Source organism: Panthera onca, chromosome C1, assembly GCF_046562875.1.
Source record: "Panthera onca isolate mPanOnc1 chromosome C1, mPanOnc1 haplotype 2, whole genome shotgun sequence".
Lineage (NCBI taxonomy): Eukaryota > Metazoa > Chordata > Mammalia > Carnivora > Felidae > Panthera > Panthera onca.
The window spans coordinates 111102648-111173424 of NC_138346.1; the positions used below are offsets into that span (position 1 = coordinate 111102648).

At 53.5% G+C, this 70777-nt stretch overlaps 1 protein-coding gene across 1 annotated transcript; it reads right to left on the reverse strand.

Annotated features, from left to right (window-relative positions):
• Positions 1 to 6293: 6293 nt before the first annotated feature.
• Positions 6294 to 52573, reverse strand: HS6ST1 (heparan sulfate 6-O-sulfotransferase 1). The gene is made up of 2 exons (XM_060624689.2): positions 51675 to 52573; positions 6294 to 9820 (listed from the first exon to the last, which is right to left on the reverse strand). The coding sequence occupies exons 1-2, from the start codon at positions 52199 to 52201 to the stop codon at positions 9112 to 9114; spliced, it is 1236 nt and encodes a 411-aa protein (XP_060480672.1). The 5' UTR covers positions 52202 to 52573; the 3' UTR covers positions 6294 to 9111.
• Positions 52574 to 70777: the final 18204 nt, after the last annotated feature.

Genomic DNA, 70777 nt, shown 5'->3' on the forward strand with positions numbered 1-70777 from the left:
GAGACCAAGCCCCTGCAGGAGAAGCTGGCCAAGTACAGCTCACACCGTGGCCTTCCAAGGAACAGGTCCCTTAAAGGAGCTGTAGAAAGGACTGAGGGAAAGGATGGTGGCTGTCTGGCTTCTCGCCCAGGCACTCGGTCAGATGGTGCTGGCTTGGCGAGGGTGTCATCAGTCCTCCCTCTGGCAGGGGGGTCAGGCACGGGGCGTCAGGAGGGCCGGGGCCAGAGGCTGGGTGGCCCCAGTGGTGCCTGCCGGGCTGTGCTGAGTTGGTGTTTGTTGGCAGAGGGAGGCAGTGAGGGCTCTGTCCTCACCCCAACTTTCCCAATGACTGTGCCTGAGGTCCGTCTGTATGAACACGTAAACTGTTATAAAGCTGAAGTTCCTGGATTCCTCCAAGCTGAGTCCCACCCTCCCTGTGTTCCCTGAACTCTGAGAAAATCACTGTCATGAACGTACCTCTTATCTTCCATTTTGCTTTTGGGTTTAGTTTCAGCCAGCTGTGTTTTGAACAGGTAATTTGTTCATGCTTCAAAATTCAAAAGGTACAAAAGGGTACACAGGAAAGAGCCCCCGCCCTCCGCATGCGTTTGAGTCAAGAACAGCAGGGGGCAGTCTTGAAGCAGTGCATCCCCAGGAGTGTCTGGAACGGAGGTGCTGCCACTTGGGCTGCAGACTCCAGCTGGGTTGCCTTTGCAGAAATACCACCTGTAGTGGCTGTGCCATGTAGCCCGTTGTTAGATTAGGTTCAGGTGAGAGTGACAGAAACCCCAAGCAGCTAAGAACTTAAGCAAGGGACATGTTTATTTTTCTCTTACACATCTTGAGGTAGGCAGCCCAAAGCTGGTAGGGTGGTTCCATAATCACCAGGAACCTATCCTGTTGCTTGACCATCCTCAACACGAGGCGTCTACTTCATGGGCCAAAGTGGCTGCTTGACCTCCAGCCATCACATCCTCATTCTAACCATTAGGTAAGAGTCAGGGAAGAAGAAATGTCCACTACTTCTCTTTCAAGATTGTGTCCCAAAGCTGCAAGCGTCATCTCTTGCATACCATTGGCCAGAGTTTAGTAGTGTGGCCACATGTCATTGTGAGGGGGCTGGGAGCATGGTCTTGATCCCAGCTGGCTGTGGTCCCACTGATACGTGGAGGTTCTGTTGCTAAGGAAGGAGGGGAAGACAGATATCGAGGGACAGCTGGCAGGCTCTCCTGCGATGCCGGAGTTTAAGATTGTTTTTTCTTTATTTTGAGACAGAGGTAGCATGAGTAGGGGAGGAGCTGTGCTGCCAGCACAGAGCCTGATGTGGGGCTCGAACCCGCGAATTTGGCATCATGACCTAAGCTGAAACCAAGAGTGAGACACTTAGACTGAGCCAACCAGGGGTCCCCAAAATCATTTGAAGTGAACAAATCACTTCCCGCATGGAGTGCCAGCTGAAAACCAGCAGGACCTCCAGGCCACTTCCCGAGGGCACCTCTCAGCATGCTAGGGAACAACGTGAGAGTGATCCGGGCAGGTCTCGGTTCCTCTGGACACCTTAGTCCCCTGGAAGCCCTTCTTGCCAGAGCCACTTAGAACAGCCCTTGTGAGTGTGGCTTTGTCACACAGCGGGCCGCTCCCTGGAGATAGCTAGGCCTCTCCAGGCCTCTCCTTGGAGACAGTGCCACTGTGGATCTCTTGGGCTCATGTGTTGGGCTCCTCACAAACCATGTTGTCTGGAGCTCCGGGCTGAATCCTGCCTCCTGGCTCCTGGGGAAGGCGGGCACCACCCAGAACAAAGCAGACTGCTGAGTCCCAGCCGCAAGGCTCCAGGCCGGCTCCCTCGAGTCTTAGAGAGGCTGCGTTCTGAATGCTTGGCTTTATGTTTGAGAAAGAAAAGTGGCTTCTTTCCCTAGGCTTCCTTTCACTGAGAAGTCTCTAGGGTTTTGATGAGCTATAGAAGGGGGTGGGAAGACAGGGCTGGTGAGGACAAGCCCATTAGAAGGGAGGGTGGAAAGCTGCTGGGGGCACTGGGGTGAGGCGCCTCAGGAAGAGAGGAGGGGGAAGGCACCCTAGGTCGCAGTGCTCTGTGTTCATGGCCTTTGCTGGGTCAGGCACTGGAAACATAGTGGATGGGCTGAGAGCGAAGCAGAAAGGGGGACCATGGCCAGCCTGCTTGGGACCTCAGAGCCATGCATTTGCAAGAGGGGGCTGCTGCAGAGGAGTAGAAATGGCTGTGTGGCAAATTTAGACAGAAAAGCAGGCTTCCTGTGGCTGCTGGGAGGGTAACCTGTCTGGTGGGGGTGGGGATGGTGGTTAAGAACTCCTGCCTGCTGTGGGGATGGGGGTCCCTGCAGCACAGGTGGGGGCTGGAGAGTGGGGTGACAGTGCTGGGAGAACTGAGGGGGGTTCATCAGCAGATCACCAGAGGGGACACACTGGCTCTTGGGAGGGGTCTCTGTGCCTCACCTAAGACATGAGGCTAGATCCTGTGTCCTGACCACCCTGGCCACCCTGCAGTGGAGCTGGCGAGGAAAGAGGCTGGCTGGTCCTGACCAGGGCCTGCTGGCCCTCTTGACAAGGTAGCTGGGGGACAGTGGAGGGGGAGCCTGTGTGAGCACCCTGTCACTCATCACTTGGGGATAGGAGTGTCCTCTGGGCACCCAGAGAGGAGGGGAAGCAGAGGGGGGACAGGGAGAGCCATAACATGCTGGTTCTAACCAAGAGACACTGTTAGCTTGAATGGACAAATTAAGAAAAATTAAACCCATGTCAGAGGGAATGGAGACTTGAAGTCAGGATGTGAGCAATTTCTTTATAAAAAGCATGTTTTGGGAAAGGTGTGGGCAGTGCTGTGTAAATTCAAATTCCTCCTCTGGGCCTGCCCAGGAGCCTGGTCCCACTTAGAGCCTAGGGCCACAGCCAAGAAGGCCCCAGGACTGGGTGGGCTGTGCTGGGGAGGGAGGGAATTGAGGGGTCCAGCAGGGATGGGACCAGGAGGGTCTTTGTATTTGTTTGGCAAGTAGAGAAGGCAGGGTGGGTGACTCACCCAACTTCTAGGAGCAGGAAACAAGACAGCGCTGACCAGGTGGGGATGGATGGGGCTGGTGGGCAGGGACCTGGAATATTGTCACGGTCCTTTAGGGAAAGAAAGGGAAAGGAGAGAGCAGGCCACAGTAGAGGCTATAGCCCTTGTGGCTTTGCTCTTTGGTGGGCAGCGTGGTGGGTGTGACCGAGCTGGTGGCGGGAAGGGTCAGGTCTCTGTGCACCCTCCCCTTGTCTGAGGTCAGAGCTGGAGCTGGGGATGACGGCCTAGTGTGCGATGTGTCCTGGCCTGGGCCATTTCACAGAGAAGGGCTGACAGCAGGTCAGTGGGCCAGGTGGAGTCCCAACTCTGATCTGACAACACGCAGTGTTCCTGAGAGGTTCTCTGGTGCAGCAGCGGGGACGGGACCCAGCGCCAGCTCCTTGTAGCAGGGGGGTTCCTGGCACGGGGGGGGTGAAGCCCTTCAAGCTAGGCCATGTTGAGGGGGCTGGGTGCACACCCTGGTGCACTAAGGCAGGAGGATTTCATGGGGAGGGGGCTGGTCAGCCAGAAAGGGAAGGGTCCCCGTGACACGAATGGATACAGCTCCCTCCGACGGCCTCCTAGTCTCGAGGTCCATGCTCCTGGGTGGGGGCTGTGGGCTGCCATCCCCTTAGGTTGGATTTAGCCCTCAGGGAGCCCGTGTACTTGGGGCTGGGAGCACATGGGCTTCTCCCTGTGCCACTGAAAAGGGGACCATGACCAGGCGGAGTGAGTAGGGATGACTTTCCTCCAGGAAGAGAGAAGAGGAAGCACGCAGGCCCTGGGGCAGGATGAGCTCTAGCCAGAAGGTTTTGGGGTGAGAATCCAGGTTTTGGGGTGAGAATCCAGGTAAAGCACGTGAGTAGCAGGCCCACCCCAGGAAGTGGCTGCTGTCGGTCATGGCGGGTGTGTGAAAAGGGGACAGCAGAGGAGGCAGCGGTGGGCTGGATGGGGTTGGGTGGTAGCTGGCCACAAGGGGGTGGGGGGCTGCTCTGAACCCAGGAACCCAGAGACTGAAGGAGCCCGGTAGGACCTGGTGGGACTTGTGGGAGTGGCAGGGCTACAGCCTAGTGCAGGGACGGGGTGAGCAGGGCAGGGCCCAGGAGCCTCCCTAGCCTCAGGCTCAGGAAGGCTTGAAAGGGGGCCTCCAACTTTAAACAGAAAGATGAAAACTCTCATCTTTGTGGGGAGGTATTTTCACGACTGACTTTGTCTGATGAGGACCCTGGCCCCACATTGCACAGTGGACATGTCCATCCTGTATTCCCGGATGGGGAGCCAGCCTGCAGACTCCAGATGAAATGTTTAGGGAGGGCCAATTCCAAGCTGTGTGGGGGGGAAGGGGTGTGGCTTGCTGCACAGGTCTTTCCACACTGGGGTTCCGTGTAGAATGCTTCCCTAGCAGGGACCCTGTTACCAAAGAGACACTCCCTCATGGATTCAGATGGTCAGCAAGGTTGGGGTTTGGATCTGAAGGTTGGGGTTTTAAGGGTTAGCCGTGTCTGTCCCTCACTCTCTCCCCCACGTGGGAAAGCTCTGGCAAGCAGGTGGCAGCCACTTTGCCCCCTGGGAACTAGTGGTGCCCCCATCTCCTGGGTTTCTGTCCCACCTCTCAGTTGTTCAGGGGCTCCTCTCTACAGGCAGCTGTGGGGGAGGAGGCCTCAGCCTCCCCTCCCCGCCCCTCCCCCAGTCCTTCCCCGACGACGACGATGTGGACAGGGCGAGGTAGGAGTGTCCAGATACAAATTCTGGCAGGGGAGGAAAAGGAGACCCCCTTAGGCCCACTAGCTCCAAGGTACACTTTCTAGGGTTTTCCATGTGACAGTCACTGGGAACTGACAGGCTACTGGCTCTCCCCAGGACCCTTGTGGAAACGCAAGGTCGGTGCACTAGGGCCCCCAGCTGTAACACCATCCAGCAACAGCTGGCCCCCACAACAGATCATTTTCCTGAAGGCAAGGCAATGAGCTGACTCCTTTTATCAGCCCTGTGGTCACACTGAGACCTTGGGCAAGGGCCCTCCCTCCCTGTCTTATCAGAGAACTAAAATCCATCAGGGCTGGTGGCCAAAACCACCTCACCTGTGTGGCATTTGTGCCCAAATGTTTATCTTTTTAGTTTTTATTTTAGAGAGAAAGAGAGAGCTCATGAGAGAGGAAGGGGGAGGGGCAGAGGGAAAGAGAGAGAGAGAGAGAGAGAGAGAGAGAGAGAGAGAGAGAATCCCAAGCAGACTCCATGCTCAGTGTGGATCCCAATGCAGGGCTTGATCCCACAACCCTGGGACCCTAAGCAGAAATCAAGAGTGGGCCACTCAACCGACTGAGCCACTCAGGTGCCGCTGAATCTGATCATGAGAGAACCATCAGACTGATGCAGACATTTTAAGGGACAAGTGGCCTATGTTAAAATGTCAGTGCTAAGAAAGGGAACAGGTGGGCGGTGCAGGCTGGGTCTCTGCTTGGTGAAAGGAGATGGGAGAAGCAGGACAGCTGAGCACCGCACAGTCCTCGGCTCACAAATAAGACCTGAGGACATCGTGGGCACAAGTAGGAAATTTAGACAGGGAATGTATGTTAGCTCGGATTACTGTGTTTATGTTAAATTTGAGGAGATGATAAAGGGTTGAGTTTCATAGCAGAATGTCATTCTTAGGATGTACATGCCTGAGTATTCTGAAGACTGCAACTTATTTTCAAATATTTCAGAAAAACGTGTGTGTGTCGGAGTGTATGTGTGAGTGCATACACACATATCTGTGTGTACTCGTGTGCACGTGTTTGCGTACAGAGAGAGCAAGTGTGAGTGCAGGACAGGAAGACGCGACAAAACGTTGACCTAGGTAAATCTAGGCTAAGTGTTTACGGGTGTCCATGAACTGTTCTTTTGCCTTGTCATCTGCAAATCTTTCCAAGTTAAAAGTGAAGGAGGAAGAGGTCACTGAGAAGCACACGGTGTCTGCGTTTCTCAGCCTCACTTTAAGCTGGGCTCCTGTTCTCAAGTGTTGCAATTAAGGACCACTAACCCCTGCTTCGTGGCGATGACAGGTCGACCTCTTCCTTTTGCAAAGGGCTGCCTCAGGGAGAAAGTGCGTGAACTCCTTTCTTCCTGGCTGCCTGCACCTGAGGGAGCCCCCGCTCCCGCGTCCATCCCTGTACTCGGATGCTCATTTTGAAAATCAAACCCAGAAGGTCTGGCCACGCCACGCCGGGCGGACGGCTGTTACCACAGACCACAGCACACCTGAGGCTCCTTGTCAAGGGTTTATTTCATCTGCTAACATTCATTCTTGACCTAGACAAAAACAATTAGATGATTATGACTTGCTTTTCCATCATCAACTCGTTTTTCTTGTATGAATAACCAAAAGATTTCTTCTCAACACTTTTTTCTTTTTTTTTAATAAGAAGCTATAAATAAATAAAGCTTTAAACGCTCCTGGGTTCAAGTGAAACACTTCCAGTTCCCAAAAAGGTCACAGACTCATTGCTTGGACAATTTTGCCGTCCCTGTTTCCTCCTCCAGGAGGAGATGTTGCAGGTCTGTGTGAGGAGTGGGTTGTCTGCTCACCGCGTGTTGCCTCTGTTTCCTCAGCCCTGTGCAGAGCCGCTGGGTGGGGCACCCCTTCAGTGGAGCCCCGGAAGGTGGTGGTGTCGGAGGAGGCACTACAGGCATGAGGAGCTTTCACCTCAATGCAGGTGGCCTGAGCAGAAGTGCTGGACTGGAGGCGTGAGGGGCCGAGGGGCATTGGCACCTGGTGCTGTCTCTGGGCGCCTTGGCCTGGGTGCTGGCCCCCCACAGGACCGCTTTCCAGATGCAGCAAAGAAACCAAGGAGAGACCCGTGTTTCCGTGTGAATTGGGACAACGGATCATAAGTTAAAACATTCCAATATGTACAAAACAGATCCTACACTCAAGGGGGCACACACAGGAAGCCGACTTCAGGAGGGCCGGGTGCCCAGGGGTTCAGGCAGAACGGGACTGAGCTTTCCACCAGGAGGTGGAATTGACCACCTCCTGATGAAAGCCACAGCAAGCCCCGAGCACCCCACATGCTTGTCCAAGACCCCAGAGGTCTCATGAACACGTCCCACCCTCCTCCCTGGAGCATGACTGCCCCAAAGGATGAGTGTCAGAACAGATCCCCCCCATGCTGACCTTCACTACCCCTTGAAAGAACCACTATACCACTTGGGCACTGGCCTGCTCAGCGTGACACACCCACTCTGCGGGGTGATCCTGGGTAGGTGTGGTGCCCATCCCAGCCTGCTAACCACTGCCCTTGGACTAGAAGATGAAGTGGTTGGTGTAGGAAGCAGGAGGTATGGGCACCATAACCTTTGCCAGGCAGGCAAAGACTAAAAGCTACTTCTTCCTGGGTACCTCTCATTTGACAACACTGTAGTGTTTCCTGTGCTATTGAAGGTTCCTTGCTTCCACACCTCTGGGGTGGCTGAGGAGAACCTGGGGCAGAGAGGAGGGCTCCTGGTAGAATCTGCCCTCGAGGCTGCTGTCCTCAGCAGACTGGCCGTGGCCCTCACTGCCCTCGTGAGGGAGGCTTGTAGCCCCCAGGCACGTGTGGGTCCTCACCTGGAGAGAGAGGGCACTCGTCCACCTTGGGTGTGGGACACACATTTTGATCCCAGAACCCAGGGCCTCATGTGGGGAGAGCACCCCCAGAGAAGACAGTGGCCTGGCCTCCTGGAGCACAAGACAGGTAGGGCATGGGGGAAGTGTCTACAATGGATATGGAACATGGCTTCTCCAATCTGCAGGGCTGCCAAGAACAGGGCCTGACCTGCTTGTGGTCAGGGGTTGGGCCAAGGGAAATGCAGGGAGAGGCCAGGGTGGGAAGGGCTGTGTATCTGGGTACTAGGGAGCCACTGAGAGCCATTTCTTCCAACTCTGATAATCTGAAAGCCTGAGTCCCCTTCCCTGGCCATAGCAAACCACTGTGGCCCCAAGATATGATTCATGGGCAGCAGGTACAGTTGGCTGTGTTCTAGCCAATGGAGGCTTGATTGTACTTCTGCACATGTGGTTGTGGGAACAGTGGGGCATGAGCCCCGAATAAATGTCTAAGTGATGACCCTGGGGCCAGGGATAGTCTTACCAAATCTCAGAGGGTCAGAATGGTAAATGGAGCAGGGGAAACTTTCTGCCTGAGCTGGTCTGGCTTGGTGGCCCAAAGGCCAGCTTGGGTGGGGAGGTACATAGACACAGGTGGTAGCATCCTTGGACACAGCCTTCCCACTCTTTTCTTACTCTCTGTCCACAGAGGGGGACAGTGCATGTGGGCCCATCTCCTTGCAGCCCTTCTTAGGCTGAGGACTGTGGAAAATGGGGGGGAAGGGCCCCAGGAGGTGTGCTTTGATCTCCTGACCCAAAGCAAGAAGCCAGACTGTGTGTTTTGACCTTGGGCCAGAGAGAGAGTGGGCTTCCCAGGGGCAGGCCAGAGTCTTCTCGGCTTCAGGCAGGGTGGGCCCTGACCATGAAGATGGGTGAGCTAGGAGCTCCATTCCTGAGGACACCTCAAGGGGCTGCCTTTGTGCCCAGAGAAGGGGCTTCACTCAGGCCCAGGGGCACTGGGGCCACTGGAGGCCAAGGGGCTGCCTGGGTGGCCTGATCCCGGAAAGGTGCCTGGAGCTGGTGTTGGGCCCCTGCTGGCCTGCAGAGCAGAAAGCCAGCAGGTGTGCACAGTGGGTGTGGGACGCGCTCCTGGCCCAAGTCCGAACTGCACTCTCTGCTGTTTCTTGTTTTTAGACCTTTGGCTGGCCGCCGTGTGTGAGCTGGGGCCAGGAGAGGAGGGACAGTCCTGGCCTGCGCAGGCCTGCCTGCGGCATCCCTCAGGCACGCTTTCCTCTGGCCAGGGGGTGGGGGCGGTGGTTTGCACTGGCAGATTCCTCAGACCCCGCCAGGCCGCCATGTCCCCACTCCCTGACCCTCATTCAGCACATCTACCTTCTGGTGAGCACATCTGGGACCCTCTTCCTACCAGAGTTCCGGTGGGTCAGTCCGTGTGTCTGACCTCACCCCCCGCGGGGCCACCCCCCACGACCGGCCACCACTACCACTTCTCGATGATGTGGCTCATGTAGTCCTCGGTGGGCACGCGGCCCGGCTCCTCGGCGTCCTCCCGCGGCAGCGCCTCCTTGGCGCGGTGCAGCAGGCGCTCCTCCCGGCTCTTGAGGCGCTGCTCCCTGCGCTCCAGCTGCCGCTTGTACTGGTAGCGCTGCTGGAAGAGGTCCTTGGCATAGTCGTAGAGCTGCACGTCCAGGTCATTAAGCTCCTCGATGCGCCGGATGGTGTCCTCGTCCACCTCCACACCGCCCGCCCGCGTGCTGTTGTACTGCATGAAGGGCCGGATGAACTTGAGGTTGAACGTCCGCTCGAACAGGTACTGCGTCTTGCGCTGGAACTCTGTCAGGCCGAAGAAGGCCATGCCCCGCAGATTCTTCTTGGCGCTCTCCAGCAGCAGCTGGGCCCGCTTGCCCTCGGGGATGAAGGACAGGTTGTAGCAGCCCACCAGGCTCAGGTCGGCCAGCATGCGCACCTGGCGGTTGTTGGCCAGGTTGTAGGGGCAGTCCATGAACTCCTGCAGCGTGCAGCCCGACCAGTCCGTGCCCTCATAGCAGGGTGGCAGCTCTTCGGGCGTGGGCGTGCGCCCATCGCACATGTGCAGCGACGTCTTCCAGGTGGCCCCCCGCTGCACGTGCCGCCACTCGCTCAGGTAGCGGGACACGGGGTCTCGCAGCAGGGTGATGTAGTAGAACTTCCTGTAATGAGATAGGGACAGGGGGTAAGATGAGGGCGCAAGTGCGGGGGGCGGGGGGCAGTATCTGGGGGCCATTTGGGGGTGGAGGGAGGAGGCTGGAGCTCCAAATCTGACTGCTTTGGGTCCATGTCGTGGGACCTCAGGCACCTCTGATACCAATCGTTACGTTTAGTTCTCCAAATGGCGATTTCTGAATGGGAAGCCCGGGAGCTGAGATGTGACACAACCTGCAAAGGGCACCACGGTCACCGTCACGTCTGCCAGGTGTGACTATCGCAGGGTCCTGCAGTGCCTGGCCTCAGTGCCTCCTGAATCCTGGCCCAGGGGCTTCCCCTGGACCCCAAGGCCACCCTCCTGTGTGCTCCCTCCTTAGGAAGGACAGCCTGTCTTTGCCCTGCACTGGGGCAGACCTACAGGAGCCCGTGCTCCCGGGGACCAGAGGCGTAAGGAAGTGCTCACAGCAGCAGGCTGCATGTGTGGGCCTGCTCAGGGCCTCCCACAGGCCCCCTGCACACCTGCTCCCGTGGAGGGCGGGCACCAGTAGACCACTCAACCCGGGACTCCCAGGTGACCCATAATTCATAATTATCTTGTCTCCCAGGAACTGTCTCCACCCCAGGAAGTCAGGCATCCCTCAAGATGCCACCTCCTTGTGCTATATGCAAGGGGCATCCATACCATTGGAGAAGTGACTCCCTGTGTAACAGGCACATCCCTGTCTAGCATGATGACTGGCCTGATGTCACCAAGACATAGCGGGCAGGGGGGCTTCCAGATGTTCCTGTGACAGGTGTGGTGTGTGGTGGTCAGCCCCAGAGGTTCTTCCTGGAAATGTCTCCTCCAGGGCTGGCAGAACTGGCAGCCTGTGCCTGGTGGGACGTCCCAGGCCAAGGCAAACCAGGGCTGGGGCAGGCAGCAGGAGCCCCCTGGGCCCCACACACCACTCCAGGGGGAGAAGCTCCAGGAATGCCCACCCCTACCCCCCTCCAGACAGCAGCACGGAAGCACATGCACATGAACCCCTCCTTACTGAGGCCCAACAGGGGCACCCGACTAACCCACCATCCCCCTCGCTAACCCCTTGGGGAGCTGCATAGAGCACCTCGGGGGGTCTGCTGGCAGCATGCTGATCTGACTGCACATCTCCCAGGGGGCCATGGGGTTGGCAGGGCGACTGGCAAAAGCAAAGGCAGTGGGGTACCTCCACATGTCCCCTCAGATGGAGGGAGGGACATCTAGAAAACTGCAGGGTGGCATCTTCATTAGGGAACTTGGGACCCCCAAGCAGAGCCTGGGCAGGGGGATAGTTAGCCAGTGGCTGGGGGGCGGGGGCCAGACAAAGACTGGTCCTGCAAAGCAGACTGCTGAGAGGAGCAGGGCAGGGACTGTGCCACCGGGAGTGGGGTGGTGGCTAAGGCAGACAGCAGAGAGAGCACCTGGGCAGAGGGAATCAGGGACCCCTTTCTCAGCAGGGAGTGGAGAGCAGGAAGGGCATCCTGACTCCCACCTGCTCCCTGAAGCCTGGGTTCTAGTCTGTGGTCTCTGCTCAGGTCCTCGTTTGATCTGGAAGCACCCTCCGCCCCTTCCCCCCCCACCCCCCTCAATACTGTGCCCCAGCCTAGGCTTCCAGCCTCTGCAGGCAGCTTATGTTCCAGCACCTGCAGGGGGGAGCCCTGCACCCCCACACTGGACCCCAGCTCCTGTGGAACACACCGTGGTGATTCTTGCTGCCCTTGAAAGATGAACAAAGGGCCACCTGCACCCTCTGTGACCACTGCACCTCCTTCCAACCCTCCTGCTGGCTCCTGGGGAGAAATTGCAGGGCCTTAAGCTGTGTCCTCTTCCCTCTCTGCTTCATCAGCTGACTCTGGCTCATCCTACAGACCTCAGACAGTGCCACCTCCCAGGGAAGCCATGAGGTAGACAGGGCTCCCCCTTGGGCCTCTGTCACAGCAGGAACTTAACACTGACCTCTCAGCTCATTTGACCAGAGCCTCCCTCAGGGGCGGGAGTGGGCAGGAAGGAAGCTGGCTCCTGTGTGTGTGCTAAGCTGGCTCCCCAGGGTTGAGACCGAGATGGATCCAAGGATTGAAGACAGAATGTGCCTCAAGGAGGTCACCTCACGTAGCACCTTCAGCCCCTAGTGGATGAAACCAAGCCCGGGAGGTTAAGCAGTTGCCTGGAGGTCCCCAATGGCTTTGGCAGTAGGGTGGGGTGAGTGGCCGGACAAGAAAGGTCAGTTCATTCAGGTGTCAACTTTGTAGGAATGAAGTATAAGACATTTATAAAGCCTGACCATGAGAAGTGCTTCTGAAGAGGACAAGACAGACAAGCAGACACAAAGCAATAAACACAGGGACACACCCAGAAACATGCATATAAAGAAATGCATCCACTGCTCTCACAGGTGTCCCAGAGGGGTCTCACAGGTGTCCTTAGGCCTCTTTGGGAGGCTGAGGGCTACTTGGACCTCCTCCCATTCTGTGGGACCCTGACTCCTCATATGGAAATGGGCCAGTGTGGTAGTTCCTCCTGGACACAGAAAAGCAGAGTTTGAGGTGTCCACTGACACAGAGGCATGCCCACTTGGCCCCAGCCAAGGCCAGCTGGGGGCCCCAAAGATGACCTCTGAGGGCAAGAACATACTGTGCACACAGAGCACCAGTACCCTTCCCCGAGTGTGCCCTCAGCCTTCAGCCTGGGGTCCTGTGTCAGCACTGCCCTCCATCCCACCACGGGGGTGGGCTTGGGGGAGCCCCAGCTGCTCCCAGACCCTCACTGGTCCCTGTGATGGGACCAGGACTCTCAGCCCTGTCACAGCTGGTGCCTGCAGGTCCTGGGGAGGCCGGGTATGGATACCCCTGAAATCCTTGGCCATTAATTTCTCTGACATGTTAGCCAGAGAGGTAACGTTCACTCAGTGACCTATAGCTGCCATCTGGACAGCCAAGGCTGATGGGAGGCCTGCCCGCCCACCTGTCCAGTCCCTCTGCTCACAGCCCAAGAGGGTGTAGGGCTTGCCCAGGGTCACATAGCAGGTCTTGAGGCAGGACGAGTCCAGGCTGCCTCCTCAGAGCCCGTGGTGTGAGCTGCCTGGGCCTGGTTAGACAGCTGCGCTCGTTCTGTCTGTCAGAGAGGCCTGGGTGTTGGGATCGCTGAGGGGTCTCTAAGGGTACAGTCACTGCTGGTGTATCTGGCAGGCTCCAGGAGATGCAGACGAGTCTTCTGGTCCTTAGAGCTTCCTGTTCATGCTCTGTGGTGAGGCCTGAGAAGCTGACTCCCCTGGGCCCCTTGAGCTGATGCTGATCTCACAGCCCTGTGTTCCACATGGGTGCTAAGAGGAATGGCTTCTCTCCTGGCCCAGCTGGTACAAGTGGGGCTCACCCATGCTAGGGTGACTGGGAAGGGTATCAGGATGGAACATGTGGTGTCTTCTCTGTGCAGGACATTGCCATGGCCTGGGCACCCCCCGCCCCCATTTCTGTCCCCCAGGCATAGCCTGTGGTGGAGAAAAAGGGCTCAGGCAGATTCTGGAGCCTGTTCGAGGGGCTGGCTACTACCCAGCTCTTGTTTGGACAGTGTGGGAGCCGCTGCAGCAGATACACACACCCGGGGCCTGTCAGCCTCCTCAGGAACTCATGAGCCTGACGCCCACCTCCACCTTGCCCACCCTGGCCCTCACCCTGGCTGCTACCATGACACTGCAGACAGCCCTGCCCATAGGCCTGTATCCTGGCCTGCTCCCAACTCCCCTACTCTGCCCTGTCTGTCCATTACACACACTACCAGACACACTGGCTGTTTATGTTCTGGTTTACTGTCCGATGAAAAGAAGGTATGAAGGCATTGACAAGAAGTGAACAGAAGGTAGGGTGTGGTGTGGGGGTAGAAGAACCCCCTGATCACCGACCACACCCCACAAGATGTGACCTGATGTACACTCTGTGAAGGTGCCGAGGGGCTCACGGCTCAGGGATATGAGGAACTAGGCAGGGGCCAAACAACACAGTCTGCACCCTCAGTGGTGTCCCCAGCACCTGCCCTTCCGTTCCCAGACAGCTGCCACCAGGCTAACCTAATCCCTGCCCTAGCCCCACCTCATGGGGAACTGGAGGGTCTCTGTCCCAAAGTTCTTCCTGCACGGACATCTGGGGTCCCCCATAAAACAGGGGGCTTTCTGCTTATCACTCTCCAGCAGGAGCTCATCCATTCAGATGAACTGAATGGAGCTCATCCATTCAGATGGCCCAAGTGCCAACCAACAAGGTTTCCAAAAAAAAAGGGGAATGAGGAAGCAGAGGAGAGGAGGAAATAATGAGAACTGCAGTATATGGTTCATTTAGCCTGAAATGGCCAAGTGCCCAGCAAGTGAATGTGGGGACCAGACCCAGGATTACAGAGATGGCCCATGCAGCACCTGGACAGAAGAACAGAATACCTGCAGAGGACTGGCTGTCGGGAGACCCAACTTCTCCACAGCAACATCATATGCTAAAAATCAATGGAGCACTGGCTTCTAGATGCTGTGAGAAAATGACCAGCGACATGTCAGATCCCACCAAACTATCCAGCAGATGTGAGGGCAGAGTGGAGACAATGTAGACATGCAAAGACTCAGGACATTTATTTTCCATGAATCTTGTTTTAGGAAGATATTGGACTATGAATCTCATTTAGTAAACAACAACAACAACAACAAAAGCATGGGAGACAGGAGCTCCAAACCAGGAGAGAGGTGGAGGGTGTCAACCGCACATCCCGCTGGGCCTCCAGGAGCAGAGGAGAAGGGGTTCCAGGAAAAACGGGGCCTGAATAGATTACCTGATGCAACAGAGCATTTGTGGGAAAAAACGAATGGTAGGTACACAGCAGATCTTTGGAATCACTTGGAAAAAATTACGTCTATGAACACAGAAAACAATGCAAGTAAAAAAAAAAAAAAGATTGGGCAATTATTAATTCCAGGAAAAGCAGGAAGTAATATGAAAAAGAAAGTATTCTACTAAAATCAGAAGTAAATAGTGCTTTTAGAGACATTATAATGTAAATACTGACTACTGATTTAATAAAAACTTGAGATTTTTACTCTACTTGGAGGATGTGCAAGGGCTTAAGAACATTTAATCTTCATCTACCCAAACAGAAAGCAAATACACAACGTTTAAATCAATAAATCAAGAAATAACACTATAAATTATTTAGAAATACAGAAGTAAATACATGAAGAACACTGAAAAGAGCCATAAGTGGTAATTTGGGGAGGTTGGAAAGGAAAAGCAGATCTGTTGGTTTTTACTATAAGCCTCTTGGAACTATTTGTCTTGAAGTGTGTATATAAACTGTTTTAACCAAAAACATGAAAAATACAACAATGAGGAAACTGGCCAAAGAAGCATATGGAAGGATGCTCTCCTTCCTTAGTCACGGAGGAAATGACACAGTGAGCTACAATGTGACTTAGACAGGCAACACAGAGGTGGGGCAATGCCAACTTCCAACTGCTCATGGGACGTGAGTCGGGGACAGTTGTTCCGGAGTGTCTTCACTGGAAAGCTGTGACCCAAGACTCCTCTCACAGGCGTACAACCCAGGGAAGCCCTGTTCAAGTGCACTAAAGACATGGACAAGACCACCCACGGCCACACCGTTGCTGACAGCCTCACACGTCTGCTGCAGTGGCATGTGAACATAAACTGCGATATTCTTCCAACAGAGTGCGGCTCAGTAATAAATGAACAGAACAGACTATAGTTACAACAACTCGGGTGAATTTGAGAAATAAGATGTTGCAGAGAAAAAGCAAATAAAGAAAATGTAATAAAGTATGATGATACTGTTTAGAGTTTCCAAATATAAACACAACCAAAGAAAATACTATTGACTGATACATATGTAGATATCAATGTCAGTTAAAAAAAGAAAAAAGGCAATGAGGGGACACACATGAAAATTCAAGGCAGAAGTCAGCAGTGGTGTGTACTGGGGCAGGAGGGTCGCTGGGGTGGTACCAGTTCATGGTGGCTTCTGTCATGTGGATGGCGCCCTCACTCTTAAGGCAGGCGATGGGGGTGTAGGTGTTTATGTTTTATTTCTTATGTACGTTATGCAAATTCTTTTGTAAGTTTAGAAAACACTTTGTGATAAGTTTAAAAAAGTTTTACAAACAAAACCAAGATTCGTGCCAGCAGGCCTTGCAGGTAAACTGACATTCTTGCCAAACCGGGAGTCTTGGTTCCCCAAAGTACGCCAGTCCCTTCCATCTTGCCCCCATGCTCCCTCTGCCTGCAACATCCCCCCCTCCCACCGCCAGTGCCTCCAACTCTAGGGGTTTACTGCCCTTCGCCCTTCCTTCGTGCCCCTCTCACTTCCCCTTCCTACTTGCTAACACTCCTACAGTGAGTAGGGAGAGGTCTGTGGAGGATCCCCTGTGGACATCACCTCTGGGGATGGTGATGGTGGCTAGTTTTCCAGGCTAGCAGGGGCTGCTTTTGGCTTGTGAACTAAGCACGCATTAATGAGCTAGCTGCTCCATGACCTCTAGGAGGGAACCACCACTTCTACCAAGCTGGAACATCCAGTTGGTGTCTGGCTTCCCATCCAGGGGGGTCTTGAGGTGCAAACAGGGTCAGCACCACTCCTGGGGCTCTTCAGTGGGGTCAATCCCAATGTGAAGACTCTAGTGACTTGGCTGGCAAGTTAGGCTCTGTTGGGGTGGCAAGCTTCTGGTACCTTCTCTGAGCAGAGCCCTACACTATATCCTAGCTAAAGTGGGTGGCCATGGGACCTGACCTCTAAAACAGGTCTCTGCTGTGCCCTAGGACAGGCCCAGGATCACCCAGAGCACGTCCCAACCAGACTGTCTTGCCTGTGGCTACAGAGCAGGGCTGACAGCACCATTACTCCTGAACAGGGAGCACACAGGGACCGGAGGGGTGGTGACCAGGCCCTGCTACATCTCCCCTCGCCACCAGCGGGTGCTCAGCACCACTCATCTGGTCAGTGCCCTGGCTTGGCAAAGGACACAAACTGGCAACGCCCCCAGGTCCCTCCCAGCAGCGACAGCAGCCAAGGTTACAGGCTCACAGCATGCCAGGCACAGCCTGGGGGCAGGCGCTTCTCGCCTTTCACAGAGGAAGAGTCCCAGGCTCGCAGCTATTCAGTGTTCTAGCGCTCTGGGCTGGGTGGGGTGGGGTCAACAAGGGCAGTGGGAGGGGCAGGGAGGCTTCTCAGAGAGGGTGGGGGCACAGCCTGTCCCAACCAGAGGGAAGGGCAATGGAGGCTCAAGGGGCAGGCAGGGCCAGACCAAGAAGGGTCTTGTTCATTCCACAAGAGAATGAGTTCCAAAGGGAAAGGGCACACAGTGCAGCATCCACATGGATTTCAAGAATAAGTCATGGGACTTCAAAGACATTTTGTGCTGTGAAATAATTCTAGTCCGCACGCCTGCGATCACTCCTGACACCCTGCAGGGCTTATCGCCTGTATCATGCATTCTTGAGTTCATTACGTTAGTTGTAATGCTTTCTGTGAACCTAGCTGCTCTGACATTTTTGTGTGCACTGGTTTAGCATGCCCCACAGTCACGCAAGATCCTAGAGGGCAAGGAATGTGCCTTGTTCTTGGGTCCTAACACTGCTGTCAGGCAGTGGTCAGCTCCAGAGTCTTAAGTGTGAGTTTTTATGGGACAACTGTAGCCCTGGAACCCTGCTTTGTTGACAACACACAGACACTCTGGGAAAGTTCTGCAAAATGCAGCAAATGAGCTTTGAGTTCCTTCCTGGAGGAGGGGGTGGGGGGCAGGTGGGTGGACAGCTAACAGGAGGCTCCTGCTCTGCTCCTGCGCTGGGATCAGGGAGGTGGCACCCTCTCGCTCTGTCCTCAGGAGGCCCTCTCCCTCCTGCCACCTGCCTGTGGGCATCAGGCAAGTAGTCCACAACCCTGACTCGGTATAGCTCAAACTTTATCACTTATGTGAAACCTGGGTTCATGAGGCGAGGTGACAGGTCCAAGGCCAGAGCCCACACCTGTACTGTGTAACTGGACATTGCTGTCCCAGAAGCACCCACCTCCTGCCCCTCACACCAGTGGCCAGAGGATGCTTCATTTTCCCTTCTCTGCCCCGAGAGTGTGGGTCTGATCTGAACACAACCACTCCTGACTCTCCTCTGGCAGCCCAGGGCTCTGACCAGAAACCAGACTTGAAACCCGGCTCAGGCAGAGAGAAGCCTGGAGCTGAGGGCGGGGGTGGGGTGGGGAGGGTGGAGGGGATGTACAGGATTCTGTGGCTGGGGGAAGGGCCAAGTGGGCATCAGCTTGCAGGAGTCTGCCCTAATGAGAAGGGCTGGGGGGCGGGGCAGCAAAGTCGCTGCAGAAAGCTGATAGAGTATTAGCTCCCGCAGGAGGCATGGAAGCCAGGCAGGGAGGGGACAGTAGACACACAGCACAGATGTCTATAGCCGAGGATGTGTGGACGAGCCCGTGCCCTCCCAAAACAGCACTCTGTGATCACCACTCGGCAGGGAAGAAGAGCACGATTAGGTGGCTGCCTGAGGATGGTGAGATTATGGACTCTAACATTTCAGTGTAAAATTTTCAAACTTACAACAATGTTGGAAGTCTAGGCAACACCCACATGTCCAAGTAGGTTCCTTTAACACTGTCTTTACACATTTCTGTGTTGTCAGCAATGAATGCACTGTTATTTAAATAACTGAAATAAAGTAACAACTCTGCTCTCTGGAATGGGGTGCCGTTGCAAAGGGTCAGGTTTGTGCTGTTCGTCCTCTATGACAAAATGCCAGCTGGCTGATGTCTCGGAGTGGCACGCTCACCTCCTTCCTGAGCTGCTGGCTCCCACGGCAGGGCTTTTGTGAACGAGGGCCCAACCCACCAGTCTCTAAACCCAGACCATGAAATAAAGGCAGATTTTTCTAGCCAGTGCCAACAGAACTGTAGCTCCCTTATGTGGGTGAGGGCACTGTTATTTACCGTCAGAATTACAAAGTATTTAAAAAAAAAAAAAAAGACCTGCTGTATTACTTCTGGATACATAGTCAAGGGAGAAGACTAATGCTCTGGAGGACCGGCCACTTTCTCCCACCTTGGTTGACTCAGGGGGTCCCAGAGTGGCCAGGGAAGCTCCATGAGGGGTACTCACACCCCCTGCTGCCCTGTCACATTAGCCCTCCCAGGGCCCAGGAATCCCCCTTCATGAGGACAGAGGCCACATGGTGAGGTCAGGATCTGGAGGATTAGTGCTTCACAACCACACTAAGAGGTACCTGGGAATTCAGAGGGAGGACTCCAAAGAACCTGCCCAGGTAGGTGGGAGCTGACTGCAGCACTCCAGACTTAGCTTGTGGGCTGGCTGGGGCTGGTATGCCGGGAGCCCTGCTTGCTCTGCTTACGGTCTCACCCCAGGGCCTATGGCTGGCTCCCTCACTGGGGCCTGGGTCCATGTTATGGGTTCAGGGGTGGCCAGAGCCAGGAGCTGTGGCCTGACCTGCTGTGATTAGCTCACTGAGCTAACCCCATCAGAACTGCTCTCTGCCGACACTAAGCCAGGTGCTGGTAACCCCAGGGTGCATGGCCTGGTGGCTCCTGCAGTCTGGTCCTGCTGTTCCCGTTGGCCTGCTGGCCTTGGAAAGGGCTGCATGTGCAGGAGGGCAGCTCTGGGGAATGCAGCTCACACAGTAAGATGACCCAGCACCGAATCCAGATGGAGGATTGATTGCCTTACAAAATGCAAGTCAGATTTTAGCTCTGATTCTCCATGATTGCCCTATGTGGGGCTGGCTGCCTCCTCCTCCTTCCTGTGACAGGAAGAGGCCTGCAGGTGCAGCTCCCCCGGGTGGGCGCCTGGCTGGCTGTCAGCTGGGTAATCTCTCCTCTCTGAACCAGGATTCTCATGTGCATCATTAACAGGGCCTGGCTGGGTGAGCAGTGCAGACTGAAGGGAGAGGTGGCAGAGTGAGAGGGAGGGAGAGGCAAGTGCTGGCATGGGCAGTAGGAGGATGGCTGGGGGAGATGAGCCAGTTCCAGGCAGGACAAGAGTTACCGGGAACCTGCGAGTGAATGGATTCTCCACTGGCTCTGGCCATGATTTCCGTCCCCACACCATACCCAGTGCTGCAAGAGCAGGCCCCACAGGGCCCAAGAGCATGGCACTCCTGACAAGCCCCTGCAGGAAACACCTAGATCACCAAGTGCTGAGCTGGCAGTGGCAGGCTGGGGAGCCCCCTCTCCAAAAGCACTGTAGAAAATGTCTGTGTAAGGCTAACCCTTCTTCGGTAACATGTCCACAGAGCAGCTGTGGTCAACTGATTCTGCTTCTAAAAATACCTAGGTCCAGAGAGTGGCCCCATGACCTCAGTGATCAGTGGCTGGGTACGCGCAGCCGTGGCCAGGTCCCACCCCTCCCCCCAGCCCCTTGCGCCTCGGGACTCTCAGTGCCAAGCCCGTAGCTCATACAGTTCTTGGCAAAACACCAGAATAGGCGCTCTTAGGTGAGCACAGGCTGACCAAGCCCCTCACTTATCACACAGTGACATTTGAGGTCCAGGTGACTGGGCTGGCTGGAGAGGTTGGGTGGGGGGCCTTACGCAGAAAGACAAATGGCTGGCCCAAGACTGGGTCCTGAAGGCTGAGCTGTGCTTGGGAAGGCACTGGCTGGGCTGGCTGGCCTCACAACTGGGCTCCCTGCCCTGCCCACTTCCAACAAAGTGAGGAGGGCCTCAGCTTGCCCCGGTGAGCTAAATTCCTACAGTGGGAAGGGCATTCAGCTGCAGGGAGCAGCATTCACCTGGGACCCCAGGTGACTCCTCAGGCTTAGGAAACAGCATGGAAGTCCCTGAGGAGGAAGAAGCCCAGGAAATGTTTTGTGACGTGTGGCTGTGTAACTAAGCCTGGCCATTAGGATGTGAGGAGAGACACCTTCTTCCCTCTGTTCTCTGGCTGGCTGGAGTGTAGCTGTGACTGCAGAGTGCCAGCAGTTATTTTGGATCACGAGGCAGAAAGCCCTGCTCTCTGGGGATGGGAGAGCTTAGAAACAGAACCTGGGTTCTCAGTGATTCCTATGGCTGCACCACCTGGCCTGCCTACAGTGGGCTCCTTTTCAAAAGGAGAGGAAAAATGGCTTACTTTAGTCTCTGAAACTAATCCATCTATTCAGGGCCAATGCATAAGGACCTGGGCATGATCAGAGGATAAGCTCCTGGGGTGGGGCCAGCCTGGGGTGTCAGGGACTCAGTAGTGACTGAATTAATTAATTTGGTGAACCTTAGTGCTTTACCCTGCTCAGCCTGGACACTCATAGACATTCTGCGGAAGGAAATATTACCATTTTGCAGATGAGAAAGAAAACTGGGCCCAGAGAGGTTCAATAGCAAACCTAGCCACAGAACTGGCTGGTGGTAGTGCTGGAGTTGGAGCTCAGGCCCACCTGGACCCAGACTGAAAGTGCCTGATGAGAACCCATGGAGTCCCAGCCCCCAGCAAGCACTTAAATGTCGCTTGGCAAGGCTGGCCCCCAGCCACCTGCTGACCGCTCACCAAACCACAGCCAGAGGCAGTGGTATTTTCTTTAAGTAAACTATGAATATAATTTACAATCTATTTCCTTTAAAGTACAGTGAGTTCATTGAGAGTGGTCTCTGTAGAGAAAAAGACACATCCAGATCTGCAGCTAGGATGCAACAATGTGGACCTGAAAACACTTTATACAGCCACTGTGACTGTTCTCCTGACACAGTTTCCCTGGAGCGTCTGTCTTGGGGAGCAGAGAGCTGGAGCCCTGACTTTGGCCCAGCCCAAGCAGTTCCTGGCTGTGGGACGCTGAGTGGGCCTCCTGGATGGTCTCTCCTATGGTCATGCACAGCCCTCCAGCTCCTCCTGTCTAATGACACATGGTCACCAACACTGCTGCAGGCACAGAGCTGGGGCAGAGACCTAACAGCACTCCTGTCCTCTGCTGGGAAGCCCAATGGGTGAGACCTGTCCTACAGGGCTGCAGGACACATGGCTGGTAAGCCTGACTCTCACAGGGTAGAGGCAGGGAGCAGCAGGGGTGAGAACAGGGCTGCTATGAGCCCCCACTCCCTCCCCACTGCTGTCCCACAGTCCAGCTCCCAGGGAGGAGCCCGTGCCCCTAATAACCCCCATCTGAACGAGGAAGAGGGCCTGGTCAGAGGCCTAAGTGTGTCCAGGGTACATGAACCACATGGGCCCGCAGCTCCAGACAGGCATCTCTGATCTCCCCCCAAACAACCAAATTCCAGGTTCTTTGGGACCCAAGGTCTCCAGGATCAGCAGGGTGTGTAGGGGAGGAGTGGTAAGGCTCTGGCTCCAGCATGCAGTGCACCTCCTATACCCCCCGGGCTGGTGTGCACACTTGAGCCTAATGTTGGGCCCTCACTATTGGGAGGGGCTGTCAGAACAAAAGGACATACAAGCAGAGGTCTTGTGTGAAAGTGCCAGCAGGCCAAGGGGAGGGGACTGTGCGACTTGGGACACTGGAACCTGAGGGTGGGTTCTTCCAGCAAGCTCCTGACAGCAGAGGGACCTTCCCAGGCATCCCCTGCCTGCAGATTCATGCACTGGCTCATCTACCCACATGGGCATCCCTGCCTGCTGTGGGCTCAGGCTGAGGCCCTACCCACCAGAGGGAGTGGTACTGGGAGCCGGGAGCTCCCACCCCTCCCCTGTGCTCCCAGGAAGCCTTCCTGGTCATGAGGCTGGGAACATAAAGGCGACAATGGGGTGAGATGAGGGAGCTCTCTGCATCCTGTGGATTGGGTTTGAGGCATCTTTATGGAGGGGTCCATCCAGTGTCAGACTCTGCCAGCTCTCTCCCTACCAGGGGGCCTGGGGAGAATGATGACCCCCATGAGCCTTACTTCCCATCTCCTGGGCCTCCCATGTTCCTATAAACACCTGGTGAAAGCAGTGTGTAAAAGAGCATTACAGCCTGGATGCTGAGGGACCCATAGCCCCAGGCAGATGCGAGGAGCCCAGGCAGGTCCAGGAGGTGTGAGCCTGGTGATCTGTCCCCTCTCTGCCTCAGGGCTCAGCACCCTGGCCTGGGCTCCACGGTCCCCTCTGTCTGCCTTACCCTTTTCTCCTTAACTGGAGCACCTGTTGCATGCAGGACGCATACCACTCTGCCCTCCAATGGCACCTGGAAGGGTGGGGAACGTGGCCAGTGCCAGGAGCAGAAAGGGGGGTGCCTAATTCCAACTCTGGGTCCACTGGGGCCTCGGAGGTGTGACATGTGACCTGACATCTGAAGGACAGGGAGGAGCAGCGTTCCAATAAATCCGCAGAGGAGGAAGTGGAGGGGCGCCAGGGGAGGAGGGGAGGTAGGCCAGGGGAGGGCACAGCCAAATGCAGGGGAGCTCGTGACTTCAATAAGGAAAGAACAGTTATCAAGCAGTGGGGAAAATGAAGTTTCTGTATTTGTTTCAAAATTCCCAGGTGACAAAATACGAAGAAAAACAAGTTGATTAGTTTAGGCTTAGAAAATAACCTCCATAGCCTCCCTCCACCTCCCCTGGCAACATGTGCGGTTCTGTGAGTGGATGACAACATCCCATCTACAAACAAGGCTAGCAAAGCTTCAGGACAGCACTACAGGCTACTCAGCCTCTTGGCCCTGTGGCACAGAGAACTGAGGCACAGCCTGGCTGGACCCCACAGCAGGCGGCTACTTTGTGTGCATTCTAGGGGCTTGAAACCCTCACCTTCCTCTTTGGGCCCCCCTGACCAGGCAGCTTCCCTGGGGGAAGCCGAAGCTTTTTCTCCCAGGATCCCTGACTTTGGTGATCCCACTGATCACCCATGGGAGACCCATGGGGCAGGAAGTGACTTAATCATCAGGCCAACGTGCTCTATTGGGTGCTGTGGAGGCACACCCACTACACCCAAGCTGGCACAGACTGGGAGAAGATGCTAAGCCAGGGCTGGGGTGCCATGAGGGGCCCTCCTGGCCCAGCCTCTCTGTGCTGCTCACTCTTGGTTCTTTTTTTTTTTTTTTTTAAAGTTTATTTATTTAGTTTTTGAGAGAGACAGTGCAAGCAAGGGAGGGGCACAGAGAGAGGGAGAGAGAAAGAATCCCAAGCAGGCTCCACACTGCCAGTGTGGAGCCCAATGTGGGACTCAAACCCACGAACCGTTGAGGTCATGCCCTGAGCCGAGACCAGAGTTGGATGCTTTAACCGACTGAGCCATCCAGGTACCCTGCTCACTCTCCATTCTTGACCAGGGGTGAACCCTAACAGCATCTCAGGACACCTCTAGGACCTGGGGCTGGGCGTGCTCTAGCACGAAAGTCTGGGTAAGGCTGCTTACCCTGGAAATGCATTTCCCAGCCATGTGCAGGGACAGGTGCCAGCGCGCACAGCCAACGTGCACGAGCCCCCAGCAGGCTTCTTGCTGGGGAGTTGTTTTCCTGATAGCACTGACACTGAGGTGCCCAGGGAGCTGCACAGTGAGGGCTGGGCCAGCCAGGCTCACAAGAGCCCCTCCTGGCAGGTGACCACAAAGGCTGTGACTGCTTGGCATTCTGGAAGCTCTGCTGAGGGAGGGGGCCACAGCCTCCCAGTGAGGCCAGGCTTGGGGCTGCTCTCCGACGAACCAAGTGCAGGCCTTTCCAAAAGAAAGGGGTGGCTGATAGCATTCTGGGAGACTGCCCGCTGTCCCCAGATCCACCATGGCTGTGGTCAGCCCCCGCCCTGGACTCCCTCCTGAGCAGCACTAACGGCATCCTTCTCCGACTGCACCCAGCTCCTGCCGGCTGCTCCCGGCAGTGCCCTGCCTAAGTGGGTGCTGACCTGCAGGTGAACCCAGCCAGGCCTCCAGGTGCCATCGGGCTGTTCACGCTGCACGACGGCTGCCTGCCTGGCACCTTCTGGCTTCTGACCCCCGGAAGGCGAGACTTCCGCCACACATGCAGACCTCAGGGTGAGGGGAAGGTGAGTGTCTGCTCCTTCTTGGGTGGGGCCGGGTGCTTGCGGACTGACTCAGCCCAAGACCTGCCTCCAGAGCCTTGGCCTCTGCTGGTTGCCAGCTTGAACCCCGGCCGACGGCTCGCAGGCCTCTGCTGAGGCTCCTTCCCCGAATCCTCACAGCCTGTACTTGCAGACCTGCCACAGCCACCTGGGCCCAAGGAGGAAGAGGTGAGGGCCCGTGAGTGAGGCGGGAAGTGGTGTCAGGCCCTGCTAGGGTGTGCAGCATGCGTGTCAGGAACGCCCGCTCCTGCCGTTTGCCAGGCAATAGCAGCTTCTGGGTCTGTGCGCCAAGATACACCCTACAGCCAAGACAGAGCACGGAAGGCCCACGCAGCACGCTGCAGCTCAGTGGACACTGTCCCTGCCAGGCTGCAGACAGCTCAGGGCTTAACCCGAGCTCAGGGCACACGGCTTGATACCTGTGCCCAGCAACTCCATGCCAACTGGACACACAGCCTTTTTGGGGACTCTGCAATGACACAGAAGCAGAAGCATGTGCCAGCTGAGGAGAAGCACCACTTCAGGGCTCGTGTCATGATTTGACGCCATTCTGGAGAAACATGAAGATGGGACAGAAATATAACAGGCCAAACGCAAACAGGGCTTGTCCCAGGGCCTGGAGCTCTCGGTAGCTTTGTCTTCTGTTTTTAATTTTTCTCATATTCTTCCAATTCTATACAACCAGGCATGTGTCACAAAACAAACAAGACACAAAGACTAAAAGCCCTTTAGGTACCTGATCTAATAGGATTTTCTCACAGGAGGGGCAGAGTCAGAAGCCTGGCAGGCTCTGGGCCTCCCAGGAGCCACTAGGATGTCTCTGAAACCATGAGGCCACCAGCTGTCTGCTTTTCTGGGGGTCAGGAGGGCCGGAGCTGGTCTGAGGACCACTGGGACTCCCTTTAGGCTCCACCCGCTGACCCCACAGCTGGTGTCCAGTCCCACGGAGCCTCTCAACAGACAGGAGGGGGCTGATCCCCCCTCTTTCATGCGCACACATCACCTGAACAAGCACACAGCATGCTGGGGAAGGATGGCTTTACGTGCTCTCTGAACGTAAACTATTTTTCCCCAGAAAATAGAAAATCAGAGTGTCAATGGCACACTCTAGACAGAACCATCTGATGCCCAAATTAACTGCAGTGTCCCACTTTCTGCCACCCTGTGGTCCCTGCTGACCCAGCTCTGCTCTCCCAGGTAGGGCGGCTACCTCTGGCCGATGTGCTGGGAGAGCCGCCACCTCAGCAGCAACCCCTGGTCCTGGGGACTGGGGACACCGACGGATCTAGAACCAAGAGACCCTCCACCAAGTGCTTCAGTGGGGGTGGGAGGAGAGAGGTTGATGCTTGCTGTAAGGAGCAGGGCCTAGCAGGCACTCACTCACTCTATTCTTATGACTTCTGGGGTGGGCACCACTATTCAATTCCCTCTGGCAGATGGGTAAACTGAGGTTCAGGAGAGCTTCCTTAGCCAAAGTCTCCCAGCTACCAGGGGCATCCACCCTGCTGAGCAACCCCAGACGCAGGGTGTCTGAGAGGAGCTGGGCAGGGTGCTCACAGGTACAATGGGTGGTCTTTCAACTTGTCATGGGCTCTGCCACTTAGCAGCTGCGTGGCCCTGATAGGACCCAAGGAATGCCTCTACTGTGTTTTCTCACTGCACAATATGGATACCATGCCTTCTAGAGCTCACAGCACAGTGCCTCACACAGGGACGCCCATGCCAGGGCCCTCGAACCCAGCCATGAGGGAAGGAGAGAAAGGCTCTAGAGAACAAACGGACAGATGAACTCACCTGCTCTCGCCAACCGTGGGTGGGGGCACCAGGGGGACATGCAAGAGACAGAGAGAGAAAGAGAAGCCATCAGCCAGATATAAAAGGCATAAGTAGCCCTATCACCTTAACAACAACAACAAAATCAGAGGTAGTTAAAAATCCTCCCACAAGTGGTCAAATGTTGAGAAGTGTCTGCAGCTTATTTTCAAATCATTCTCCTGAAAAGAAGAATGAACACACACACACACACACACACACACACCTATACGTATACACCCAAGTACCTGCATACACAGATATGCACAGGTACGTAGCACAGGGGAGCACGTGTGCCCAGATGGCAAAAACAGTAACAATCTGTGTGTCTGGGTGTAAGGTCTAAGGCTTTACTACTCTGTAGGCTCCACATTTTTCAAAATAAAAAGGTGGGGAGAACTCTTACAAAGAAAATGCCAGGCTATCTCTACCAAATTTTTAAAGAACAGAGTATCCAACTATATGCAAATACTTTTAGACAACAGGAAAGAAGGACACCCCACCCCGATCCATTCTAAGAAGCCAACATAACCCTAGTACCAAAGTCAAACACATGAAAAGACAAGAAAAGTACAGCCCCTTTCATTCACAGTACAGATGTAAAAAACCCACACAAAAATCTTACCAAATCCTATCCAGCAGAACACACAGAGGATCCCACACTATGACCAAGTCGGGTTACCCCAGCCAGGTACCCCATGTATGCAAGGATGGTTTAATATGAGAAAATTGCTTTAAAAATTTTTTTTAATGTTCATTTATTTCTGAGAGAGACAGAGAGAGAGAGAAAGAGCATGAATTGGGGAGGGACAGAAAGGGAGACACAGAATCTGAAGCAGGCTCCAGGCTCTGAGCTGTCAGCACAGAGCCCAACGTGGGGCTTGAACTCACAAGCCGTGAGATCATGACCTGAGCTGAAGTCGGATGCTTAACCGACTGAGCCACCCAGGTGCCTCTAATGTGAGAAAATTTGTAAACAAGATTCATCGTATCCATAGGTCACAGACCTTGGCAGATGTGTAAGAAACAAAATTTGCTAGAATGTGAGGGTGATCTGGCTGCGACATCTGTCACCCCATTGATTGCCAGGGTTGATTCGGCTGATCTGGCTGGCTAGGTGGGTGTCCCCTTCCTCCCTCACTGCTCCATGTGCATCCCTCCCGAAGCTGCGCGTTCAGTCGAAGAGGACGACCTCCCCTGATGGAGGAGGACCGTTCATCAGTCAAGGGTATACGAGTAGCTGCGCTCCCCTGCTAGAACCTCCAAACAAGCTCTCAAGAAACAAAATTTGCTAAAATTAAACACCTGTTTCTTATAAAAACTCTCAGTAAAGTAGCAATAGAAAAGAATTTTCTCTCTTTTTTAATGTTTATTTTTATTTTTGAGACAGCCAGAGCAAGCAAGCAGGGCAGAGAGAGAGGGAGACACAGAATCTGAAGAAGGCTCCATCCAGGCTCTGAGCTGTCAGCACAGAGCCCAACACAGGGCTTGAACCCACAAACTGTGAGATCATAACCTGAGCTGAAGTCGGATGCATAACTGACTGAGCCAGCCAGGTGCCCCTAGAAGAGAATTATCTTAACCTGATAAAGTATCCTAAGTAAACTAGAAGCAACATGGTCCTCAAAGGAAGAGTCAGATGTATTCCCTTGAAGATGCCCACATCCCACCCTGCAACTCTCCATTCACTGGGGAAGCAGGGCAGGGGGTGTTCTCACCTCACACAATAAAATGACAAGATGGACCTGTCTGTCCACCTCATCTTTGCTACACACCCACGTGCAGGCACCGGTCTGGGGGCTTCACCTTCAGAACCCCAGCTGGTGGACATAGCTACTTCCCACATCCAGTGCCCTTGTCCTGAGTCCCAGAGTGTCTCACAGTAAAAGATCTGGGCTGCTCTCAGAGTTCTGCAGGTTCTGGAGGTTTGGGGTAGCCACACCACTGGAAGAGTGGCACGAGGCAGCAGCCTCATCAGCTGGCATCCTCCCTGCTCCCAGCCTCCTGGGGGCCAGGTCTCAGGCTGGGAGGGCCCCAGGCACCAGGTGAGCTCAGCAGATGCGTCAGCCAGAGCACCTGCTTCCGAGTGAGCTTAGCAGGCCAGCCTTGGGCCCTGAGGGGGAACCCCTGGCTGCATGGCCTGGGGTCTCTGGAGGCTGACACCCTTCCTGGACAAGGTGGATTGAGAGGACCCACATGTAGGCAAGATGTGGGGTCAGGGCCTCTCCAAGCCTCAGTTTCCCTGTTTCCCTTCTCTATCTGTGGGAGATGTGGGTGTGCTCAGGAAACAGGCGGCAAGCAGGATCCTGAGAAAGGCCTCTGGACAGACCTGGAGGAAAACCATCCCCGAAAGGACATGTGCTAACAGCTCTGGCACAGGGCCCTGAGCATGGACAGAGGCCCTGGGCCCTGCTCACAATTTTATCTGATTTAGCAAGGGGCCCACAGGCTCATCTCCTTGAAAATGGTTCTTAGTCTGTCCAACTCCCTCACTGCTCAGGGTCCTTCAAATGCACACTCCTCCTATCCACCTGGCTAAGCCTCTGCCAAGCTCCTGGATCCCAGGACAGCTTCAAGGAGAGAGGGTCTAGCCCTGAGATGGCCCCTGCATGCCTGACGGAGGGACCAGAGCTTCCTGGGGTAGAGGAAGCCAGCGGGGGGAGGAGACTGGGCGAAGAGAGCAGGGACAGGGCCACACCAACCCTGAGCCCTCTCACTAGCACTGGAACCAGCCTGGGTGAAAGGGGAGGGATAGGGGACCCGAGAGGGACTGTTCCCAGGGGCCTGCCCACCCTTCTGTGAAATCCAAGCCCAGCAGGACACTGGCTAGGACAGGCTCCTGGCCTGGTGTCTGAGGCAGCCTGGCAGCCCGCAGAGCAGGGTCACCCATACCATGTGCAGACAAGGAAGCAGTGGGCCCTGGCCCATACCAACCTAGACACAGACACAGACACAAACCTTGAACCAGAAGGGAAAGTATGTTCTGTGTCCAGGAGCTCAGAGACCTTGCTTCCTCAAGCAGCAACAGAGGGCGTCCATCAGCAAGGCTTTCTGGAGCATGTGATGCGGGGTGACAGAGGAGGATGCTGGAGGGTCCAGGGTGGGGGAGATGCCTGCAGGAAGTGGAAGCGGTAGCACGGCAGGGCGAGAGTTCTGGCTGCGGGCACCAGGTCTGGGCTGTCTTGAGCAGGATGGGGCTAGCAGGTGGCTAGGGACACTGATACAGAAGGAGCAGCATCTGAAGACTTGCAGCCCTCTGAGGGCTGAAGGCCAGGGAATGTGGTGCAAGGAGAAGGGCCAGTGACTCAATGGGCACATGTGGGGGATGGGCTCAGGGGGCAGATGGGGTGCTGTCAGCTGACGGGCTCCAGCTGGAAAAGATGGCTTGACTCGCACAGGAGGGTGCCTGAGATGCAGGAGATTCTGAAACAGGCAGTGAAAGGGAGGCAACTTCCCTGTGGGGCTGTGGCCGGGCTTCGGCCTCTCACCAGTGCTCCTCCTCCCTGGTAATGACAGGCCCCTAGTACCCACAGGGTGCCCACCCTGCCTTCCCACTGCTGGCAGCAGTTAGAACTGGGGGGGGACCTCCCTCCTTGGCTCAGAGACAGGATGTATGCCAGCATGTGGGAGCCGGGGAAGGAGGGCCACAGCCTGAACCTAGCGAGCAGGATAGTGTAGGGTGGGCCCTGACCACAGAAAGTCACATACCCCAGGGTGTCCACAGGCAAGACCAAGGGGCTTCAGCACAGGGTCGCCATGTACTAGAGGGCAGGCCCCAATAGCCCCCTCCCCACAGCCACACCCTCCCACCAAAGTTCCTGTCTGGATATGTCTGTCTCCCCAAGCTTTAGAGTGGGCAGAGCTCATGGCCAAGGCCTGTCTGTAGAGTTCCCAGTAGACCTGGCCAGCTCGGAGCCCAGCTGGGTCCAGGGAGAGCCATCTATGGCCACTGACTCTGTGCAGCTGAATGCAGGCCCTCTCAACGCCTCTGGGGGGCTGCAGAGTTATCTGAAGACACATGTTCCTTTCACAAACAAGGTTTCAGCCTGGGCCATAGGTACCTACTCAGCCCTGCATCACCACCTTGGAACACGTCAGGATGCAACCATCGGGTGTGGCCAATGATTTCCCTCTGCATGCCAGCCCCCAGGGGAAGGGGCTCCTTAGGGATCTGAGCCCAGGCTGGTCTCCCTCCCTTGGGCACATCCCTCCTGTCTAGCCCTGTGTTCTCCACATCTGCCCCCCCCACCCCTCCCATGCCTGTCCTTCCCAACTGCATTCCCTCTCCTGTTGCAAATGAGCCTTAGTGGTCACCCTGGGTGCTCGCCCCAGCCCATATCTTGGGTCCTTTATGTGGCTGCAGGCCCCTCCATTGGGCAAGGCGACCCCTCCATTGGGTTCTGTCTCCATGGGCCCTGGAGGAGCTGCCGCCCTGCTCAACCCCTCTCTGAGCTCTCCTCTCTGTCCCTGTCACACCTGGCCTCCTGTCAAAGAGCACAGTTTGTCCAAGTCCTGTTTCAGAGAACCTCCTTTCCTCTTAGACCTTCCTGCCCTGGCCCACCTCTCAGCCATGGGTGTATCACACTACACGGTGTTTCTTCCTCTCCTGGTCTGTCTCTCACTGTCTCCGGGGCCAGACTGGGGCCTGGACAGAGTGACTCAGACAAAAGCCGAGGCTTTGAATCTTGGAATTAAACTGACAAAAGAGCATTTGTTTGCTCCATAAAACCAAGAGAGAAAGCAGGCAGTGGTGGCTACCTCGGTGGCCATCACACACCTATCGGACCATCTCCTTGCACAGAGTCAGGGAGGTCAGGAGGGCAGCTTCTGGATTTCCCAGAAACCACAGCTCCTCCCCCTCCTCTCTGCTGAAGGAGCAGCGGCAGTGGCCCTAAGGGACCTGGAGGTGGGTTCTCTGCTTGCTGAGGTCACAGCTTCAGGGTTTGTGGGTCTGGGCATGGATGGCACCCAGGGGACCCAGGAGAGGAAGGCCTGGAGATATGTGGAATTAGTCAGTGCATGCTGGAGGGCCCACACCTTTTGTACTCCACGGCTGGTCCTGCCTGGGGCTCTGGGGTGAGGGTCCACAAGGAGGGGTGGCCTCACCAAGCCCCAGGGGGACTCAAAAGTGGGCACACACACACATACATACTTCCAAAACTTCTTACAAGGGGGAAATAAAAACGTGGTCCAAATAGTTGGAAGGTTAGCCAAAGTACAGTGGCCTCCACCCCTCCAGGTGCACCGGGGCCCTTCCTGCCAGCTGAGAAGGTCCCCTCTGTGCACCCAGGGCCTCATCTGCTGAGCAATGGCCTCGGAGCAAAGGCCCCTGCACTGTCCCCAAGCTGACACCAACCTCTGTGGGAATCAGGAAACACAGGAATGTGAAGGCAGCAGGCCGGCAAGCGGCGCCAGCTGGGTCATAAAAACTCTGCCTGTCGTCCGGAACCCCCACATCCAGGAGAGAAGCACTGAGTCCATTATAGCCCAAGACCTCCAGAGTCATAAATGACCCCGTGCAGGCATCCCTCATAAATTCTGGGTCTCTGAGGCTGTGAGAACTCGGCATGCACCCCCAGCCTCCTACAGCATGGCCTGCACAGGGCCTACGGGGACAGACAGGCAGAGAGGACATGAGCCCATTTGTATGTGCAGCCTCAGGCCACTGGTAAAAGAAGGTACCTTATATACCTGAGCACAGACATGGCTGCTTCAGGGCTGCCCATGGGGGCTGAGGAATTAATGATCAACCCTCTGAGGCAGGAAGTTACACAGAGGTGACTGCTACATGAGCAGGGGTCTGCAGCCATGATGAGGCCCAGCGAGTCCCACTGTGGGCCTCAGACCATAGGATGGCCATGCTGAGCCAGGCAGAAGCTCAACTGGTCATGTTGGACTTCTCAGGTGGGAAGCGGGGGGGGGGCTTGACCAGGTGGGGGGGTTCTCATTGAGACCACTGTAGGGATAAGCCAATTGTGATAGGGCCACTCCTCAGCTCAGCCCTATAGCCAGTGGGCCCAAGCTCCATGCCTCTCATGGGTGGGAACCTGCCCAGTCCTTCTGCTTGACACCGGTCCCAAACTCTACTAAGTGCTGTCCGGCACCTCTGCCTTCCCAGCCTCTGGGTCCAGAGTCTGAGTCTGGCTTTGTCAGATTCCTCCCGAGACCCCAAGTCCGGAGTCTCTGCAGTAGGAACTCCCACCTCGGTATGGCCGCACTGAGATCTGACTGTCCTCCCCTAGGTCGTGACAAGTCACTAACCAGAAAACGAGAAATGCTGCTGGAAAAAATGGACCCCTGATGCATTCCTGGTGGGCAGGTAAAACAGTCAGTAGATCCTCAAAGAATTAGACATCAAATTACCATATAACCCAGAGAGTCCACTTCTGGGTATACACCCAAAAGAACTGGAAGCAGAGGCTTGAACAGATACTGTGCACCAATGTTCGTAGCAGCATTATTCACGACAAGAGAGGAAACAACCTGAGTGTCTATCCATGGTGAACAGGTAACTGAAATGTGGTATATGCATACACCTGCACATGGTTCAGCCTTAAAAAGGGATGAAGTAGTGACACGCTCCAACATGGATAAATCTTGAAGATGTTATGCTAAGTGAAAGAAGCCAGCCACAAAAAGACAAATACTGTAGACTCCGCTTACGTGAGGTATATAGAATCATCAAATTCACAGAAACAGACAGTAGATGGTGGCTGCCAGGGGCTGGGGACAACAGGGGGGCAGTGTTTCATGGGTAGAGTTTCAGGTGGGAAGAGAGAGAGGATCTGGAGATGCATGGGGTGGGGAATGGCTGCACAGCAATGTGACTGTGCTTAAAGCCACTGCACTTTTTTTTTTCTTATTGACTGTTTATCTTATTTTTTTAATATGAAATTTATTGTCAAATTGGTTTCCACACAACACTCAGTGCTCATCCCAACAGGTGCCCTCCTCAATGCCCATCACTCACTTTCCCCTCCCTCCCACCCCCCCATCAACCCTCAGTTTGTTCTCAGTCTTTAAGAGTCTCTTACGGTTTGGCTCCCTCCCTCTCTTTTTTTCTCCTTCCCCTCTCCCATGGTCTTCTGTCAAGTTTCTCAGGATCTACATAAGAGTGAAAACATATGGTATCTGTCTTTCTCTGTACGACTTATTTCAATTAGCATTAACACTCTCCAGTTCCAACCACATTGCTACAAAAGGCCAGATTTCATTCTTTCTTATTGCCACGTAGTATTCCATTGTGTATATAAACCACAATTTCTTTATCCATTTATCAGTTGATGGACATTTAGGCTCTTACCATAATTTGAAAGCCATTGCACTTTTAAAAAATGGTAAGAATGGTAAACTTTATGTTATGACCACAATAAAAAAAAAAAAAAAGGCTCTCCTTTTCCATATCTCCATATGATGGGATATCTGCAGCCAGCCCCAGGCCAGGCAAGTCTTCAGGAGCAAAACCATGGCAGGCTTCTAAGGACACAGCCACCCCCAGGGGCCCTCAGTGACTGCATAACAAGGGGAGCCCACCCACTTAAGCCTATCCCCAGCGTGAGTGTGTGTGTGGGGTCCATCCTCGGCTCTCTTGGGGAATGACAGGACCAAAGGAAAGATACAGAGCACCAAGCCTGGCCTTGGATGGGCCAGAAATGCAGGCATACCAGGCTCAGGACTCCAGTGTGAGCTGAGAACTCCGTGTCTGTTTTTCAGCTGGACAAAGCAGAGGCTCAGTAAGCACCCCTCCCCCACTGTGGGCACAGGGAGCACACAGCCTCTTCTTCAGCCCCTGTGCCACACCTCATACCACATGTGATACTGGTGATGCTACCTCCACTGCTGAGGAGCTCTCAACAGCCCACCCAACCCTGAGGTGGTGCTCTGCTCCCCCGTCCTATGAACAAGTGAACAGGCTCCAAGAGGCTCTGGTCTGGCCCTCAGCTGCAGGACCACCAGTAGGAACTAGGCCTCTGCTCCAGCTCACAACAAACTGCAAGAAGTCAATACCAACCACAAGAACTGTGAATTCAATCTTAACCCAAACTTGTGATCTTAAGGTAAACGCAATGGATAGCCCTCTCATCCAGGACCCTTCCCCTGGGCTCCAGGCACCCCCGCAGGCTGCATCGTCCACCCCTAGCTCCATTTGGCAGAGGAAGAAACTGAGGCACAGAAAGGTCACACTCTGGTGAGGAGCACAGTAGGGCTTAAGCTGCGCTCTCTGGAGGTCACAACCTACGCTGTGCCAGGTGTTCAGCAATGGGTGAAGACCCATACGTGAATCATAGTGGCCCAGCCTGTCTTGAGGGGCTCCAGCTGTCAGTGGGACAGAGCCAACAGGGTGGGGGCTGTGGTGGAAAGAAGCTCAGGGCCTCTCATCCACTCTCAGCCCTGCAAATGCTGTTCATCTGCCAGGCAGAGAAACGAAGTCTATGACAGCAAGAACACCAGCCCCCAATAGGCAGAAGGCTGCACCCCATTTTGGGGCTGGGGTCTTACTGGCCCCTTCCTTCCCACACAGAACGAATGTCAGGTTACTTTTTTGAGGCCCAGGCTGGGGCCCCAGTATGGGTGATCTATGCTTGCTCTGTCGACCTGGCTCCCTCCTTCTGCACAATGGGGGATTTCTCCATGGCCCCCAGACTTCAACCCTGAATGTCTGCACAGAACCACAGGCACACATGGCACACGCTGAGGGCAAGGCTGGAGTAGGCAAGATGGTACAGTTAGGCTCCTGGGCCAGGAAGCTGCGACCTTGGTCCCCAATCCACCTCAGCAGCCCCCCAAGTCCCTCAGGTCCTTGGGCTGATGCTGGGGTCTATCAGGTGGAGAATGCTGCTCAGGGCACAGCCCACAGCCCTGCTGGAACCTGGCAGGGATGGGGCTCACTGGAGCAGATGGGGGGCTCCACCCTCCCCAAACCGACCTCACGGTAGGGCCCTCTCATCACCGTGGGCCATGCCCAGGAGATGTGGCATCCTGGATATGCCTGCCCCCCGACCCTGTACCTCTGGTCTACCTGGGGAGTGGCGTGGGGGGTGATGGGTGTGTCTACCTGGGGTGGGCTGTTGGTATGGGGGTCATCGGTGTGCCTACCAAGGGTCTGGTGGCATGGAGTCTATTGGGGGGCAGCAGACATATGTGTACCTGGAGGCTGGTGGTGTGGGGTGTGTCTGGGGCTTCTGGCCCAGCAGCTGAGCAGCTCCTGTGTCTGGAGGTCTGCAGCCCCTGTCCCAGACCTGTCCCTTGACACTCCCTATCCCCTTGCTACCACGAGGAAAGGAGAGGCAGCTGGGCCTCCAGGCCCAACTGTCTGGCTGCCTGTTTGTATTAATCTCTTCAAGCAGGCCTGAAAAACACCTGGGGGAGGGGGAAGGAAAGGGGGAGGGGTGGGTCACCTGGAGTGACAGGCTGATTCAGGTGGACAGGGGATGCTCCATGATCGACAGTCACCTAAGCCCTCAGTCAGGCAGCCACAGACATGCTCCCAGACCCCCTGGGTGCCAGATGCTCCCATGGTTACTCCATGAGGCCACCCCAGGGATGAGCCCCAGGCAGCCGCTACAGCACCAGCTTCAGCCCGCCAAAGCTGCACAGTCCCTTACCCTGTCCTGGGGCCCTCGCCTGTGGGAGAGTGACCACTGTGTCTCAGGTGTGGTGAGGACAGCGGTGATGGCAGAGAGCACTCAAGGTACCCTGCTTGGCACACCTGCCTAAGGAGCAAGGACGGCTGTTGCTGCCATTAGCCAGGGCCCCTTCTCCTGGGAAGGCTGGTGACTGAGGAGTCTGCTCTTTAACCCCTGACAGACCCTCCTGCAAAGCCTGGCCCCCCCACCCCTGTTTGGGTGGGGGACCTGAGGGGCCACCTGGCTGGCTCCAGGCTGCCCCTACCGCCGCTCTGCAATGACAGCAAATCTTCCTTGAAAACACACTTCCTTAATGTCCTGGCCTGTTCTAAGGTGATGGGGATGGAGGGGTGCCTGGCCATGGGGTGGAAAATTGCTTAGCTCTGAAGGGGGCTAAGCAGGAAGGAATTTCAAATGGAAGGAAACGTCCCAAAGTGCCCACTGCTTGTAAGGAAAAAAGGAATTCTTGTTCCAGGATGTTTCTGAGTCACTGCTGGCTCCATAGCTCGAGCTGTGCTCCCAGCTACTGCTGGGAGTGCATGTGAGTGTGGCTATGTGAGAGTGTGGGTACCTCGTGCAGCCCGTGGTCAGCCCCGGGAGCCCTCCAGCCTCTCTCCCTCCTGGGGAGGGGGTCCAGTATCCCCAAGGCCCACATGAATCCAGCCCCAGCCTGAGGATGCTGCTCTGTGAGGCGGAAGATGGCCAGTGGTTGGCAGTGACACACAGCACAGATCATAAAAAAGGCCTTCAAACTGGAGAAGGGGTCACGCCATGTGGTCAGCCCTGGGAAGCCATGGCCTGGAGCCCCCCAGCAGCAGTTGCCAGTTACCTCTTACCCTGGGTGACGTGCGCAGCAGGCATGAGGGTGGGAGGGGGCCCGGAGCCCAGTGGAGACACAGTGGCCACCAGACCAGTGGCTGCAAGGTGTGTATACAATCTTTGCATAGGGATGGAGGTGAAAGTGCTTGTCCCAACTTCAGGGACACAAGCGTGCAGGCGTAAGGCCAGTGGGCCTGCCCCCTGGAGCCTGGCCTTCCTGGGATCCCCTGGTACTTATGGAAGCAATGGCTGAATGTTCTCGGGGCTCAGATGGCCTGAAGGGCCTGTTTCTCCACCAGCCCACATGGTTGGTAGCCAATGAGCAGTGCTGCTGGCCTGTGCCTCCCCAGCCAGATCCACTCAGGTCCCAGCTTGGCCTGAGGGCAGGAGAGGGCAGAGAGCCAGGCCTTCCATGGTACCTATTGGGCCTTCTCCCTAGATAAAGTCAAGCCCCACTCAATCAACTAGCATTCCTCCTGAGCCACAAAGCCAATCCTGTCCCTCAGGAACACCTGTCGGCACTGGGAACACGGAAGGCTGCCAGGCCTCCTGACCCGTTGCTGCACACTGCACGGCCACAGAGTGGAGGCTTCCGGCCAGGCCCTGCACGCTCAGCAGGCGCTGCTGCTTCAGAGGGACTCAGAGAGGCACAGCCAGGGGGAGGGTGCCAGGTCCTGGGCCCAGGACTCCCTGGCCAGATCCCAAACTACAGTGTGTACTGCTGTTCCAGGAAAAACCCTGAAAATAAAGACTTAAAACGTGGCTTCCAGGCCGAGCACAAACTTTTCCATAGCCTTGAGCTTCCTCTTTGCCACACGTGAGATGGACCAGGTGAGCTGTGGGTGACATGTGACCCTGCCCAGGAGGCTGGGTGCGTCCCATGGCTGTCTGCCCTCAGCAAGGGGGCAGAACTGGGGCCTACCCTGACCACTGCCACCTCTGAGGACTGGCTCTAGAACGACAGCTGCCATGCAGCTATAGCCTGGGGTGTGGGGAGGGCCCAGATGGAGCTTCAAGGAAAGTCATCTGGGCTCTCAAGGCCTCTGCTCTCCCATCTGTAATGGGACAGCTGAGCCACCTCATAGTGACCTGGGACAGTGCCTACACCTAGGCCCACTGGTCCCTGAAGGCCAGTGGCACGTTCCCAGCACAGCGAATGGGGGTCCAGGGTGCACCCAGACCAAAGCCAGAGCCAGATGTGTATGAAGGGCCCCCAACTTGATATCACCTGGAGAAGACTTGCATCTGGCCTGGCAGATGGACAGGAGAAACACCACCCCAGGGGTCAAGGCCCTCATAGTGCCCCTGTTATGAACTCAAGGGAGCCGACAGTACCACCTGTGGGACCTGCCAGCTGCCGAGACTCCTGGGCACTCCCACCTCTGGGCTGCCTGTCAGACACAGCTGGGCAGCCTTGGCACAGAAAGGAGGGGACCACGATCTGATGTTGGTGCCCCTCTCAAGACTCCATGGAATGAAGGCTCAGTAAAAATTTGCAAAGCAAGTTAAAATGAGTCACAAGGCTCTATACACAAAGTCCATGCTGGTCAAGGCTGGGGTTTCCTATGATCTCAGCAAGGGTGAGGCCCCTACGCCAGCTGGCTGAGTGGCCCAAGCAGGGATGGGAGCTGAAGCAGGCTGGGGAAGGCCACATGTAGCTGCAGGCCATCATCCCAGGCTCTCTGGCAACCCACTGACCCCTCTAGGGAGGCTTTCCTGTGGAAATCACCTGTAACAGTTCATATGATGTTCTGAATGGATAGGGGCGTTAATCTGCAGAAGGCCAGCTGAGCCGAGGTACAATGTTACCCCCAAATCTGCCACTGCATTTATGCACACTGTGAGGACCAGAGTCAACCTTGTGTGCAGCCCTGGGACCATGTCAGGCTGCCTCTGGCCTGGCAGCCAAATGGACACAGTGGCCAGAGACAGCAGGGCTCAGTCTGGGAGAGCATGCAGGGTTGGGGGGATGCAGAGAGAGGGATTACAGGGGCCTGCTCAACCTTGCTGTGCCAAACAAGTCTCACGTGGGGTTCTTTGGTCTGTGGGGAGCCCCTGCCAAATGCAGAACTGCTCTGGGACTCAGACAGGGCCTCATAGAAAGTGCCCCCCCCCCCCCCCCCCCAGATGTGGTGGCATGTGAGGGAGCCCAGGGCCCTGGCTGCTGGTCTCTGCTTCTGGAGTCTTCTGTGCATCTGATGAGCAAATCAAGCGCTCCACGAGGCGAGAGGGCCCATGCTGTGGAATGAGCCAGAAGGACGCATCAGCCCAGCAGGGCCTCCTAAGCTCTCACATTCTGGGATTCTACTGGCCTGATGGGCATTCTGTGCCTCTGAGGGAAGCCCTGATGCCCATTGGGTCCCCTTTCCCCTCAGTTGCTTGAGGATGGGGATCTGCTCCTGCTGTGAATAGCCCCTCATCAATCCCATCACCCTCCTTTTATCCGCTTGGCTGAAACCTGACCACCTTTTCCTCGGTAAAAATGGTGTTTTCCGGGGAGCCTTTGTGGTTCAGTCGGTTAAGTGTCCGACTCTTAATTTTCTGTTCAGGTCATATCTCACAAGCCCCACAATGGGCTCTGTGCTGACAGTGCGAAAGCAGCCTGCTTGGGATTCTCTCTCTCTCTCTCTCTGCCCCTCCCTAGCTTGCACTCTCTCTCAAAATGGATAAACTAAAAAAAAAAATGGTGTTTTCTACTGGGCACACTGTCAGCCCAGCTTCAAGGAAAGCAAAGGAACAAACTTCCGCTCACAGGACTGGGCTTCTTGACTGCTTGTGTAGAATGGAGTTAAAGCTGGACTTGGTAGGCCCTGAACTTACACAGGCTCAGACGGTAGGCCAACAAGCAGTCTTCTGTCTGGACTTGTGCCAGTAAAACATACTGCCCAGACCTGCTTGCCTGTCTGCCTGCCATTAGGGAACAGAAGGGGGGGGGGGGTCTGTGCTCCTCTTTGGGACGAGGGGCCCTGGGGAGGCTCAGTGGGGTGGGCGGGAAGGAGGCTGTGGCCAGGGTTTGAGGCAAGACAGGTGAGGCCTTGGCTGTCCAGGCAGGGCAGGAGACACACTCAAGCAGTGGCCCACCTCCACCCCTGCTTTGTGCCTGCCTGGGCAGGGCCTCTCCTCACAGGTGACATCAGAAACCTCCAGACTCCCCTGGGAAATTGTCTGCTGTGCCCTCCCTGTTCTACCTGCCTTCAATCCCCACTATACCATCTTGGACTCCTGGGAAAGCCGATCCTCAGAGCAGGCACTATGCTTCCCCATAGGTAGGCAGCGTGTTGGGCTTGAATCCTGTGCCCAGGTGACGCCTGGCTCTCCCTCCTGGGAGGGGATCGTGGGGAGGGGTCAACAGGAAACCCTGTGGCCACAGACCTGCGTGTGAATGCCACCTCTGCCAGGTGTGATCTTGGGTGACAAGTTATTTAGGCTCTCTGAGCCCCAGTTTCCTCATCTGCGAGTGGAGCCCCTGACAGCGAGGCATAAACAAGGGTGGCCTGGCCACGAGCGAGTGTGGAGGTTGCTGCAGTCACTCTGTGCTGTGCCCTCCAGGCTAGGACACCTGCTCGTCGCTCTCCCCAGCACAGCGTATGCCCTGTAAGCAGGCTGCACGCGGCACAGCAACTTCCCCTCCCCAAGCCCTGCTCCATTAGCTGCGATCTGGCTGGAGGACTTCCTCCTGCTGCTGGTGCCAAGTTCCCCCCACGGGGACTGTGAACCAGAGAAAATGCCCCCCGCCTACTGCTCCAAGATGATACCCCATCCTGCCTCATGCTGCTGTAACGCAAATGTGAAGCTTGAGTTTGCTGCTCCTCCTTTCCCAAGGACACCGACGCTCCAGAAACGTAAATATTTACACTTAAGGCTTTAAGGCTCATAACTCAGAGGGGAGATGCTCACCCTCTGCCCATGTTTGTTCTTGGGGCCCTAAGAGCCCTGCGGTGGCAGGAGTGAATTCTCAGATGGACGATGATTTATGGGCCACTCCTCCCGGGCCAACTGGGGACGTGGTCCAGAAGCAAATGCTGCACATAAGGGGCTGGGGCCACGTGGGGAACATTCCAAGGCCCCTGAGATGACAAGGGGGGGCGGTGCAGGAAGCTCACCTACAGAGGAGAACCATGTAGAGGTAGCTCTGGTGTGTGGCTACAGCAGATGGGACTAGGCACCAGGCTGGAGGCAGTGATGTCTGGCTCCTCGGCCAGGCTGCGGGGTGACACAGGTAGACCTCACCCCAGGAAAGCCCTGCCTAGATTTCCATCGTGGGAAGGAGGCTCCCATGATTTCAGAGCAGGGGGCGCCAGGCTCTGTTTTTGACTGCAGGATCCTTTTTCCAATCCAACCTCACAGGAACCAACAAACCAGGATCAATGGGTGTGAGACGCCAGGCAGGAAGACTGACTACTTGTTTGGCCTTCTGGGCTGGGCTCCCACCACCACTGGCGAGGTGCTTCTGAGGGCTTCCAAGGAAGGCCCTGGGGGTATTCCTGCTACAGGAAGGATGGCTGGTTAGCCGGCCATCTGTCTATCTACTCAGTCTTCTGGGCTTCTGGCTGAGCTCCAACCACAAGCGGCCCCAGAGGGGTTTAGAGGTCACAAGGTACACTCCCTCCTTCCCCTGCAAGTGCACTTGGTGCCACTGGCTGCAGAACAGAGGTCCACCTGGCCCGCACCTGTGCATCAGTAAACCAAATGCCCAGGACCACAGGCAGTGTGGAAGGACAGTTAGAAGGAGAGGTCTGGCCAACACACCATGCACAGGGCTTCAAACTAGGATACACTAAGAAGACAAAGCATCCCTCAGGGCAGAAAACAGCCTGGGGACACAAATAGGTAGATGGCAGGGAGGAAACCTGCCACATAACAGAATACCCGCCTCACCAGTCACGGGTACATGTACTAGGACCACAGCGGTCCAGCTCACAGCTGCTGGCCTGGCAAAGACAACTGTGTCTTACAGGCCCCATGGTGGGGAACCTCAGGCATGGTGCTGGGGGTCTGAGGAGCCAGTCTGGAGAGCAGCAGTCATCTCTAAGAGGGCTGAGGGCGGACCACCTGCCCTCTAGCCCACTCCTAGGGACATGTGAGGAAGGGTGGCCAGGCCTGGCCACTGACACCTGGCCTGTGAGACGCTACTCCTGTCTGCAACAAAGCACGGGAGAAAAAGAGATGTGTCTAGACAAACTTGATGTTAAATCCAGCAGTCGATGAATTCAATATGCATGTCATGGACCAACATGGATAAATCTCAACAACAAGGATGAGATTTCTTCAGAAATCAAGTAGAAAGCAAGTTGCAGAAGGTCAAGTACAGTCTGATGCGGGTTCTGGAAAGTGCGTCAACAGCCCTACGTGCTGTTCAAGGGATACATATCTGCAGTGAAAGTATTAGCAAGCGTGCTGAAAAGCATGAAATGCAGACGGTGGTGATGGGGGTGGGTGGCAACCAGGAGCCACAGCAGGGCTCCCTTGGGGCCCCTGTGTTCAACTCTTAGCCTGCAGTGAGGACAGGGGTGCCGGTGACACAGATCACAGCCACCACCAAATCAAAACATGAGCCTGCCACATCATACCCGTCAACGCCTGTGGGTCAGCAGCACAGCCCAGGTGCAGGACAGATGGGGGTCCAGTGAGGGGGAAGAACTACCACATCCCTTGGATTCTCCAGGAGGCAGGTAGGCCTCTCTGTGCTTGGCCACAGTCCCCCCCACCCCCATTCCTGCCCTTGTCACTGAGCAAGCAGCTCCAGGCTGCGTGTCGAGGGTTCTCAGAGGAAGAGTCAGGTGAGCTGCTGCTGACACAAGCCGCAGACAGCAGGGCCAGCCTGCACTGTTCCCACAGGCCATGATTACAGTGCCACTTGTGTCCGGGCTGTGGAACGGGGGCGGGGGCTTTCTGGACATCCAGGGAGCAAGCTCGGCAAAGCCCTTGATGGGAAGGAACAGGGTGGTCCCCAATGCCACAGCCCGGGGTGAGCAGGGGACCCTCATGGCTGAGGCACAGCACATCTCAGGTTGTCACATCAGAAGGCCAGTGATACTTGGTGGCTGTCCCAGATACTGGGACCCTAGCTACCTAGACCACAGATGCTGTAAGGAAGCCCCCTGCCAGCCCTCAAGCTGACCCAGACAGGAGCCGAAAACCTAGCTGGTCCTGAAGGACCCTTCCCTAACCCCAGAGAGAGGGGATGCACCGTAGCCTCTTATAAAAAAAATCTCCAGCACCAGGCACAGTTCCAAGTACCCACCTCTGAGGCAGGTACTGTCACTATGCCCATTTTACAGAAGAGGGAACCGAGGCACAGAGGTCACACAGCCTGTGAGTGGCAGAACTGGGATTTGACCCAGCTGGTCTGGCTCTAAGCCTGAGCCCCCACCCTTGTTCTGCTGTCCACCCTGGCAGCCTGCTGTTACTGCTCTCCCATCTGCTTTGAGCTGTTTCCTCCCAGCTGGCTTCTTTGCTGCTGGGCTGCCTGTGGACAGCCTCCATCCTTATGTGCCATGGTGGGCGGTGAGAAGCTTCCAGAGCTGGCTATCTGCTGGGGTCTGGCTCGTCCACGGCCTCTTGCCATGCCCAGGCAGGCAAGGAAAACGAGGCTCAGAGAGTTCTGGGTGTATGCAGGTTCCAGACTGGTGTCACTCGAGAGGTCAGGTGTCCAAGTGTCCACCCTGGCTCATCAGTCTCCAGAGACACCTGGGTCCCCAGCTCCTGCCTAGCCATTGACCTCCTCTGACTCCACAGCTTTATAAACAATTAGCCCCAGAGTTTTAATCTCTCGAGTTACTATCTTTCCAGACAATTATTGATTTGCTGCGATGCCTGCCCCTCCCCCCGTGTGGGTCTTTTAACGTTGCCCGTGTAAACACGTGGATGTGCTGCTCACATGTGGCCCTCACAGAAAGGCTGGATGCACGGCTGTCGGGGGCTGCCTCTCCCCAGAGCCCCACCACCACGGCCCTGCCACCATAGCCAGCCTCGTGCTGTGCTGTGGCAAGCCACCGACACTCCACTTTATAGACGAGGAACTGGGCCCCACTCCTGGGCCATGAGGCCTGTGTCCCACCTGGGATCACAGAATCTAAGGGGTTAGAGTGACCACAGCTCCAACAAGACACGAACACAATCTGGGGCTGGATGAACAGTGTGGCCACAGGAGGTCACGGATGACAAGTCCCTGGTTCTTCTACAGAACCAAACAACAAACTCCAAACCCCTGTTTTTGAGATGCAGAAACAATCTCACAGAGATGTTTCGCTGTGCCCACGAGACCCACTGGCTCAGACCCAAGGTGAGAGAGGCTGCCCAGGGGACTCCTCTCTCCTCTTCCGGTTCTCTCCGGAGGCCCCTGGCTGCTTCCTGGGCTGCATGAAAGGAATCCAAGAGCGTGTCCCCACATGTGCCCGTCCTCCCCCGCGGCCTCAGAGACCCATCTACATAGAGAGGGCCCATAAGGTCCTGCAGTGGCCATGTGGAACTCGGTGTATCAGTCCCCACAGGTGGCCCTGGTGAACTGAGGCTGCAGCCCCAGCGTGGCTGGCTAAGTGAATGAATGGACCAACAGCCTGTGTGGGGGTGAGGCCTCTGAGCGGTCTGGCCACTCGGGAGGGAGCCTCAAGAGTGGTGGAAAGCAGTCAACACTGCAGGGAAGGGCTGCTGGCTGGCCAGAGCCTGGCCAGAGAAAGCTGTAGCCGTGGGACAGAAAGGCCGCCTGGCTGACTTCTGTTCCCTCATCAAAGCAAACAGGCCCTAGGCCCAGGCTGGGGCAGGACGTGTGTGTGTGTGTGTGGTCATCAGCGGCTGGACAGCCCATGCCCACCGCCCGCCTGCCCGACACAGACGTCCTCTAACGTCTGCCCAGGTCCCGCAGCCTGGGATTAGCACAGTAACTCTCTGGTGGATGGGTATGTGCATGCCACACTTCCAGAATAGCAAGCCCTGCCAGCTAGCGACTTGGAACACAGCCACACCAGGGAGGGGGCATTTTACCTAGGGAGGAACAGAGAAATGAGACCACAAGTCCCATAGGCAGTAAGTGAGGCCTACATCCAGGGGCAGACTGGACCCTAACGCCTGGGCCCCTGTCTGTCTTTCTGTAGCTGGGACAGCATCTCACCCCTGGTAACCCAAACAGAGAGCAAAAGCTTAATAGGAAGAGAAGGAGCCAATGGAGTTCCGGAAGAGGCAAGAACGAGAGTATGGAGAGATAACTTTCCTGCAAACACATCTCCTCAGCTGTGAGTGCTGGCAAGTGAGGCCGACGTGCCGACCTCAAGGAAGAGGAGAGCAGGGCTGCCAATGAGAAGTGTCCACGTGGTTATTGGTAATTGCTGAGGAGAAGTACTCAGAAACCATCTTCTCAGGAGGGAGCCTGAGCGTCCTTCCCGCTTCCCATCCTCTCCAAAGACCAGCTGAACTGAATCCTGGCCGGAATCACACCACCTCTCCAGCAGGCCCAGGTGGCGGGCTGCTGGCTGTGGGCCCTCACGACCACCTGGGAACAACCTGCAATGGGCACTGGGTGGGGGTGGGGGCGGGCCCACTGGCCGGGCTGCACTGGGTGCCCCCCCGAATGCTGCCAGCAGCGCCAGCATCAGCTCTCCCTTGCTGGAGCCAAGAGGATGCGGCCTGATTCTTGTCTTGCTGCCACTCTGGTGAAGGCCACCAGATGTTTTCCAGTAAACTAACGACACAGGTCTGCCTGTGAAATTGCCTGTGTCTGCTCCGGGTCTCGGGAGCCGCATGTGCTGAACCTGGCTGGTCTGACTGAACTGCTGGCTATTGTTCTCACCCAAAGACAGTCTACCCGCCTGGGGGTGGGGTGGAGCGGGACACACAGGCTTCGGAACAGACATCTCAGCATCAGCTCCTGGCTCTGCAGGCTGAGGGACTCTGCAAGTTCCCCAACTTTCTTGGGCCTTGACTTCCTTATGTGGAAAACTGGGACAATCATCAGACACCTGCATTATTGGGGTGGTGGGCCGCATAAGATGACCCATTCCAAGAAGCCACCCAGTGCTTGGGGGACAAGAGCTAGCCTATCTGCACCCTTCCCTCTCTGGACTCTGGCTTCCTTGGATTTGGGTCCCCAGAGCCCACCACGCCTTTCCTTCAGACCCCAGATGTCAGAGCTGCACCTGGCTCTCCCAGCAGGGGCTGAAGCCAACAGCTGTGGCCAGATGAGCAGGTGTTTGGGGAGACTGGACATGACCCCTCCCCAGCCCCCAAGAGTGCATGCACCAAGCAGGGCTTTTAGATAAAAACCACAGATAGACACATTTTGCTGGTTTAAAAAAGTAAACTCTTTTCACACCCACAACGATATCCAATGCCAACCAAGGTGCTGCTCAAGCGGGCACTCAAATACCACATGCGGCAACATGGTAAGGGCAGACTTTCCGAAAAGTAACCTAATGTTTATGCTGAGAGTATTTAAACCTGCAGATCATTCAACTCAGAAATTCCACTCCTAGGAATTTACAAAGGAAATCAGAGCTACGCAAAACATTTGCACACAACGACACCCACTACAGCATTACTTATAGGAGCCAGAGACAGGAAATCTGCACATTTAATGACAGAGCAGGACTAACAATACACCCGGCGGGGGGGGGGGGGGGGGGGTGTCACCTGCAGCTACTAAAATAGTAAATTTTTAATAACAAAGAACAACATTTATAGAAAATTTATATTATGGTTTCAATTACAGTGTAAAAAAAAAGATGTGCATGAGGAATATAGTGAGTTTACTTCTCTCTTTTATTGTTTTCCTCTCAATTATCACACAGTCATTACAACAACAACAAAACCATGAGATGTGAAAGAAAAAGACTCCAGGTCCTTTAAGGATGACAAAACCAAGCCCCCCAACCCCCCTGACCTGATCACCTGCTACTCCTCAAGATCAGCAGCAAACCTCTCAGACCTCCAACGGAAAAAGAAAGAAAAAGACAAGGAGCCTCACAGGCCCCAGGGGCAGGAGCTGGGCCACTGTCCCCAGGGCTCTCTGACCCAGGAGCGACAGTCCCCACAGCAGAGTAGGCCCCGCCACAGTACAGTGGGCCAGCCCACTCTACACAGCCCCAGGTTTGACAAGTAAGGTGCCTAAAAGGACAGGAAGCCCTGGTCTTGCAACTCTCAGGTGCTTTAAAGAAAACACGAGTTACAGAGAGAATTCTACAAACTGAAGAACCATTTAAAATAATCGTCAGTAAGCTATTTAAAAATTTGCCTTCTCATGCTTTTGCCTAAAAAGTTTTGTTTTGAATATGAATGAAAATCTAATTCTGAACATCTTTTCTTTTTTAATGTTTATTAATTTATTTTGAGAGAGAGAAAGATGGAGAGAGGGCGAGCGCAGGGGCGCATCCGTGCAGGAGAGGGGCAGGGAGGGAGGGAGGGAGAGAATCCTAAGTAGGCTCCATGCTGTCGGCAGAGTCCAATGTGGGGCTCAAACTCACGAACTGTGAGATCATGACCATTAGCTGAGATCAAGAGTAAATCAAAAGTTGACACTTGACTGACTGAACCACCTGGGCACCCCCTAATTCTGAACGACTTGACCTCAGATTCCCTTCGTCTCCAGGCAAGGCCTCCACAGGTGATTCAGGCCATGATGACAGTCTATCCAGGTCCCCTAGGGGGCTAGGCCCTATAAATGGGTCCTAGTCATGGGCTCTGGTTAACATCTGTCCTGCTGTAGGCAAATGTGGGTTTTGTCCCTTGATCGCACGTAAGAAAGTAACTGTGAAGGCAAGTTGGGTGTGGAGTGCCACAGAAAGAAGTGTCACAGAAACGCCTAATCTTAAGTCTGACCAAGCTGGCTGGGCCCACTGAGGGCCCCTGAAGCCCTGTGGGACTGGCACTGTACTCAAGGCTGACTTGAACCTGATTCACTAAAGGACTCATGGAAGGGCACAGCTCCTGGAGAGGGTGCAGGACCAGGAAGAGAACATTCTAGTTGGTACCAACACGTGGGCAGTACCCACTCGTCATCTGGCCAGTGCCAATGTGCTGTGGACATGCCAGCATAGCAGATGAAGGACAGCCAGTGGCATCTAAGGCAGCAGGGTGCTGGCAGCGAAGCCTTCCTGGAGGAAGGGACAGCAGAGCTGAGACTGAAGGGAGGAGGACCCAGCAGCAGTGGGCAGAGAGCACAGCATGCTGGGGCACAAGGTAGCAAAGGCTGAGCTGACAGCAGATTTCTGGAACACAGACAGGAATTCAGGAGAGTGGAGGGTGGGTGACCAGGGCTAAGAGGACACAGGCTACCAATGCTGCTTCTACATGGCAACATTACAGATTGCAGGGAGCCCACCAGGGGCTCCTGGGGTGGGGGTGGGGGACTGCTGCACAGAGGGCCTGGCTGAGCCAGGGAGGCGGCCTGGAAGTCATACTCGGGACCCAAATGCCCAAGGGGGCTCCAAATGAAGCCTCCACAATTTCAGGAACATTTCTGGGGCAATCCAGGCAAGGCCCTGACTGTCCCCTTCAGGCACATGGGGAGAGGTAGGAGAGACATTCTGGCTCTTAGGAGCCCTTCTGCGAGTCTCTGAAGCAACACAGGAGCATGGGGTGCTGAGACTCTAATCCAAGTGGCCCCTGGCAGCAGTTGAATACCTGTCTGTTGCGCTGCTCCAAGGTTAGTGCTTCCTGGAGTGGGGCGGGGGGGTGGGGGGGCTTTCAAGCACATTGGCTGATGCTAGCAGGTCAGGTGTGGCAGCCCCCTCAGTGGACACACGACATAAGAGGGACCTACAGACACTTGGCTCATATGCCTTTTCCTCTTTTAACTCAGGAAGCACTAACCACTGTTAGAAATTGAAAACTGTATTCCGGGAAGGTGTGTTTCCTCACCCTGAAGTCTGTCACCTCAACACCTGCCCAGCTTAGAACCCCCGAGGCTGACGCCGTGTGATGGGGCAGTTCTGGAGCCGTAGAAACCCCCACTTCCCTGAGCCACAAGGCCTGCCTCTTCTAGGCCCCCAAATACTGCAGACACTAGCACCAGGAGCTGCAAGAGGCTTGGCGGAGTTTCTAGAAGCACACCTCATGGCAGGGAGGCATTCATCCAAGCCCTGCAACATGCTTGGCCCTGGAACCCAGGGAGGAAGGAAGGGTCCTCACCCTAGGCCCAGACACCCAGGGACCTGTCAGGGCAGCTCTTGGAGGCCCCCCCGGCCCAGGTAACCAGCCATGTGGTCACTCCAGCACCCTCAGGGCCATGGGGAAGGCAAGCTGTAGCCTGCTGGAAGGAGGGTGAGGGTGAAATCTGGAGCTCCCGAAACCAGAGATCCCACAGAATCTGGGCACTGACGAATTCATCCAGAGAGGTGCTGGGCCGGGGGTCGGGGGATAGATGGGAGAACTGCATGCTGACCTTAGAAGTACCTTGGTCCAGCTCCAGATGAGGGGAACACTCAGCAAGTGAACCTCAGTTGGATGGGCTTGTAAATGCACAAAGCCAAGATTACCCTGGCCTCTCAGGGAAGCTCATTAAAAAAGCAATCTACCTAGCGCCTGGAACAGAAATGAAGGAGGGGAGAGCGCACAGAAGACGATGCTCTGTCACCTGCCTCACACCACAGCCCACTCCAGAGCGGACAGCAGAGGGAGGCCTCCTGCGAACCCCGGAAACCCCTCCTCCACCGGGCCAGCATGCTGCTGAGCTCAGCAACTTCTAGGCAGAGGGGCTGGCAGCCCACCACAGCAAGAGGCATCGGCTGACTAGGCACGGCTTTTTCTATTCTTGCTCAGACACCCACCCTGAGTGGGGCGGTGCTGGGCCTCCCTCGTGCAGCACCTGGGGGGTCCCATCTGCTCCACTTGGTCCCCCCACTCTTGTCTGGAAGGGTGGCTGGGCCTCCTGCTCTGGTGGACAGACTCCAGAGAAGGGAGGTCAGGGGCCCTTCATCCTGGTGACCTGAAGGGAAACAGCCTCAGGAGACAGGCTGCAGGAAGGGCATCCGGTTGTACAAACTGGATTCAGGCCTCTAGGCAGCCCCCAGAACAGGTTCTGCACACCGTCCCCTCTGGGGTTCGCCCAAGCTAATTCCCTCTAGCAGACAGGATAGTGCCCACCCCCATCCTCACTCCTGCAGAAAAGGAGGAGGCCTATGTGGCTTGGTCAGTGCCTAGTTCTTAGAGCCTACAGCCCTGGTGTGTCAACCCCAGACCTGGCTCAGTCTAGTACAGAGTGGCTGGATCACACCAGGAAAGCACACCAAGTGCTGTACAGGAAGCAAGGATTTAAGGGCTTTGGAATGGTAGATTTGTAACCACTGGGGCCTTAAGAGACCTGGAACATCACCTCTCAGGTTCTGAGCTGCTAGGAGCAGGGGGTGGGGCAGCCAAGGCAAAGTAAGATGACCTGTGCCCTCAGCTCTAGGGCCTTCATTTCCTCACAGTCCAGGAAAGACCACATGAAAAGGACTGAAGAACTGAACAGGAGAGCAATGCCATGGACCACGTTCAGCTCTGGACTCGCGAGATACCCAACCTTTATCCTTCAAACACACCAGGGACCCTGCACCCTCCTGACCCAAAAGTATGCCAACAAACATGATTTACAGAGGTCACAGAAGCTATCCTACCCCCAGCCTGTCTGTAAGTGCAGTCCTGAGGCAAATATGGAAGATAAACAAAAGGCAGGCAACAAGACCTCACTCCGGCCTTCCCCAGCCCTGGCATCTTGGGGAAAAGGCCCCTAGGGCACCAATATGAGCTGGAGGAAGAGAAGTCAAATTTTAAGCGCTGGAAACCCAGCCTGGCCTCCAGGGTTGTGGCTACAGTGTACTCAGCAGGAAAGCTGTCCCCCAGAGGTCAGCCCTGTGCCTCTAACCTCCACAGAAACGGGGGGCTCCCAAGCAAAGTATGTGGCTGTACAGGTCCCCCTGACGAACTCAGCTCCCCTAACCTAGCTGTTCCCTTGCACTCCTCTTTCGGAGGGAGCTGCCAACTGGTTCTGGCCCAACTGTGAGCACAGGCAGCACTGCCTCCTCCCCGCCCCCAGCCCCAGGTCACACTCAGGCCTTTGTTCTACCTGCACACACGGGCAGGCAGAGCCAACCCCCTTCCCTGGCAGCTCCTCCCCAGCCCTCTCAAGGCAGGTTGGGGAGCTGGGGGGCTCACGGGTGCAGGTGGAAAGGCACTTCCATGGTAAGCGAACACTGCAGGTGAGCTACACACCAAGGAACCCACTTTCCCACCCGACCCACGCAAGGCCAGCCTGGACCCGCTGCTGGGGAGAGCCAGATTATACACTGGCCCGCGGTGCAAGGCAAGTGATATCCCCAGGGCAGTGGCCAGTGACCCGAGGGAAACCGAGGCTCTGCGCAGCCGGCGGGGCGGGAGCGGTGGAGGAAAAAAGTAGAGAGGCGACACGGAGAAGGTGAGAATAGAGGGCAGGGTGACTACGGGCCCGGCCGCAGAGGACCAATTGGGAGCCTTGGGCTCCCAGCAGGTCGGGAGGGGGTCCACAAGCGGTCTGCGGGGAGGACAGGAGGGGGGGGCGGCGAGGTCAGTGCGGGCCCAGGACAACCCGGCGGGGGCATGGCCCGGGGCTGCAGCCGCAAGCTGGGACCCGGCCGCTCGGGGCGCTCACCTGGGCGTGCGCAGCGCGGCGGGGTCGCGACGGTCCAGCACGCCGGGCACACAGTTGGTGAGCTCGGTCCAGTCGGCGTGCAGCCCGCAGCTCCAGCCCGTAGAGAAGCGAGAGAAGAGCCAGGTCTCGCGGCGGTTGGGCCGGTAGCAGGTGCACTTCTTCTGGCCGGGCCGGCAGTCGCAGGGCACCTCAAGGCGCACGTTCTGCACGAGGTGGCGGCCGAAGGTGGTGCCACCGGTCTTCTGGATATGCAGGAAGACGATCACGTCGTCGCCCTTCATGTCGAAGCGCAGCGAGCGCTCCAGCTCCCGCACCGGGAAGTAGTACTTCTTCTCGTAGTGCGGATCGGGCGTGGGGAAGAGGTCCAGGTCGTCGGGCGGCGCGCGGCCGCCGGGCGCGCCCAGGCTCAGACCCGGGCCCGCGTACTGGTACAGGATGAGCATGAAGCACGCTGAGCCCGCCACCACCAGCACGAACTTGCTGGCGCGCTCAACCATGGTCCTGCCGCCGGCGCGCCGCCGCCGCATGTGTCACCATCGCCGGCGGCCCGGGCGCGGGGCGCGGGGCGCGGGGCCTGGGAGGGCGGGGGGGCGCGGGCGCAGCTGCCTCCTCCGCCGCCGCCGCCCGCGCTCCGGCCCGGCCCGGCTACTCGGCGCCCAGGCCGCCCGCAGCGGCGCGGGCCCCGGCCCTGCGCGGCGCCATGGCTGCTCTCCGCCCGGCCCCGGCTCCGGCTCCCCGGGCCCGACCCCGGGCTCGGCTCCGGCTCTGCTCCGGCCCCGGCCCCAGCCCGCGCCCCCTGCGGCCCGCCGCCGGCCGCTCTGCTCCGCGCCGCGCCGCGCCGAGAACGCTCTGCGCCGCCCCGCGCGCCGCCGCGTCTCCGCAGTCCGCCGCCGCCCCGCCCCGGCCCGCCCCCGGCCCGCCCCCGCGGCGCCTCTTGCCGTCGCCGCCCGCGCCGGTTCTCGGCTCCGCCCCCCGGAGCTCGCGGGGCCTCAGGCCGGTGCTGGGCGCGGGACCCGGTCTCGGGCGGCGGCCAGACGGGGAACTGATTGCTGTCAGGGAGGCCGGGGGGAGCGACTGGGGAATCGGGGAGCAGGCGCGCGGGAGGCCCTTCTGGGCAGGAGCGGGGAGCGCAGCGGCCGGCACCTCTGGCGCTTCGGCCCCCCTCCCTCCACTTTCCGGCCGCGCGTGGACTACCCTTCCGCGCTCCTACGGAGGAAAGCCACTGACCTTGCACGCTGGGCGCTTCAAAGTTCCAAGTGCGAGAGGGCCGAGGCCGAGCTGCCATTGGTGCGACCTGCGGGCGGTGGGGCCAGAGCGAGAGGAAGAGAAGGGAGGGCTGGGGGCGCAGAGTTCTGGACGCGCGCTCGCGATCGGGACCCCCTCTCCCTCGTGGTTTTGGGACAATGACCCGGGGTCCCTCTTGGAGAGATACTGAGGTGTCCGCAGAGGCCTAAGGCCCAGTTTTATGCAGTCCCTTCTTCTTTGAAAGGAGGTTCAGACAGTGTGCATTTCCCCCTCCATGTTTATTAAAACCCCAACGAAAAAGTTATTAAGTGTTGAGCCCATATTTAAAATTGTGAAAGTCCACAAAACATTTCAACTTTCATCTTTGGGAGGTCGGTCTGTCTGGCAGCCCTGGGCCTGTCCTGTTTTTGGTGGTGCCCTCAGGGACGCCTCGGGCCTCCCTGCCCTGTGGTCCACTCTCCGCTCAAGCCTCCTGGCTTACACCACGTGCGGAGTTCCTCATCAGACCGACCCCCACCTGGCCCACCACATTTAGGGTAGGGCACTGGCCTTGACGTCCACGGAGCAGGAGGAGAGCTGGGGTGTGAAATGACCTGTCAGAATAGAGCTGGGGTGGGTAGGGACACGCACATCATCGTCCCCTGCCAGGGCTACCCTGTTTTGCTTCTGTTGGGGCTCCTGAAAGCATGGTGGATTTGGGGGGATGGGAGGGTTGTGTCGATTATACCTCAGTAAACTGTTAAAAAATAAATCACAACAGAAAGCCCTCTTGGAAGCAAACCCAGAGAACTGGAAAACAACCACCAATGCTCCAAAACCCACCTAACAGAGAAGCATGCGGTTTTCACAAGGGGCTGGAGGGGCATCAGCTCCAGACGGTCTGATGCAGCACCCTGAACACGATGCAGAGTGAGCTAGAGCAGCTGGGGGCAGGGTGGGGGTGGGGGGTCCAGGGCCCAAGTCCCTGCCCAAACTGAAGCTGCTTTAAAACCGACCCTCCCCCTGGGGCCAGGGGCATTTGGGCCAGGCTTCCTCAGTGATGATTCATTTTTGCCAGGAGTGGGGGCTGGCTCTGTGCTGTGCCTGCAGCTGCCTGCCTCTGCCTGCACTCACTGGTCGCTGTTTTGGACTGAGGCCTAGGGAGTCTCCCTTCATGGGCCTGAAGGCAGCAGCACAGATACCGAGGGCAGAGCTTCCCTGGGTCAAACTCCTAGGCACCCAGATGACAATCCTCCACCAAGTGGTAAATCATGATTAAGCCTGCTTATTATCCAGAACTACTGAGTACTAGGCATCATAGGTATGTCATTTCCAATCTAATTAGCAAGCCTGTAGACCAGACTATAATACCCATTTCACAGAACAGGAAAATGAGCTTTAGATGGGTGAAGACCCTGGGCAAGGTCACATGGCTGGCTGGTGGTCTCCTCTCTCCAGTACAACCTCTTCCTGACCCACAGCAGCAGGATGGTTAGAGCCTGAACAAAAGACTGCCGGATATGCCCCCTCATCCCTTGAGGCCTGAGTATCTGGGCCAGGCATGGAGACCACAGGGTGGGCCAACCCTCTCTCAGTCTTAAGAAAGTCAAGGTTCTGATCCTGGGCTGTCTGGCCTCAGAGTCCAGCCCGTATTCATCCCTGTAGTCACCTCAGATCCCCCAGGCCAGATGCCAAGGCTGAATGGGGGGGCAGTGAGAGGGTCTAGAAAGGCCACTCCTCAGCTCCCAACGACAGTCTCTGTTGCCAGATAGGGAATTGGGTGCAGAATGTTCAAGAGAGAACTGGAGCATTACTGAAAGGCCACTGAACCCATCTGTGCTTGTCCTGGGTTTCCATCTTGTGCCTGATGGAATGGAGAAACTGAGGCCTAGAGAGAAAGAAGGAGAAGAAAGGCCTGACACAGGGTCCCCCGTGGGTGGGTGCCCCTCCTGTGAGCTGTGATGGGAACCAGAGCGGCCAGGTCCCTGGATAACAGCCCCCCTCCCCCCCCCCCCCCGAAGCTGTGTAATTCAGCTTCCTACTTGCCAGCATAGCTGACAGGGAAACCCCCTATTTAGCCAGGAAGCCTTTTATTCCTAGAATTCTCCTAGGAGGAGAATCCAAGTTGCCTCCAGGATTTTACTCAGTTTTCCCCTCTGACTTAAGTGCTGCACTTGCACTGTGAGACCCCCAAGGCTGTAGATGCTTTCCTCACACCTCCAAGTCAATCCGATGAGCCACTGATCCTAAAAGTCAAGTTGCTTCAATGAATCAGTGGACATCTGGGAGCAGGGTGGACGCGACTCTGCCTAACCCTGGGGAGCTGGGTGCTCCATCAACCGACTCCATGTGTTGGACCCTCAGTCTCATCCCGACAAATTGGCAGAAACACACACATTGAAAGGCAGTTGTGTGTTGGGGCACCGGGTGGCTTAGTCACTTAAGGTCCGACTCTTGATTTCTGCTCAGGTCATGATCAAGACCCGCTAACAGTGGGGGCCTCCTTGGGATTCTCTCTCTCTCCCTCTGCCCCTCCCCCTCTCAAAATAAAGAAATAAGCTTAAAAAAAAAAAAAAAAGGCAGTTGTGGATTTCAGGTGAAGTCCCAGCACAGCCAAGTGCCTTCGCACTTAGTGGGTCCTGTCACTTGCTGTCTGTGTTCTCCCACTGATGACCTGCGGGTACCCAACGTTCCCCACAGTCATAAGATTGCCAGTGACTACAAGGAGGGCTAATTGTTTGCTGGAGGCAGCGCCCAGCCCTTAGTGTTTTCAGAGTTCAGGGAAAAGCAATTGCAGCTCTTCCGCTCTGTGACTATCTTTGTTCTCTGAATATCCGCTTCATAAATTCTTTAATATATGATCTCTGACTTACTGTTGAAGAAAAAGAAAAGAACACTGGCTAGTGGTGGGATGCGATGATCAAATAAAGCAAGTCATTGTACTTCTGCTCCGGGAAAGTGCAAGCCGCGATACGATTTCGGGCTTCGGTAATGAAATGGAAATTCTTTTGAATCTAAAATAGCCTCAGAACCCAAACGCAAGCTTTCCTTCCCTACACGCCACGCGTCCTCAGAGTCTGAGAACCAGGAGATCAACCCACGGCGCTCCTCCTTCCCGGGCGTGCAGTCCCATGGAAGGGCGCGCGGGGGCAGCACGGCCGCCGCTGGCCGGCCGGCCGCCCAGCAGTTGACATTGCAAGACTGGGGGATTTTCCACGCTTGGTTCCCTGCTTCTGTTTCGTCCGGTCGCCCATTGTTGTTTCCGAAGGGGTGGAGGAGGGCAGCCGCTCCTGTCCTCAGAGCCTCCCTCGGGGATGGCCCCGATTCTCACGGCGGAGCGGAGAGAGGGGTTTTGTTCCGGGACAAACTTTTAAAGGGGACTTTGGATCGCAGCGGAATCAGCGTCGCCTGCCGTTAGACCCGCTGGAGGGGCCGGCCCACGGCCTCGAGCGGCCTGCGCTGACCCCAGTGGCTGGCCAAGGAGTACCTGGGGAGGAGGCGCCAGGGCCCTGAGCGGAGCGACTCATGACCACTTTAGTTGAACCTTGGCACCCTCCTCTATGGAGGCCCATCTCTCCTGGCGTGTCCACACTTGACCCTTGGTGCCTCCTGCCTTTGCCCCCACTCTGTACCTTCTGCCCCGGTCTCCTTGCGAATCCTACCCACTTCAGGCCTCCTCCTCCAGGAAGCCCACCCCTTCCCACAGCAGACCTGTCCCTGTGACCAGGTGCCTGTCCTTCTGTAGTACCACTGAGTGCCAGCACCCTGGGCTCTGTGAGGTACCGGGTTCCCTCCACCCCAGCCCTGCACACAGGTCTGCCCGGTGTCTTCCAGGGTGGCTGTCTTGTGGGTTGAAGGACTCAGGCTTGAATAGGCCACCAGGACAACGGACAGGCCCGCTGCCCCCAAGTTTGCCTGACCTTCAGAAGTGCCTGGGCAGCCTAGCATTGGGGAGGGGCGCCCTAGAGCAGCCATCTCTTGGCAGTCCTGAGCCCGGTGGCCTGCCTTGCTAGTGGGCAGTGGCTGGAGGGCAGACAACAGCCAGCGACAGCAGGACCCTGCAGGTCCCTTCCTTCCAGCTCCTCCTCCCTTGGTGTTGTCTCCTGCTGAATTTTAAGGCCTCCTTAAACCCTTTTGGAAAGAGGGTGAGAGTATAAATAGGTTAGTGAGAAGCTGAGCAATTCAGATGGAAATGACATAGCCCTGGTCTTCTACCTGCCCCCAAAAGCAGAGCTTTATGACCCGGTTGTGGCCCTAGCATGGCCCTTCCACAGCCCTTGCCCTGCTGGACCTGGATGACTGTCTGATCACTCACACTCAGCCCTGCCCTTTCTAGCTCCCAGGCCTGATAGGGGGTGGGTGGGTCGTGCAGGGGACCTGCTTGCCTGCTGCCTGGTGGGGACTCCTTGTCCAGCAGTGGGGCCCTGTTCTGCATCTCCCTCCCCACTCGGACCACAGAGAGGGCACTGAAGCCCCCCTTCCTCCTCAGCATGTCCCTGCTATTGGGGTTATTGACAGGGCAGTTCCTGAACCCTGCAGTGGCAGGTTCTGCCAGCTTGGCCGGGTGGATGGGCATAATGTTATCCCGAGGCCATCACCCTCATTCTTACACTTGGAACTTCTCCCAAAGGGACACACCTTTAGAAATTCCAGAGCAAAGTCAGCCTGGCAAAGCCTGGGTCACAGGGAGGGGTGGGGTGAAAAGTGAGAGGTGTGTCTGCATAGAATCCAGCTCCCAGTGGGACCTCATCCCTGATTTATGCTATTGTATTTGCTGCCCAACCCAGCTGGGATGGATGGGCTGCCAGAGAGGGTGGTGGGGGCACTTTGGAAAGATGCACTGCTGGGAATATTCCCTGGGGGGTGGGGTAGGGGCCCTTCTGAGGGCTTAATGGTGGAGGCTGAGATAAGCCACCAGGACCTGCTGTCTCTGCCCCCAACCCTGGCTCCCTGAAGCCACATGGGGCGGGACATGGGGTGAGAGAGGATCTGTGCAGAGGCCCTGATGCTTTGCAAGGCTGAGGTGGCGTGGGGGGGTGGGCGTCAGGTCCTTCCAGGAAGCTTCATCTCTGTGTTACTCGAGGGACCAGCTTGTGCCTCTTTCTCTGCCTCCTGCCCTCAGCTGGGCACCCCCTCCCTGAGGAGGCCTGCCCCTAGCACCTGCTTCTGTCACACTCACCCTGTGGGTTCTTCCCGGTTGGGCTGCAAGATAGCAGCCTGCCCCCTCCTTTATCTGGCCTGACTCTTTTTAACTCGATTCATTTTGACTGTTATTAATGATTCGCTGTCCTGATAGATTCAAGTTCACATGACAAGTCAGTTGACTTTTTCTGACGGAAGCTGCTTTCCTGGGCAGAGCCACATGGCCTTTGATGGGGTCTGGGCCCTGAGTATGTGCACAGAGGCACAGAGGCACAGAGGCAGGGGATACAGGCAGCTTTATGGAGAGCACCTGGGTTTCAGAGAGTTTGCTTGTGTGGCCTGCCTGCTCCAGGGCACTGTGAGAAGGGGGCTATCTCTTCTGGAAACCAGGCCTTGGAAGGCACTGCCCTGTGTCCCCCAGTGCCAGCAGCTGTGAACCTGGCTAGCCATGGCACTTTCTCCCAGCTCTGTAGTGACCACCTTTCTTTTTGCTCCAAATGGGAATGTTCTTGCTGTTCATTTCTCTCACTTTCCCTCTTTTTACCACCCTCCTTAAAGAGGAGCTTTTTGTGGGAATTAGACACTGGCCCAGCCAGGCCCTGGTGGTGCTCTGAGAAGCCAACGAGAGGAGGGAGCCTCTCCCTCTGGGCCACCACCAGGAGGGTGGTGGGCGTACAGAGAGTCTGGCCCACGGCCACAGCTTTTGCTTCAGTCCCACTGCCCCCAGGAGTGGGGGGCACGCTGTGGCACAGGGTACACCAGGATGTCCACTGGCCGAAAGCCTGGGCTAGTGACAAGGCCTTGACATGGCTGTCCTGGAAAGAGCAGGTGTGCGGGAGGCATGCTTCTGGCAGAAGCAAAAGGGGGGCGGGGCTCACTCCCTGTGGGCAGTAAGGCTGGAGACCACAGCTCAGACCTGCCTACTGCTGGGGGTCAGCTCAGAGCCCCACGCTGTGTCTGTGACAAGACCCATCTATGCCGGTAGTGCTGTACGGACAGCCTCCCGGGCCGGGTCTCCTTTCATCAATTTGTGTGCACAGCAGCGCTGTGAGGGGGTCCTGTGGCCACCCCCTCCTTACAGATGAGGCCGCCAAGACTCAGGGAGGCCAAGTCACTCTCCAAGGCCACAGAACCAGCTGTGAGAGGAGGCAAGAGGTGAACAGAAGCCTCTGCCCCAGTGCTGAGGCCTGCCAGGCAGGTAAGGAGGGCTGGGGAAGAGAGGGCCTGTGAAGCCTGCCTTCCATGTCCAGGCCCACCCTGGGGCTGGGCGATGGCCTCCTTATAGGTGTTTGGCTCCTGACTTTGGCTTTTGGGTCACTGGGGATTGGGATACACCTTCTTCCCATCAGGCTGGTCCCTTGAGGCTCACCTGAGCTGGGGGCCCAAAGAGGACACTTGGCCTTAGCCGTATAAAAAAAGTCAAGTGGGTGTTAGGAGCAAGGGATACTGTGTTCACACCCCAGCTCTGTCTACCTAGCTATGTGACCCAGGGCAAATTACTTAACCTCTCTGAGCCTCGAATTCCTTGTCCATAAAAGGAGGATAATAATAGGACCCATTTTATAGGGTTGTAAGGATAAGTGAGCCTCATGTAAAGGGCTAGATCCTGCTGACCTGTGGTAAGCACTGTGTTAGTGTCAGTGTATTAAATAACAGCTGATCAGATGGCCCTGTGGGACAGGCCCCGTGCTGGTCTCTGTGCACTGATTTATTCAGTTCTCTCAGCTGCCCTGGGGGTATCATTCCCCCATTTCACAGATGCTGAGGCTGAGAAAATATAAGAGGCTTGGCCAAGGGTACTCTGTCTCAAGCCTGGCAAGAGTCTTGGCTGAAGGTTCTCTTCACTGTCTCATTTCTGGGCAGTCCAGACCTTGGGGACCCAGGACCCCGGTTCTCTCAGGTTCTCCCTGGGCTGGCCTGACTCTCCTTGGCCTGGCAGGGTTTGCAACTTCTGTGTTCCTACCTGGGACCCTCCTGCTTGTGCCCCTGAGACCCTAGCTCCCCTCACACAGCCTTCTTTACTTCTTTATTGGGACAGTAGTTCTTGAAATATGTTAATATACCTGTCTCATTTGCATTTCCTGGTCCTGACTCTCCCCTCTTCTGCTGGAGGCATCCATTTGCCTCGGGTGGTTTGGGCTTGCAAGAGTGAATATTCAGTTTCAGAATTTCACAGTAAGGCTTTCTGAGTTTGCACTTGGACAGTGGGCTTGAAAGGCAGACTTTGTTGAGAGACAAGGATTTTCTAAATCTTTCATCTTCTAACGTTTTCAGGATGGAAGTGTGTGTTCTTGAATACAGAGGTGTCTGTAAGGGCCTCTCCCTCTGGAGCCGCTGGGTGTGGTCTGCTATGCAGGGCGGCCTCTGCCAACAGGGGGAAACCTCAACAGGATAAAGTAAGATGGGCTACGTGCTCAGGAGGCCTAGAGGCTCCTGATGCCTCAAGTGGGGGGGTGTAGAATCTGACTGAGATCTGGGCTGGGCAGGGTGGCTCCCCGAGGACCACTGGGAACAAGCTAGTCCTGTGATAGCCGGGACCGGGGGCTGCAGCAAGGCCTCTGCCTGTGCTTGCCCAGTAGGCTCGGCCAGCCTTCCCATACCAGGCAGTGACTAACACACCCAGCAGCATCCGGCAGCTGGCTTGCAGCCTGTGAATCTCGCCTGCCCTCTTGCTCAGGGGTCTCTTGAAGAATTTTGAATTCTGAAACCAAATGTTTACTTGAACCAGGCAAGAGGGACCAGGGTGTCCGAGGAGAGGGTTTGAGGATCACTCTTGGTCAGAGATGCAAATGGAGGCACTTAGGGAACTTGCTTTAAAATGCCCTGTGGTGAGGGGGTGTACGCCTTGAGGCGTGATGGGCACGGGCTGCTAATTGTAGACGCTAGAGAAGAGCCGGTGCATGTTCATTATGCTACCGTCTCTACCGGGTGAATCTAAACTTCTCACAACCAAAAACTAAGAAATAAAACAAAGGCTTAACAATCACTGGATTGGAAGGGAGTGACCAGGTTTTGTCTGTTGCACACTGCGATGGTGCTCCAGCAGGTCAGAGCAGACGGAGAAATACAAAGCAATGGCTTAGCTTCTGGTTTGGACAGGGTGGTAGAGATGTGTGTCTCCATGCTCCTCGCTGTTGAGTATTGCTACAAACCTTGGACATGACACAGGAGACAAGCGAAGGAGGACTCTGGAGGGTGGAAGAGGAAGGCGAGCCTGTTGGAGCAGAGCTGCTCACAAGCCCTCCTGACAGGGACCAGGCCTGGTGCTCCCCAGCCCCCAAGCTAGCAACAGAAGGAGGCCTGCTGGGCTCATTCCTCACCCTGGAGGTAATGCTGAAAGCAGGTGAGCAAGAAAGGTCAGCCAGCAGGTCTGACGGACAAGAAGGACAAGAAGTGGCTGGGGGAAGTGCTCTCTGTCCCTGCTGGGCCTGACAGTCTCCTCTCCTACCCAGAAACAATGGCAGCAGCAAGGGAACCCTACCACCACTAGTGCCCTAGTTTAGGGAGTTCCTTAACCCCTGTGGGATGGAGAATCCCACCACTACCTAGAGGCATCAGGTGGCTGGACCTGGGCCAATCTCATCTGTCCCTTAAGCACCAGCAGGGACCAGTGGGAGCCCCAGCAGCGACCAGCATGAGCCCCAGCAGCACTAGATGAACTCAAATGGACCAAAAGAGTGCCATAAGCTCTGAAAATTATATTCTCATTGGAAACAGAGCACAAAAGTAGGCCTGCATGCTAACCCTAAACCAGCAACTGATTGCTAAAAATAAACGTTTAACCATACACTCAGCGTCCGAACATTATAATCGAGGAACGATAGAAAGTCACCCATTATACCAAGAACCAGGAAGATTGAAACTTGAATATGAAAAGAAAATTAATTAATGCCAACACAGGGATGAATCAGATGTTGGAATTATCTCACAAGGGTTTTAAAGTAGCTGTGATAAAAATGTTTCTACAAGTAATTACAAATTCTCTCGAAACAAATTAAAAAAATAGAAAATCTTAGCAAATAGAAGTTAAAAAAGTCATATCTGAAAAATACAATAATGGAAGTTTGAAAAAGTCCATTGGATGGGCTCAATAGTAGACTGGAGGTGACAGAGAACAGGAAAATGTGAACTTGATGGCAGAACAATAGAATTGACCCAATCTGAGTCATGTAGAGATAATAGATTGAAAACAAAACCAAAAACACAAACACAAAATCAAAGTCAAAGCCTCAGGGACCTGTGGAACAATAACAAAAAATTGAACGTTTGTGTCATATATCACTGGACTCCAGCTGGAGAAAAGAGAGAGGGACTGATGAAACCTATTGTATTTGGCAAAATGCATAAACCTACACATTCAAGAAAATGAGCAAACCCCAAATATGATAAGTCCAAAGAAATTCATGTTGACACATCATAATTGAACTTGTGAAAATGAAAGACAAAGAAAAAATTCTTAATGGCAGTCAAAGAGAACCTTGTCTTCTTTTCTTTTGCTTCTTCCTGAGACCCATCTTTTAAAAACATTTCTGCCTATCAGAGAGAGGCAAACCAAGAAACATACTCTTAACTCTAGAGAACAAACTGATAATTACCAGAGAGGAGGTGGGTAGGGGGATGGGTGAAATTGGCCATGGGGATTAAGGAGTGCACTTGTCATGATGAGTACTGACTAATATATAGAGTTGTTGAATCACTGTGTTGTATACCTGAAGCTAACAAAACACTGTATATTAATTATACTGAAATTAAAATATCCATTATCATTTTGGTGGGTCTTTTGATTTTGAAAACATTATTTCTAAGTTATGTAGATAATACATAGTGACTGCAAGAAAATTAAGCATGTTATTCATTAAAAGGATAAAAATTACTGCAATTCTATACAGATATACAAATGGCCCACAGACACATGAAAAGATGCTCAACATCACTCATCATCAGGGAAATTAAGTCAAACTATAATGAGATATCACCTCACACCAGTCAGAATGGCTGGTATCATAAAAACAAGAAATAACAAGTATTGGTGAGGATGTGGAGAAAGGGAACCATCGTGCACAATTGGTGGGAATGTAAATTGGTGCAACCACTATGGAAAACAGAATGGAGTTTCCTCAAAAAACTAAAAATACCATATGATACAGTAATTCTACTACATTACTGTAATTACCCAAAGAAAATAAAAGCACTAATTTGAAAAGATGTATGCATTGCTATGTTTGTTGCTATGTTTATATACAATAGTCAAGATGTGGAAGCAACCCCAGTGTCCATTGATAGATGAATGGATACAGAAGTGGTATATACAGACATAAAGAAGAATGAGATCTTGCCATTTGCAGCCACATGGATGTTGGGTATTTTGCTAAGTGAAACAGGTCAAGCAGAGAAAGACAAATACCATATGATTTCTCTTGTGGAATCTAAACAAACAAAACAAACAAACCAGAAACAGACCCATGAATACAGAGAGGAAACTAGTGGTTGCCAGAGGTGAGGCTGGGGGGAGGGGGATGAGTGAAATAGGTGAAGGAGATAAAGATAACAACTTCCAGTTATTACTGCAATCCCACCACCCAGAAGACACTACCATTAATATTTTGATATTTGTATTTCCAGATCTTTTTCTGTGTATATAAATGCATATGAACAAACATTTCAGTTAAAAAGAATCATAGAATGCATATCATTCTATAATCTACTTTTCCATTTCAAAACATGTTATGAACACCTTTTCTTGTCAAGAAATGGAGAAGTATATCAATTGTTCTTAATGACCATATAGAATTTCATTGGATGAATATGCTATAATTTAAATAACCAAAAATGTTGAAAATTTAGATAACTAATTGTAAATAATTCTGTAATCAACATTTGTGTATGTATATCTTTGTGCACTCATCTGATTATTGCATTAAAGTAAATTCAGAAATTTTGAATTTTGGAGTCAAAAGTGTATGTGTGTCAAAGCTTTTGATAAATATTGTCAAATTGTCTTTCAAAAAGTTTTACCAATGAATACATCTGCTAGCAGTGTATGAGAATACTAGTTTCCAGGAATACCATCATTGCATGCTCCCCCTAGGTTCCAGACAGGACAGCTCCCCTACTGGTATCCTCAGTGGGCCTCGCATGTTCTCCCCTCAGGAACATTTGACTTGCTGATCCCTCTGCCTGAGATAATTTTTCCCAGACATCCAAATGCCCTTCATTTTCTTTTCTTTAAAAAAATTAAAAAAAAAGTTTATTTATTTTTGAGAGAAAGAGCGAGCGAGTGCAAGCAGGGGAGGGGCAGAGAGAAAGGGAGACACTCCAAAGCAGGATCCAGGCTCTGAGCTGTCAGTACAGACCCCGATGCAGAGCTCAAACTCAGGAACAGTGAGATTGTGACCTGAGCCAAAGTCTGCCGTTTAATCAACTGAGCCACCCAGACACCTGGCCTTCATTTTCTTTGGGTCTCTGCTCAGATGCCATTTGGCTGGAATTGCCTTCCCTATCAATCTTATGTAAGAGAGATATCTCTCTTCCCTATTGCTTTCTAGTCCCCTTTCTTTTCCTTATCTTCCTCTCTTACACTTATCACCTTATCTTCTCACACTAGGTCCTAATGTCCTAAAGGCAGAGACTGTCACTTCACTTCTGGATTCTAACTCTCAGGGATATATGAGGATCCTGCATGTAGAAAGTTTGAACAGATATTTAGTGAATGAAGGACTAATATTTTAAAATTGTAGTAAGTTGGTGGTGAAAAATGGTATCTCACTTGTTTCAATTGACATTTATTTAATTACTAATTAAAATGGTTTTCATTTTTTGCCATGTATTGTCTTCTTTTGCAAATTACCCATTCATTTCATTAGTTTATTTTTCTATTGAGGTGTTTATCTTTTTGATTATTTTATTTTGTTTATTTTTTTAAAGTTTATTTATGTTGAGAGAGAGAGAGAGAGAGAGACAGCATGAGCAAGGGAGGGGCAGAGAGAGAGAGAGACAGAGAGAGAATCTGAAGCAGGTCCTGCACCATCAGCACAGAGCCCGATGAGGAGCTTGAACTCACAAACTGTGAGATATGACCTAAGCTGAAGTCAAGAGTTAGATGCTCAACTGACTGAGCCACCCAGGCACCCCTATCTTTTTAGTTTCTAATAGTTCTTTAAATATTAATAGTATTAATCTCCTATGTATCATATGTCTTAGAAATAATTTCTCACAGGTTTTAATTTATCTTTAATTCAATTTTTTTGTCATATATAAGTTCTAATTTTCTGTTTAGTCAAGTCCATCCATTTCCGTTTATGTTTTCTTATCTTAGTGTTGTGTTTAGACCATTTTTCCACGCCACTGGACTATATGAAAGTCATCTTAAATAAATTCTTTTGGCATCTTTATTGTATCTTTTTAACATTTAAATTTTAAATCCATCTGAATTTATACTGCTATAATGTATGAGATAGAGATAATTTTTAAAATCATGTGTCAATTTTCCCAATGACATTTGTTGAGAAATTCATTTTAGCTATGAGAACAAGTTGATAAGGTACAAAATTATAGTTTAAAGAAACCTACTGGAGATCTAAGGTTATAAAGAAACTTAACTACCAAATTCTGGAAAGTGGAAGAAGCCATGACTATTTCCATCCCTGCTGAAGTAAGGAAGTGGGAGAAATCTGTTATAAATGGGAGTAAGAAGGAAATATCCAGATGCATAGAAACAGAATAGAACAATAAATAGAAAATAGAAGACAAATAAGTAGGGTAAAAAGAAAGCATCAGCTGGGCTTGCAGAGTGGATTAGAATCCTGAGAAGCCCTAACATAGCAAGTCTGCACCCACCTGCCAACTTAAGCTGCACTAAAACCCAAATATAGCTCTACCCTCCACAATAGTGGCTTGTATATGTCCTTCACTGGGAATGAACATCACTAACTTCTCAGTGATTGCTTTACAAAGTCTACTATGCTAAAATCATACCAAACCAAACTAAAAAAAAATGATGAAACATACAGAGAAACAATAACAATACAGAGAAACAACCCATGGTCAAAAGAAGAAGCAATCAATAGAAGTAGACTCAGAGATGGCCCAGAGGTTGGAATTATCAGAAAGGGATTTTAATATAGCTATGGTACATCTTATTAGGAATCCACCAGGAAAGATAGACAGCTTATGAACACACATGGAGAATTTCAACAGAGATATGGGAACAATACTGAAGAACCAAATGGAAATTCTAGAAATAAAAGATACTTTATCAAAGAAAACAATCAGTGAACTTGAAGACTAAGGTTAAGAGGTTAAGAGAAAATCTCCCAACTGAAATACAAAGAGAAAAGAATATAAAGAATGGAAGAGAGCATCCAAGACCTGGATCAATATCAACTGGTCCAATATATGTGTAAGTGAAGCATCAGAAGGAGAGGGATAGAATTTGGTGCAGAAGAAATATTCAGCATAGATAACAGAGAATTTAACAATGTTGATGAAAGACATCAATCTATGATGCAAGGATCTCAGTGAATCTGAAGCAGTATAAACACAAATAAAACCATACCTTGACAAGTCATAGGCAAGCTACCGAAACCCAAAGATAAAGATAAAACCTAACAGCAGCCAGAGAAAGAAGACATTTTATACAGAGGAACAATGAATGAAAAGAGTTTACACTCACTTTTCATCAGAATCAATGGATGGCAGATGACAGTGGAACAACATAAATGCTGAAATAAAAGCACAAAAACAAAAATAAAAAACCTTTCCATTCCAGATCATACAGACATTAAAGTGATAATGAGGGCTATTATGAACAACTTCACTCCAATAAACACAACAACTTAGATGAAATAGACAAATTGCTTGCAAATTGCAAATTCCTAAAACTCAAGCAAGAATAGAAAGTCTAAAGAGCCTGATGTCTATCAAAGATATTAAACTTATAAGTAAAAGCTTTTCTATAAAGAAAACTCCAGGCCCAATGGCTTCTCCAGGAAATCTATTAAACATTTAAGGAAGAACTAGTAGCAATTTGACAAAACTCTTCAGAGAAGATAGAGGAGGAGATAATTTTCAACTCATTTTATGAGGCTCGCTAACAGCCCTGATACCAAAACCTGACAGAAAATTATAGATTAATTAGAGATTAATATCCCTCTTAGACACACATGCAAAATTTCTTAACAAAATACTAGTAAATTGAATTCAGTAATGTATAGAATACACAGAAAGAATAATATATAATACAAAGTGGGATCCCAGAGATGAAAATTTCATCTACTATTCCAATAAATCAATGAAATTTATGGCCATCAGTTGAGGAATAAAGAAAACTAAATGACTAAAGGAGAGAAAGCATATCATTATCTCAGTAAATGCAAAAAAGCATTTGATAAAATTCAACACAAATTAATGATAAAAAACTCAACCAGAAATAGAAGACAATATCTTCATTCTTATAAAGAAGGTATACAAAACCCTACAAAAGTGAGATTAATAGTACCTAAAAATAACATTAAAATTATCTGTGAATAAATCTGATAAAAGAAGAGCAAGACCTCCATACTGAAAATTGCACATTGTCAGGAAAAATTAAGTAAGAGCTGGGGTGCCTGGGTGGCTTAGTCGGTTGAGCATCCGACTTAGGCTCAAGTCATGATCTTGCAGTTCGTGAGTTCGAGCCCCACGTCTGGCTGTGTGCTGACAGCTCAGAGCCTGGAGCCTGCTTCAGATTCTGTGTCTCCCTCTCTCTGCTCCTTTCCTACTCATGCTCTGTCTCTCTCTGTCTCTCAAAAATGAATAAACGTTAAAAAATTTTTAAAAAATTAAGAGCCAAGTTAATGGTGGCTCAGTTGGTTAAGTGTCCAACTTTGGCTAAGGTCATGAACTCGTGGTTCATGAGTTCAAGCCCTGCGTTGGGGTCTGTGCTGGCAGCTCAGAGCCTGGAGCCTGCTTTGGATTCTGTGTGTGTCTCTCTCTCTGCTCCTCTCTCTCTCTCCCTCCCTCCCTCTCTTTCAAAAATAAATATAGATTAAAAAAAATGGAGAGACGTAACATGTTCATGGACTGTAGTTCACAGTATTGAGAAAACGTCAGTGTTCTCTAAATTGGCTTATAGATTCAACATAATCCCAAACAAAATTCCAGCAGTCTTTTTGAAGAAAGCTGATTCTAAAATTTACATGGAAAAGTGAAAAATATAGAGGAGACAAAACGCTTTGGAAAAGAACAAAATGGGTGAGGCACACTACCTGGTTTTAAGAGTTGCAATAAAGCTACAGTAATCAAAATGGAAAAGTACTGCCATAAATATAGACAAATGGATGTGTGGGACAGAACAGAGTTGTGAAATAAACCTGCACAATATGGTCAGTTGATTAAAACAAAAATCTCTCCCATCTTCTCATGCCCCAGCCTTGGTAGCCACTTTTCTACTTGCTGTTGCTATGAGTTTGGCTTTCTTTCTTTTTTTTTATTATTTTTTTTATTAAAAAATTTTTTTTAACGTTTATTTATTTTTGAGACAGAGAGAGACAGAGCATGAACGGGGGAGGGTCAGAGAGAGAGAGGGAGACACAGAATCTGAAACAGGCTCCAGGCTCTGAGCTGTCAGCACAGAACCCGACGTGGGGTCGAACTCATAGACCATGAGATCATGACCTGAGCCGAAATCGGACGTTTAACCGACTGAGCCACCCAGGTGCCCCTCTTTTTTTTTTTTTTAAGTATACCACATATAAGTGAGATCATACAGTATTTGTATTTATATGTCTGGCCTATGTCACTTATCATAATGTCCTTCAGGTTCATCCATGTTGTCAAAAATGGTAGGATTTCCTTCTTTTTAGGGTTTAATAATATTCCATTGTGTATGTGTATGTTATATATATGTATATAAGTGTGTGTGTGTGTGTGTGTGTGTGTAACATTTTTGTTACTAATTCATCTGTCAATGGATATTTAGGCTGTTTCCATATCTTGGCTATTGTAAATAAATATGCAATGAACATGGAGTGTAGATGTATTTTCCTTTCAATTAAGTTAAAAAAATTTTGTTTATTAATTTTGAGAGAGCGAGAGAGAGAGAGAGAGAGAGAGACAGAATGTGAGTGGGAGAGGGCAGAGAGAGAGGGAGACACAGAATCTGAAGCAGGCTCCAAGCTCTGAGCTGTCAGCACAGACCCTGATGTGGGGCTTGAACCCACAAGCCGTGAGATCATGACCTGAGCCGAAGTCAGACGCTTAACCAACTGAACCACCCAGGTGTCCCACCTTTCAATTAATTTTCGATCAAGGAACCAAGTTAATTCAAAGGCAAAAGGGAAGTTTTTAAATAAACGGTGCTTAAATGAACTGGATATCTGTATCAAAAATAAACTTAACACCACACAGAAAATAATTCAAGATGGATCATTCATCTAAATGTGATTCATGTAAAACCATGAATCTTCTAGAAAAAGACATAGGAGGATATTTGCCATTTTGAGGGAGACAAAGACACTGACAAAATCAGCATGAAAAACACAAACCATAAATCCAAGAATAAGAGCTGGACATCAGAAGCAACATTTCTACTCATCAAAAGATACTAATAAGACAAAATGAGCAGGAAGCCACAGATAAGGAGAGTATATAATACAGATATCTGACAAGGAACTCATCTTCACAATATGCAAAGAATTCCCAACCATCATTAATAGACAACCCAGTTAAAAATGGGCAAAATACTCTTAGACGATTCACAAAAGAAGGTGTATAAATGGTCAATAAGCATGTAAAGAGATACTCAGAATTAACACTCATCAGTGAAAACCATTAGATACTGACTAGATTAGCTATTAAATTTAATTAACATTAATTAAATTAAAACAACTGACAATATCAGGGGTGGAGCCTCTGGAACTGTCATACGTTGTTGGTGGGCTTGTAAAATAGGACGGCAGTTCCTTGTAAAGCTACACATGCACATATCTTATGCCCTCTCAATTCCACTCCTAGGTATTTACCAGAGTCCTAAAAAAGGCTCATATATGAATATGCACTGTAGCTTTATTCAAATAACCAAACACTGGAAATATCCCCAATCCATGCATAGGTGAGTGAATGAAACAATTTTGATGGATTCAAATAATGGAATTCTACTCAGCAATAAAATGAAGTGTTAATACACAGCTATATAATTGAATCTCAAAAATATTATGCTGCATGAAAGCAACCAGACACAGGAGTTCATGCGGTATGTTTCACTGATAAGAATTTCTAGAACAAGCAAAACCAATCTCTGGTGATAGAAATCAGAATAGTGATTGATTCTGAATATGTGTGGGGGAATTGACAGAAAAAGAGCATAAGGAAACTTCCTGGGTGATGAAAATATTCTAGATCTTGATTTGGGTGTTTGCAAACTATCAGAATTCTGGAACTGAAAAGTGAAAATCTATGCATTTTGTTGTATGTAAAATATGTCACTTATTTTACAAATATATTTATATCTATAAATTCATTTTAATTGTTGTTATCAATATACTTTTTCTATGGTATTTTTTAATTGGTCAGAGCAATTTTACTTTTTAATTTTTTAAAAGTTTTATTTGTTTATTTTGAGAGAGAGAGAGAGAGGGAGAGAGTGTGTGCGCACGTGCAGGGGAAGAGGCAGAAAGAGAGGGAGAGAGAGAATCTCCAGCAGACTCTGTGCTGACAGGAGGACCTGGGACTTGACCTTACTAACCATGAGATCATGACCT

Excerpts from the sequence above, each read along its gene's own strand:
- HS6ST1 (XM_060624689.2), bottom strand. The coding sequence starts at position 52,201 with ATGCGGCGGCGGCGCGCCGGCGGCAGGACCATGGTTGAGCGCGCCAGC. Across the intron at positions 9,821-51,674 it reads GCCGCGCTGCGCACGCCCAG|GAAGTTCTACTACATCACCC; the intron begins GTGAGCGCCCCG and ends ATCTCATTACAG.